Source organism: Argentina anserina, chromosome 2 (assembly GCF_933775445.1).
Source record: "Argentina anserina chromosome 2, drPotAnse1.1, whole genome shotgun sequence".
NCBI classification, from domain to species: domain Eukaryota; kingdom Viridiplantae; phylum Streptophyta; class Magnoliopsida; order Rosales; family Rosaceae; genus Argentina; species Argentina anserina.
In genome coordinates this window covers 16,861,097-16,932,128 of record NC_065873.1, presented here as the reverse complement: position 1 = coordinate 16,932,128, position 71,032 = coordinate 16,861,097, and the positions used below count along the sequence as shown (strand labels likewise).

General features: G+C 38.9%; 6 protein-coding genes, 1 long non-coding RNA gene and 1 pseudogene across 9 annotated transcripts; 4 read left to right on the top strand and 4 right to left on the bottom strand.

Moving 5' to 3' along the window:
* Positions 1-9,397, bottom strand: part of LOC126782758 (chloroplast envelope quinone oxidoreductase homolog) — a 10,171-nt pseudogene extending 774 nt beyond the window's left edge.
* Positions 7,286-9,687, bottom strand: LOC126782748 (UV-B-induced protein At3g17800, chloroplastic). Its single transcript, XM_050508059.1, has 2 exons — positions 9,252-9,687; positions 7,286-8,240 (listed from the first exon to the last, which is right to left on the bottom strand). Exons 1-2 carry the CDS (start codon positions 9,593-9,595, stop codon positions 7,448-7,450), a joined length of 1,137 nt encoding a protein of 378 aa, XP_050364016.1. The 5' UTR covers positions 9,596-9,687; the 3' UTR covers positions 7,286-7,447.
* Positions 9,688-11,651: 1,964 nt separating this feature from the next.
* Positions 11,652-14,538, top strand: LOC126782762 (uncharacterized). 3 transcript variants are annotated; one of them, XR_007670808.1, is made up of 5 exons: positions 11,652-12,304; positions 12,763-12,839; positions 12,924-13,011; positions 14,180-14,268; positions 14,405-14,538. It is a non-coding gene; the product is annotated as an uncharacterized LOC126782762 (long non-coding RNA). The 3 variants fall into 3 exon arrangements; XR_007670807.1 differs by having other exon boundaries at positions 12,763-12,834; positions 12,924-14,268; XR_007670806.1 differs by having other exon boundaries at positions 12,924-14,268.
* Positions 14,539-26,340: 11,802 nt separating this feature from the next.
* LOC126782743 (probable glucan endo-1,3-beta-glucosidase A6) lies at positions 26,341-29,005 on the top strand. The gene is made up of 3 exons (XM_050508053.1): positions 26,341-26,748; positions 26,842-28,143; positions 28,569-29,005. The coding sequence occupies exons 1-3, from the start codon at positions 26,640-26,642 to the stop codon at positions 28,610-28,612; spliced, it is 1,455 nt and encodes a 484-aa protein (XP_050364010.1). The 5' UTR covers positions 26,341-26,639; the 3' UTR covers positions 28,613-29,005.
* A 4,039-nt stretch (positions 29,006-33,044) lies between these two features.
* LOC126782755 (peptidyl-prolyl cis-trans isomerase FKBP15-1-like) lies at positions 33,045-35,461 on the top strand. Its single transcript, XM_050508066.1, has 6 exons — positions 33,045-33,108; positions 33,205-33,254; positions 33,686-33,748; positions 34,297-34,387; positions 34,952-35,056; positions 35,201-35,461. Exons 1-6 carry the CDS (start codon positions 33,051-33,053, stop codon positions 35,278-35,280), a joined length of 447 nt encoding a protein of 148 aa, XP_050364023.1. The 5' UTR covers positions 33,045-33,050; the 3' UTR covers positions 35,281-35,461.
* Positions 35,462-35,982: 521 nt separating this feature from the next.
* On the top strand, positions 35,983-40,129 carry LOC126782740 (peptidyl-prolyl cis-trans isomerase FKBP62-like). Its single transcript, XM_050508050.1, has 13 exons — positions 35,983-36,235; positions 36,364-36,450; positions 37,309-37,569; positions 37,657-37,731; positions 37,813-37,893; positions 38,023-38,217; positions 38,304-38,396; positions 38,507-38,682; positions 38,801-38,923; positions 39,004-39,150; positions 39,237-39,364; positions 39,458-39,566; positions 39,661-40,129. Exons 1-13 carry the CDS (start codon positions 36,052-36,054, stop codon positions 39,697-39,699), a joined length of 1,698 nt encoding a protein of 565 aa, XP_050364007.1. The 5' UTR covers positions 35,983-36,051; the 3' UTR covers positions 39,700-40,129.
* Positions 40,130-44,044: 3,915 nt separating this feature from the next.
* On the bottom strand, positions 44,045-48,058 carry LOC126785508 (probable xyloglucan glycosyltransferase 6). Its single transcript, XM_050511222.1, has 5 exons — positions 47,172-48,058; positions 46,690-46,998; positions 45,600-45,890; positions 45,407-45,520; positions 44,045-45,206 (listed from the first exon to the last, which is right to left on the bottom strand). The coding sequence occupies exons 1-5, from the start codon at positions 47,874-47,876 to the stop codon at positions 44,568-44,570; spliced, it is 2,058 nt and encodes a 685-aa protein (XP_050367179.1). The 5' UTR covers positions 47,877-48,058; the 3' UTR covers positions 44,045-44,567.
* Positions 48,059-61,108: 13,050 nt separating this feature from the next.
* Positions 61,109-63,780, bottom strand: LOC126782628 (transcription factor bHLH62). The gene is made up of 7 exons (XM_050507911.1): positions 62,760-63,780; positions 62,437-62,667; positions 62,225-62,359; positions 62,052-62,123; positions 61,754-61,939; positions 61,552-61,636; positions 61,109-61,458 (listed from the first exon to the last, which is right to left on the bottom strand). The coding sequence occupies exons 1-7, from the start codon at positions 63,657-63,659 to the stop codon at positions 61,421-61,423; spliced, it is 1,647 nt and encodes a 548-aa protein (XP_050363868.1). The 5' UTR covers positions 63,660-63,780; the 3' UTR covers positions 61,109-61,420.
* Positions 63,781-71,032: the final 7,252 nt, after the last annotated feature.

Sequence of the window (71,032 nt, the reverse complement as noted above, 5' to 3'; positions counted from 1 at the left end):
TGACAGAATGGCGACAGGTGCACAGTGTACCACCAGATCATACGTTCTACCAGATGGACTCCTCAAAGCTTCCCCATTTGGGGTCCTGTAGTCAAGAATTTCATCAGCCCCCAAACTCTTGACGAATTCAACATTACGTGCTCCACAAGTCACTGTTACATGAGTGTTCGCCAGCTTTGCTAGTTGGACTGCAAAGTGGCCAACACCACCAGAAGCACCAGTAATGAGTACGCTCTTCAGCTGACCAGTTCCATCAAGCTCAACCTGTCCAGCTTGTGTAAGAACCTGGTGAGCTGTGAGACCACAAGCAACTAAGCCTGCACCTTCAGCTGCTGAAACTTCTGGGGGCCTAGCAACTGTCAGTTTCTCACTGGCTGTAACAAACTCGGCCAGCCCGCCTCCTCTCTATTCATTAAACAAACGAGCACATGAATTTTGTAGCGTCAAACCTCTGTGATACACGAATAGTTATTCAATTAGGGAGGAGATAATTCCAAAGTAGAACAGATTGAGCACCAACCAAAAGCTGGAGTGATGCCACGACTTTGTCACCCTTTTTGAACTTCTTGACTCCTTGTCCAACCTCAACAATCTCTCCAGCCACATCATATGCTACTCAAGATATTTCCATATATGAATCAACAAACAAATTGAGAGTAACTGTTATATGAATGAACTATTTAGTGGGCTACACAGGACTCTCTGCTACCATGCATGTTCATATATTGTGATTATTTACTCAATTATGGACTTTTGCTTCACAAGCACAAACAATAGTGGGATGACGACGGAAGAATATTGTTTGCGACCAAAAAGGAAAGAAAAAAAAAGATCAAGGCTCCATACGAAAACCACGGCAGAACATAATTACCAGGTATAAAACGGAATTTGAGTGGAAGAAGAGGGCCATGCCTTTCTGAATTTTCCAATCAGCTGGATTTAGGCTAGCTGCTTCTACTTTTATCAGGACCTCATCTTTCTTAGGACTAGGAATCGGGATCTCCACATGCTGCAATTAAATTAAATAAAAGCATGAGACAATTCTCCAAATATCATGGAAAGTTAATAAAAGGAGGTGGAGGTGGAAGATAAATAAGGAACCTTCAAACCAGAAGGCCCATCACCGTAGTTTTTATACTGAACTGCATGCATAAGTTTTGCTGCCATATCTGCCATACTCTGGGAACCTTTAGAACATTAAGAAGATGATAAGTTGCAAATCTGTTCTTGGCATGGTTAACTACTTAAACTGAATGGCAAATAATGTTTAGTTTACAATATATACAGGTTGAGTGTTAAACCTGATATGTTTTAACTATAATCTCAAATAAAAACTGGCAATCTGTATTGAATATATTTCCTGAGGAGTTCCAGACATTATCATAATTTAGCAATATACAGATTGAGTGTCAAACCTGATAGGAATTTTAATAATATCCCCAAAAGGACTAATAGATATTTGTAATGAAAATATAACCTGAAGAGTTTAAGACTTTATCCAATATATGCTGCAGTCTGGCTTGAGAAATAAGAGTTGACATGTTTTCGCGTTAACTGCAGAGCCTGATCATCAACTTTTTGGAAAACCTTTTGCGCATGAGAAGTCAATGATAATTTATAACAATACTAGTTTAATTCTGAGCAATTTGTTTAATTACTGATGATCTCATTGCTTACAATCATGAGTACTATAATCCTATGAAGTTCCGAACCACATACAAAGACGCATATAGAACAAAGAGATTATACTATGCAATTATTTTCTAAAAATTCAAATTAAGGAATGGAGCCTAGGAAAATCTCATATGCACCAAGTTTTGGGATGGATACTTAAAGTGTTAGAAAGAGAACAATGCTATGAACTCAAATGAAACAATCTGGATTTGAATGACTTAATTAATCTTATTCAACAATCTTGGCTTTATATAGCCTTACAACTGAAACCGAACTCCTACTTATCTGCTTTTGAATAGCAGCACAACTAACCAACTTGAATGAATCTACTCTACTAAACAGACTCCTAAAGTCTAGTGATTATTGACTAATGACCAAGTAAACAAGGACTCAGTAAATCATAAGCCCTGAAAATACGAAACCAACTCCTTCATTCCCTCCCTTAAACTAACCTGAGTTAACATTTAGTTTACTTGATGCTGCACAAATACCGAGTTCAGCTCGAAGCTTCTGAAAACGAACCAGCTTTAAAGGCTTTGTAAAAATATCAGTAACTTGTTCTTCCGTTCCACAATGTTCCAGCGCGATCACTCCATCTTTAACCAAGTCTCTCAAAAAATGGAAACGCACTTCAATGTGCTTGCATCTAACATGAAACACAGGATTTCTTGACAACTTAATTGCTGAAGCATTATCACACAAGAGTGTTGTGCCTCCATCCAGCTTGTATCCCAGCTCCTCTAGAACTCTTCTCATCCAAATAGCCTGACATGCACATGATGCAGCTGCAATGTATTCAGCCTCTGTTGTTGATAAAGTAACAATGGCTTGTTTCTTAGATGACCAAGCTACTGCTCCATTGCATAGCAGAAACAAATAACCAGAAGTGCTCTTTCTTCTATCAACATCGCCAGCATAATCACTGTCAGTATAAACTCTCAATCCTGCAGCTCCAACACTTGCATCTTCCCCAAAAACCTTTTGTCCTCCAGTTTCACCTCGACTGTACCATATACCGTAATTCAGTGTTCCTTTCAAATACCTTAAAACTCTCTTGGCTGCCTTGAGGTGCATTTGTGTAGGTCTGGACATAAAACGACTTAACAAGCTAACCACAAACTGCAAATCTGGTCTAGTAGAAGTAAGATACATCAAGCTTCCGACCAATTGCTTGTAGAGTGTCTCATCCATCCTCTTGCCTTCTTCATCACTGCTCAATTTACTGCCTGGAACCATCGGATTATGAACGGGATTACAATCTTCCATCCCAAAGCGTCGTAAAACCTCCAATGCATACTTGTACTGACAAATATGAATTCCATCTTGCTTCTGCATTACTTCTATACCAAGAAAGAATCTCATCTTTCCTAAATCAGTCATATCAAACTCTTTTTGCATTGAGCTCTTAAACTCTTCCATCATTAAAGAATCATTACCAGTATATATAAGATCATCAACATAAACACTGATAATGATAACTTTACCTCCATTGCCTCTCTTGACAAACAAAGTTTGCTCATTCTGACTTCTCTGAAAACCTTCCTTGACAAAGTAAGACTCAATACGACTAAACCAAGCTCTAGGTGCTTGTTTTAGCCCATATAATGCCTTGTGAAGCTTGTACACCTTGTTTTCACTGCCTTTGATCACATAACCCTTAGGTTGTTCAACATAGACATCTTCCTGTAATGCTCCATGTAAGAAAGCCGATTTAACATCAAGCTGAAATACCTTCCAGCCATTATGAGCAGCCTTAGCAATGACCATTCTCACAGTATCCATCCGAGCCACTGGAGCAAACACTTCATTAAAATCTATCCCATGCTTCTGAGAGTAACCTTTTGCCACCAAACGAGCTTTAATCTTGTCTACTTCTCCACGTTCATTGAGCTTTGTTTTATAAATCCATTTGACACCAATGCATTTAGCTCCCTTTGGTAACTCAATAAGCTTCCAAGTCATGTTCCTTTCAATTGCTCTTATTTCATCATCCATGGCTAGTTTCCATTCCTCACTCTTCATTGCCTCTTCAAAAGTTGAAGGATCACAATTGTCCAGTTCCACCATATTGAGCTCCATCACGTTTGCTTCCTCTTCAGTTAATGATGAAAGCTCCTCTCCAGTAACATAGTCATTAAGATAAGGCGGCGGCCTTCGTTCTCTTCCCTCCCTTGCTCCTGTAACATTAGTTCCATTGCCTGTGTTTCCCTCTGTTTCATCACCATTCCCATTCTCGCTCTCATCATCTCCCTCTTCACCGTTTTCATCACCATTCCCATTCTCACTCTCATCCTCTCCCTCTTCACTGTTTTCATCATCACTCCAAACTAATTCTTCCCCACTATTATAATTCTCTCCCCAATCCCAACTCTTTTCTTCCTCAAACCCCACATCTCTACTCACTATAACTTTTTTGTTCTTCGGATCAAATAATTTGTAAGCTTTAGACTCCTCACTCACTCATATAAGAACACAAGGAAAGCTTTTATCATCAAGTTTACCTCTCTTAGCTTCTGGTATGTGAACATGACCTATGCAGCCCCAAACTCGAAAGTGTTCCACAGAAGGCTTGACTCCATTCCATGCCTCTCCTGGTGTTACATCCTTGACAGCTAAGGTAGGACATCTGTTCAGAACGTAAAACGTCCAATTCACAGCCTCGGGCCAAAAACTTTTAGGAACCTTCTTTGCTGACAACATGGATCTCACCATATTCATGATTGTCCGATTCTTGCGCTCAGCGACACCGTTTTGCTGTGGCGTGTAAGCAGTTGTAAGTTGTCTCTGGATTCCATGCTCTTTGCAAAAATCTTTGAAAGCGTTAGAGTTGAATTCTCCTCCTCTATCTGTTCTCAAGCATTTAATCAGCTTCCCTGTTTCTTTCTCGACAAGACTCTTGAACAACTTGAAACAACTTAGGGCTTCTGACTTCTCAATAAGTAGATACACCCATGCTTTACGACTAAAATCATCTATAAAGCACAAAGTATACCTTCTACCGCTGTTAGAGGCAGGCTTGATCGGACCACATATGTCTGAGTGAATAAGCTCCAAGACTTCTCTTGCTCTCCACGAACTCTGCTTAGGAATTGCATTCTTGTGTTACTTGCCAACCAAGCAATCTGTGCAGGTGATGTTTGATGCTTCAAACTGAGGTAAGCCACGTACCATCTTCTTATCTTGGAGTGTCTTCAAACCTTTATAGCTCAAATGACCATATCGTTCATGCCAAAGCTGTGACAAATTCATGGAACTCATATGCAAACAGCTAACAGGTTGCGTACTCGAGGAAGATTGAACTTGTGCTATCAAGACAAACAATTTGTTAGCACTCATCACACTTTGAACTAGTAATCCTCTTGCTGGATGAAAGATTTCACACTCCACCTTGAATCAGAATGGCCAAACCCTTCTCTTGAAGTTGCCCTATGCTCAAAAGATTATTCTTGAGTTCGGGTACATAGTACACATCACTGATCACAAAAACAGCTCCCTTCACATTCAGTCTGACACTTCCTTTTCCGGTTACTTGCATTCTGGTATTGTTTCCAAGCTTAACTGAATGATTGAACTTATCTATTAAGCTAGAAAACATACTCTTGTCACCACACATGTGATTAGAACATCCTGAGTCCAAGAACCAGACATCACGCCTTTCTGCTTCACGTTCTTCCACCAATGACATCAACAATAGCTCTTCAGTTTCATCTAGTTCGGCATAGTTAGCTTCCTTGTCCCACTTTGGACATTCATACTGATAATGACCGAGATTATGACATTTGAAACATTCCACGGCAGCTTTGTTGAACATCTGTCTGCCTCGTCCTCGTCATCTTCCTCTCATGCTTGCTTTTCCACGGCCTCTTATTCCAAATCTGTCCTCATGACTCACTTTCAAAGCTTGATCTTCTCCTCTGTCATGTCTTTGAAACTTCTGCTCATGAACTACAAGTGAGCTTTGTAGTTCATCAATTGAGATGGTCTCAGTATCCTTGGATTCTTCTATGGATATCACAATATATGTGAATCTCTCTGTGAGAGTTCTGAGAACCTTTTCCACCACCTTTGACTCCGGCATCTCCTCTCCATTGCTTCTCATCTTGTTTGTTATTGCCATAACTCGAACAAAATACTCTGAGATGCTTTCACTATTCTTCATCTCCAGTACTTCAAAATCCCTCCTTAATTTTTGAAGCATTGATTTCTTGACACGAGCATTCCCTCCAAACTTGCTCTTCATGGACTCCCACACAATCTTAGATGTGCGTCTGTCAAGTATCTGTTCAAATGTCACTCGATCAATTGCTCGAAAAAAATACCTCTTTACTTTATGATCTTTGGCTCTTGCATCTTCGAGCTGCTCCCTCTGTACCTCAGTGAGCAGTGCTCCGGCAGTTGGCTCTTCAAAGCCATTCTCCACCAAGCTCCATAGCCCTTTCGATCTCAACAGATTCTCCATCAATTCACTCCAATGATCATAGTAGTGACCATCGAAGAGCGGAACTTTCATCTTCTCTTCACTCATCTTTCTGTGTATCACTCAAGAACGCTGCTGCTTCTTTTTTTCTCTCAGGCCCAGTGGGGGCTCTGATACCAGAATGTTAGAAAGAGAACAATGCTATGAACTCAAATGAAACAATCTGGATTTGAATGACTTAATTAATCTTATTCAACAATCTTGGCTTTATATAGCCTTACAACTGAAACCGAACTCCTACTTATCTGCTTTTGAATAGCAGCCCAACTAACCAACTTGAATGAATCTACTCTACTAAACAGACTCCTAAAGTCTAGTGATTATTGACTAATGACCAAGTAAACAAGGACTCAGTAAATCATAAGCCCTGAAAATACGAAACCAACCCCTTCATAAAGTTCCAGAATGAATTTTCCAGTAGCATGGCCATCTGTAATAAGTATCCAACCCAAGAATCTTCACCCTAGTTCTAACGATGGTTTACGAAGATCACTAATTTAGCTGGCGAAACTATAGCTACACCAAAATCAGCATGTGCCTCTTCATCATCAAACTTCAGACACAGCCAATAGTTTATGAACCTATGCATTGCTAATGTTTCAGAATCGACTAAAAGTTGGAAGGAAGCTTGAACTAGACCGATTTTCTATCAGGTGATTATATGTCAAAGAGTGCTATGTGCAAATGCTTTCCTTTGGTTTAAAATCAGCCTACATTAATGGATGAACTGAATGATTAGAAATACGGTTTGCTTAATTAAATTAACTGAAATAAGCTGAAGACAGCGCCATGTAACCTAAAAACATTGGTCTTCCATGTCCATATACACATAACTCAGTTTCTGTTATTTACCTTTGATAAAACATGCGAAAAGAAATCATCCATCTTTTCAGCAAGATTATAATCCAACCTCAACTACCTACTTAGCAAGGCCAAGGAGATGAGCTATTGTGTATCCATCCTAATTTTTTTGAAACATCCAGATCGGACCTTCTATATTTTACCAATACAAAGATACCACTCCCATTGTAACTAGGCTACTCAACAACCACCATCCCAGAAACAAAATTCAGCTATTTTAGTAGGTCAGATCTATCAACCAGTTAACAGAACAAAGAGCCTATAAGAGAGAAATTGGCCGGAACTCAAAATTATATCTTATTTATAAACAAGAAAGCACTATACAATGGGAAGTCACCACAACTTTGCGTGCCAGAGACAAAGCCAAAAGCAGAGTACGCAATCCGTAAAATATACAGGGAAGATTCACTTTGTCAAACGTGTAATATCCTCTAGTTAGTTCTCCTTAAGCTTATAAACACTATCAATGCACTCTTCCGTGTCCCAAAGAAAAGAACCAAAAGCAACAGCCTCCAAAACTAGCCTCTTTAAGCTCGAAAATGAAGTAGAGATAACTTCATCTGTCTCAATTGAAGCCATTTCCGCATCATCCCCAAAAAGTGCACAACAGTGATTTTTAATTAAGTTCACAGCCTCCTCAGATCTCAATTTTGCACATCTCTGCAGTGTCTCAGAATCAAACCCCATCACATAACATTTCAACTTTCCATTTGTCTTTTCCAGCTTATGTGATCCTACACACTCCGATTGAATTTTGCCGATGTGGCCAAAAAGAAGACTTTTTATGCCATGAGGAGACATTTCCTGGAGGGAGGTTCTACAACTCAGATGAAGGTCTTGGCTTTCAAGAAATAGACTCCGTTCCAGGCGATGCCTCAATGAGACAGATTTTAGAAAGTAGCCGTATAGGATGGAGGCCACATACACCCGGCCAAGCGTCTGGCGGGTTATCTTTGTCATCGCCCAATTGTCTGTGACACTAGAATTTGCTCTCAAGCCAATGACAGTGGTGACATGTTCCCTTATCATCTCCAAAACCTCCAAGCTGTAAATGGACTCTAGCTCCCAGTCCTTTGTAGGCAATATCTCCAGTCTATCATTATAGATGCATTTAGAAAGTTTAGGAACCAAGGGAACTTTGACCTCAGAGAACTTGTAAAAGATCAACAGGTACATGACATCTTCAACAGCAATCTGGCACTGCTGCTCCTTCAGTCGAGCAATCCTCCTGGAATTCAGGGAATATCTCGGGTCACAGAAATAGATGTGATTCTAAAAGATCTAATTGAAAGTTTCAATATGAGAGCTTCAACCCACCAAGGACTTACACGGAGTGGTTCACCAATTTACCTATTTTAATCTTTTAAGGCAGTAAAAAGGGTCACTAGGCAAGAACACCCAGCAACATTACTGAAGTCATCGCCTATGTGCACAGGTAAAAATTGTAAGTTAGGCATAGTTAGTGCATTCAAGAGTGCCCTGCGCAAGATCATTATTGTGCTTCATACATAGACAAATTAGAGTAACAGAATATCACATAACTACAATGTCTTAGACTCTTAGTCAATGAAGCAACAATGTATGAGCTTTTGCATATCAATTGTGCACCACATCAACTTGTGGCAATGTTTTCCATCCCATCAGCCTGAGAATCTACAACTGAAGCCATGGCAGCGACGCCATTCTTATTACCTGATACTTATCATCAGAAAAAGACTAAAGATTGAAATCCCAAAGGGGCTCAGCCATGCGCAACAGACCCGAATTCTAGGCTCTAATCTCTAATGGTCAAATTTAAGAAGAGTTGGATCATCAAATCAGAGACGACTCCCCTGTGGCCTCCACTTTAAAGCACGCTAAACCATAGAATCTACCATTGAACAAAACCATCACAACCTTCCCTAAACAAAACTCTGAAGACAACCAAAACGAAAACAACCTTAAAGAATAGCTCATTTCACACGACACACTAAGAATAGCTCAATAACAGTCCATCAACAACCAGCTCACTGTTACTGAAAGCAAATCAGTTAAAATTTAAACACTCAAACATGATTAACTTTAGTTACTTTAAATTTAAATTCCTTAACCTCGGTTTTATATCACAACTCACAAAAATAAGCTCAATATTAGAAGTCTATGGAGTGAAACAAAAATAGGCTCAATAAGCTAAATTCCTTGACCTCAAAAAATAAGTCAAACAAAAAAATCAAGAGTGAATTAGGTTATAAAAACCAACCTATGGAGGCAGGCCTCGAGAGACTCAGCGCTGCGATTCATACGACACCGCGCGTCCTGTCGCTCCTCGGCCAACTGCTTCAGCTCCTGCGCCACGGCCAAGTGAAACAGCTGCGGGTGGTTCTGCAGAACCGAGCTCAAGTCCTTTCCCAATCGGGTCCTCGGGTCGAGCGGCGAGTTCAGGCTACTAAACTCGCAGTGGCTCGACGCACTGGCGACCACCGTCAACCTCCTGGTCAACGCCTGGGACTTGGGCGCGAAATAGACCGACGATCGCGGCTTCAAGGTGGAGACCGGGGACGGAAGACGGAGGAGCTTGTGGTGGTGGGAGAGGCAATGGTCCATGTGATTTTAGGGTTTTTGGAAACTGGAATTGAAAATTGAGTTGGAGAGTGAAGAAGTAGAATTAGGAGGAGAAGGAGAAGAGGTGGTGGATAGGGTAATAGAAAGGGAGAGGTCTCCGTGGGAGTACGAGTGTGATGGTTTGGTTGGGGACACGGGGCGGGGTGTGGTTTGCTTATCAGGCAGATCTTATCTGTACCGCGCCTATCAAATTTTTTCTGGGGGTTAAATAACGGCCGTCCACTGTTTTTTGCTGCGGATTATATATTGGTCCAAGTTGACCGCTTCAAAGGTGGATTGGCAGTGTGTTTCTGATAAGGATTGGGATAGGTTATGGCATTAGGTGATAAGGTTATTAGGGATATGTTAAAAAGCAGACCAAACTAACAGGGGAATATTTCGCAGGTTAGTGAAATTACAATGATGCCTTCAGCGTTTTGGTCCCGTGTACGTTCCGTGCGGCGGACATGATACAAACATGAGGTGGATACGCCGAGACACGTGTAGACACACATATTCTCCACGCGTGAGTAATTATTTTGTGTACTTAGAACAACACATGTACTTAGTCAATTATATTACTCTATAGTGTGATAAACATGTATGCGATGAAAATAAAAAAATTATTTAAATATGAGTAACAAATTATAAACAAACACAGTAAAAAAAGATTAATTACATTAAAAATGTATGTCATGTCGATTATGTACCTGGTACATATTATCGTTTTGGAGAGGCTTCTTTACCCTTTCTTTTCTAAGTAATTGGGGATGTAATTTCAATTGGTTCCTCAATTTCTCGAAAATCACACAATTTGCTTCTTTTTCTACTAGGGTACAAAGAGGTTAGGCAAATTCGGGAAAATTTGATCCTTCAAGGGATTTGTGCAGTGAACACTAGGCCAAGATCCCTAGTATCACCAGAAGCAGGGGCAGAATTACACATACACATGAAGGGGTCCGGACCCGAAAAATTCTACTATGAAATACTTCATTGTATGGAGACACTAGATTGTGTGTACAAAAAAAATGTCATTCAAAAAAATTAACCTCAAAATATAATGAGAATCACTAGATTTTAGAAATTTAGATTTAAATGGTGATGATTTTGAGCTCCATACAATAAAGTACTCCACCGTAAACAAATTCGTCTAGACCATCTTAACTTTTATCAATCTTTAAGTAACTCACCATATATATACCTCATACTACGTGAATTTTGGTGTTATCAATCTTTAAGTAACTCACCATATATATACCTCATACTACGTGAATTTTGGTGTTATCAATCTTTAAGTAACTCACCATATATATACCTCATGCTACGTGAATTTTGGTGTTAGCTAATACAAACTCCCCCGCCCATCCAAATCAATGACCGGAACAAGTAAAGTTAAACATAATTATTCATAATTAATAGTAGAATAATTTGTATTTTTTCCTAGATTAGGAGTAATTTCTAATTATTTATCATTGATGTCTTGCCTATTCAATTGTCTTATTTTATAAAACTTAACCAGGTTTGTTTTAATTTATAAATTTAACAGTAGTATTCTCTATAAAGAATCATGTTTTAACTTTGGACCCCCCAAATTCAAATTCTAGTTTCGCCCCTGCCAAAAGTAACATTCAAAGAAATAAGAGCCGCAGTTGTCGGGCCGCCATGGCTGCCTTCTGAAACTTTGTTGGCTAAGATGTACTTTCTTCCACATTCAAGGAGGCACATGTGGAAGGAGACCAACATGTGTATAATCAAACCACATGTAGAACATTGACCCAAAATCTTTTCATACTTGAATTCGGCGAGTTTTGGAATGCACCGTTACCTATAGAAGCCCTTATTTTGTCTTATTACATGGCACGATGTGATTGGTCTGGGTCAAAACGTTCGTTCCACGTGGGTTGCCTCGTCCTCAGGCCTTGAAAAGCTGTTGTCTATTGGCGCGGCTTGTGCGAGCCGAGTCCAGCTGGGTAAAATAATCGATCGTGGACGGTAAGTGAAGTGTGCGAGAAAAGCTTCAGATCTGGAATGAAAACATCATTTCGAATATCATATCTGGAATTGGGTAAGATGGTTTAGGAGAGGGGAGGGAACGAGTTGGTGAGTTGATCCAAGAGGTCCGCATCGGGTACCTCAACCCTTTTAGCCGCCGCATCAATACCACCATCTCACAGCCGCAGACGGAACCACCATTCAATTTTCGCGAATCCACCGCCATCTCTCAGTTTCTTAGATCCAGCCGCCCATCGGGTTCCTTCGTAAAAGGTCGGTAATCGATTCCATGATATACCATTGCAGCCGTTGACACAGAGATTGCCATGGAAGCGTTCGTTTTCATTATTTCAAAACCACAAGCAAAACCGAGACCGAACTCAATTCGTCGAAACCCTCAGTTGCTTCTTCGATCTGAGCTGAATAAGTCAAATCGTTTCTCTGATTATCTGGCTTTCAATTTATATGTATAATATAGAGTTTTGGGTGGGAGCTAAAGTCACTGTTGAACGAGAGAGGAGCGATTAGCGAATCAGAGCTTTATGTTTTGTCGATACGAACACCTCTATGGTGTTGGATTACAAAGATGAGCTCGGAAAGTAGTTTTGATTTCGTGAAGCTCTGGCCATGGTTTTGTGCTCTACAGCGGAGAATGATTCAACTTTGGAAAGCTCTGAGTTTTTAGGCGGCTTGTCGGGTGACTCCGATTTAGCTTTTAAGGTATGAAATTCCATCTTCTCATCATAATCTACATGTTGAACTATTTGGTTTTCAGTTTCGATTAACTTCTCCACTCATTATCCTCATTGTTGATTATCTATCCAATTTTGATGGTGAACGACCATGTGTTTTGGAAATCCAAGTGTCTGGTTCTTGAGATAGTTTTGTTTCATGTTTCATATGTGAAAGCTTGAATTCCAATGTCCCTGCCGATGGACACTTGGGTGTTCAAAACTTTTACATCTATAGTTTGATCCTTATGTTAGTTTGTACCAAATTAAGTGTACTAGTGTGACCTACTCTTTCTTTGTTTATGGTGACATGGATTTTATCTTCTACTTTCTACTTGTTGTTTTCTTTCTGAGAATGATGTTGTGATTATGAGGTTTTCATACCTATGTTTTCATAAATTTTGGATTTAAATGGCATTGTACTCGTGATTGTTTTTTATATATCAGGCTGGGAAGCTCCAATAAAGGCCGTTCAGGATGAGGAAGTCATCAAGCATAAGCTCTGTGAAGATTTAAATAGTATGGTATATCATCTTCTGTTAATGTAGATTGAGTTCGGTCTAATGTCTAAGTGAATGTCGTTGATAGTGTGTTTACACTTTTAACAGTTACAAGAAAGCATCAATACTCAGTTTTCAAGGCTGGAGGAGTTAAAAAGGCTGGGAACCCGACCAGAGCATCGGCTCGGCTTCTCTTGTAAGTTCTCTTCTCATATGCGATGATATTATATTTATAAATTTTGGATGGGATGGATGGCTTGCATGGTAGTTATCGAGTAATGTAGAGTTTTTGTTGTATGAGCATGGGAATAATTTTTATGCATGCAGTTTAAATAATCTTATCTGCATGTGTGTATAAGTTATTGGCACTAGCCTTCATGCATCAGATGTGTTGATTACATTAAGAAGTACTTGACAAGACTACCATAGATAGTGCATTAGTATTTTGATTAAGAATCTTGATGTCAATTTGAATTAGTTATAAATGTTCAACCCATGGTAGGCATTTCCCGTCTCCTATCTAGGAGCTGCCTCTTAATTCTTTCATTAAGAAGCCATCACTCTGGTGAATTTGTTGATGTATTTTAAGACTGGGAAGCAGTGGAATTTATTAATTCCACTCATTTGATTTGTTTATACCGTCATCAAAATATTTTTGTATTGGTGGCTTGTACATGCTTAATATCTATGAATGTCGTCATCCATACTCTTTATAAGTATGGGTGTAGTAACCATTACATATACTACTTGTATAGACTTTAGACTATATCCTTTCCAGAAAACATTCTCTTGTTTGGTGTCTATTTTGCATTCACATATGGGAGAGGCCATATTTACAATGCTTTTCTTGTTTGGTGTATACTGTTCATCCAAATATGATTGGTTCAGCAGATATGTTATCTGTTGGTTCAACAAATATGATATCTAGTGATGCTATTCTAGATTGGTTCATCAAAATATGATATTTGTTGGGCCTTATGTGTTTTACCATCACTAGCTACTTGCGGCAATATTATTCTTTATTGCTGATTTAGTTTTTTTTTAGCACGCAATGCATGTAATCTGTCCACTTATCTATCTTTGGCAGAACTTGAAATCTATCCCAATTGGGTCAACTCTAATACTACTAGTAATGATAACTGAATAGCCTAGTGTAATGAAGACTATCTTATATGATGCTTGTTATATTGCATCTCTTCCTTTTGTTAACTTGACTTTTGGACACTTTCTTTCTTACCAATCCTGATTATGCATGGATGCTTTTTAATAAATGGAAAAACATGTGTATATCTGTTTTATGCCGAAAATTATATTATTTTTTGTGAGCAAGCTCAGTATCTATTCATGTGTTTTTATCTTTCAAGATGTGTATATTATTTTTTGTGAGCAAGCTCACTCAATTGCCTTCCTATTTGACGGTCATCACCTGTGAGCAGAGCAGACTCTTGATGAGGTTTGTCTCTCTTCTTCTCTGTGTCTCCCTTCTTCTTTTTTCATACTACAGACAAGTAGTTGGTTACGCCTGTGTGCAGGGTTACTAGGTGCTATTAGAGTGTATGCTAACTTGTTGCTTTCATTCCTTGCTTCAGCTTGAAATGGAAGAACGGATCAGATTGATGCTATGGCACCGGACTGGATTAGCTGCACAGCTTTGAATATATTATTTTATGGAAGGCCGATTGTGTTCTATCAATCTCTAGGTTTTATCTATTTTGAACTTGCTGGTCTCTCGGTGTCAGCAACATATTAGAATTGATGTGATGTGAAATAAAAAAAATTAAAAAAAAATTGATCAAGTTTTCTGGAATTCAGTTTATTGAGCCAAAGAAAGGTGCCAAATGTGTCATAGCTTTATTATCGAAGTCAAATTCTAACTATCAATTGATTGTTGAGTTCTTCAAAACACATTTGATTGTTAACTATAATAATAATAATAATAATAATAATAATAATAATAATATACACACATAGATGCAGTTTTTGTTTTTTTTAATGGGATAAGTCAAATGACTTTAACTTCTCCGTTAAATTTCAATATAAGTGGCCACTTTAGCGATTGTGGATTAAGTTTGATGAATGTTTAATTGATAATGGCCAAAAATTACCACACTCTATCTGCGGATATAAAAAATTTATAATAATTTTAACCTCGCAACACAACTACCCTTAGAAAGATAGTGTTAAAATAAGGTTAACCGCCTATATCGAGATCCAAATAATTAGGAAATTTTCCGTACATATATTTAGACATCATGTAAAAATTTCTTTCAATTTTGACCTCATTTGGCCGCCCGAACATTATAAAACTAAAAATACCACTTATTTGCCCTATAGGTGGACCCATCTTCGTAATGCGAATGCCGAACTTCCTCTACATCTCATAAACCACGTAATTATGGAGAATCACCTATTGCGGCTTGATCCCGGAGACTTATTTAGGATTGTCCCGGTCAATGCAACGTTGTAATAGATAAACATATTTATTTAGATTGACTATAAAATCGAATGGTCAAAAAATGTCCAAATTTGACTAAATTATTACAGGGTGCATAAACATATGTATTGATCACATCTAACGGTTTGATTGATAACATCACGAACTTAGATTGTCCATCACCGAATTGTCTACTAATGTAATGTAACATTTATATCATGTTATATATTAAGGTGTCACATTATGAACTGCTATATGAAAGCAACTTCTGAACATCAATCAGACTGTAGGATGTTTTCCTTACATATATTAAGACATCTTGTAAAAATTTCGTTTAATTTGGACTTTGTTTGGCCGTTCGAACATCTAAAAATTGAAAATACCACTTATACGCCCTATGGGTGGACTCATCTCCGGGACGCGAAGGCCGAACCTCCTTTACATTTTCCAAACCACATAATTATGGAGAATCACCTTGTATGGTCTGATCCTGGAGACCTATTTAAGAGTGCCCCGGTCAATGCGGTTTTCTAATATGTAAACACATTTATTTAGGTTGACTAGAAGATCAGATGGTCAAACATTGTCCAAATTTGACCAAATTTTTACAGGATGCCTAAATATATGTATTGATCACATCTAATGGTTCGATTGTTAATACCATGATCTTAGGTTGTCCATCACTAAATTGTTCACTAATGTGTCATAACATTTATATCATGTTATATATTAAAATGTCACATTATGAACCGGCTATATAAAGGACTCTTTTGAACAACAATTGGACTGTAGGATGTTTTCCTTACATATATTTAGACATCTTGTAAAAGTTTCGTTTAATTTGGACCTTATTTGGTCGTTCGAATGTCTAAAAACTGAAATACCACTTATACGCCTAATGGGTGGACCCATCTTCGGGACGTGGAGGCTGAATGTCCTCTACATTTCCCAGATCACGTAATTATGGAAAACTACCCTGTGCGGTCTGATCCCGGTGACATATTTAAGAGTGCCCAGGTCAATACAGTTTTATAATATATTTACACATTTATTTAGGTTGAATAGAAGATCATATGATCAAACATTGTCCAAAATTGACCAAATTTTTATAGGGTGCCTAAATATATGTACCGAGTACATCTAACGGTTCGATTGATAATACCACGACCTTAGATTGTTCATCAACAAATTCTCTACTAATATTATATAACATATGTTATAAACCAAATAGGATCTTGGTAATGACTGCACAAGTTATATCCTGTCAATTTGTTCAAATTAGTTACTTATTGTTCTATATTTTTTATCAAAATTATTTGTTGTTTAATTAATATATTTTATATTATTAAAATAAAGAATCCACAATTTTATGAAATTAGAAAATAAAATTAATTAATTACTGTCGACTATGAATAATTGTTGAAAATAAAGCACTACCAGATATAAATATATTGTTTGGGGAAGTATTATGTTTGAAAAGAAACCCTTTTTTTTATTTCCCATTAATTATTATTTTTTTGGATTAACAAGCTGACATAATTATCAAATTTGGTAAAAAAAAGAAAAAGGTGGGGAGCCGTTGAGACTCGAACCCGGTTTAGATATCAGCAACGCACGTACTTTAGCCACTTCAACTTAGTAGTTGTAAACTTATATTCCTTTCATTTCGTCATTTATGTACTCGGGTGACAACAACTAGTTGACGGAAGTTAGACGACGATGTGTTCGTCATCTTAGGGTTTTAGACGATGAACATATGGCCTTAGCTGACAAATTACTGTTGTCATCTAAGTGCTATTTTTTGGTAGCTGACTGTTATCCCTTTTTGATACAGTTCGAGTTGAACGAGTACCGAGCACGAGTAGAGCAGCCCTTAAGAACTGCTTTTGAACATGTAGAATTCTATGCATTTATGCTACTCTTGTTTCTACTCTACCTAGCTCAAGTAGATTTCACGTTTTTATGCAAGGATGTTATCAAAATTATTTCAGGTTCTTTTTTGGATCTCTTGATCATTATGGAAGCAACTGTTGAATGTGTTTAGGTGATCTGTGTGATGCATAGTTTATTTGATAGTTAGCCTTTGGTGAAATTTTATGGTTGTGAACTGTGTCGTCTAAATTACATCAAAACGGCAGCCACTTATACAACAGATTTGTAACCTTTCAAAATGCGAGGCTTTGTAATTGGATAGAGACGGAAGCTACTTATAAATCTCCTATAGTGACTTTCCTGCCCAATCTTGATCATCCTTTCAAAATGAGATTTAAGAGTATCCTCTTCCGCTCTTCTGTTGGCTCTTGCAATATAATGAAACATATCCTGGATAAACAGAGAAACGAACACACAAAGGTCTCCAAAAAAGTAAAGGAGGTATCTCAAGTCTTCCATAAGAAACCAGGCAAGATACAAAGGCTGCGTACAAAACATTCATTGACGGATAAACAATGTCCATATAGGAAAATCATACCTGAACAAGGTTTGCTCAAAGGCAATGGAAAGAAGCTTCTCCGGTAAGACAGATAAACAAAGGGCAAGTCAGATAGAAAACAAAATTATATTTGCTTCAAATATGACAATATATTACTAGCCACCCTGCAATTCCTGGAAGTACTGTAACATTAAGGCCATGTGTAAAAATAAGACTTGACAGTCATCTGAAAATATGGAGGTTCAACAAAGCATATCCGCACTTGGCCAACGAAAGGCCACGTACGGAGAAACCTAACCCCAATCAACAGCTGCAAAAGAAAGGATAAGAGTTGCACATCACATACAAATACACAATAAAATCAAATCACAAAGTTCATTAGGATGAACCTCTAAATAATCAAAACTGATTATGACTCCAAGCTCAGTTGAAGTCGGAGCTTCTCAAAAAGCTCATTAATTTTAGTAAAAAGAAAAAGAAATTGTATCAGGGACAGTCTTAAAACTGCAAAGTTCTATTTATCAACTGTTGATTAATCTGATTTCAAAAGTTTCTAATTAATAATTGGTTGCATTTATTTTTTTCAGTTGCCATCTTATTTCATCACCCAAGATATTAAACTGAATAAAATCCAGGACATAGGTTGCTTTCAATTATAAATATGACAATATGACATAAGGGGTGGTGTATACATTAGTCATGTACATTCTAGCTAACTGAACAACTCAATTTTCTTTCCAATTAATTCTATGACAAATTTCACAGCTTCTCAGTAAACCGAAAGAACAAACAAATATAGAGATATTATGCTTGCCCGATTTAATGCTGATTGATCATATGCCCCACCTCCTTCATGCAGCACAAAAGTGTTCATTTTTACATCAACTTGCATCTCGGAATTAAACTTTTCAGACATCATTGGTTGAATATGTTCATCAGGCTCCTATTTTGATCATCAAGCTACCGTAGTCAATCACCATTGCCTTTAGCAATTTGAACCTTTTAGTCTTGGAGAAAGGCCTGAGCATATAAAAAAAAATATGTGAGTCGTGAGCACATTAATTAAATTCATCAAATAGCAAATCTGTGCACTAATAGAGTAGCAGCATACCTATGTTTCTGCATAACTGAAAGATGCTTCAACACAAATGATGACATTTTCTTATGAAACTGTGAGTGGATGGTAGTAGGTGAATGAAGAGATAGTGGAGGAAACAATCGGTAGTGGAGTGATTAGTTGATAGATTAGTATATAGTCTAAATTAGTCTATATATACCATTGAATCTGTATATGTAAATCATCAATTTGAAGAGAAAGATCAGTATATTACCACTTGGTATCCGAGCCTCCTGCTCTGTTCTTTCCTTTTCCTTTTTTCCGGCAAGTCGACCTCCGGCGTCTCTCCGCTGCGTCTGCTTGGCTGCTCCGCACTCGGACTCGCCGCTCGACGTCGCCGTCGACTTTTTCCGGAGCTAATCGCCCGCTGTCCCTCCGAAGTCGCTCCACCGCTGCTCCTCATCAACCCGCAGTCACCGCTGCTCCTCCGATCGTGCTCTCTCAGTTTCCAGGAGCTGCCTCTCCTCGGTGCTCTCGACAATCCGCCGTTGCTCACCTGAGCCAAGCCTCTCCTCGGTGCTCTCTCCGCCGTTGCTGCTGCTGTCTCTCCCCGCCCCGACGTCGCTCGCCCGCTCCTCAGTTGCCGCTGCTGTCTCCCCACCCCGACGTCACTCGCCGCTCCTCAAGATCGCCCCTCTCCTCTCCGCTCCTCATACCCAAATCTACCCTCTCCTCTCCGCTCTTCATACCCAAATCCGACCTAAATCCTAAATCAGCCACTCAACCCGACCCGCTTTCATTCACCTGGCCCGGCCACACCCGGCCCAGCCCAGAAACAAGTACGGCCCGACCCGGCCCGCTTGATCCGACCCGGTCCACTTGATCCGACCCGGTCCACTTACTCCGACCCAACCCGCTTGCTCTGACCCGGCCCGCTTGCTCTGACCCGGCCCAACAATAATTAGCAGCCCTTTTTCTTACTGTCAGTGCATACGTACCGTCAGTGCAAGTGCACCAGCAACAGATTCTTCTCCATTTCTTTCGCTGTATAACTTCTGATTTGTCAAAATATGTTCATCCCTACCGCATCCATCGCTGGTCGTGGTAAAATTGGTATGACTTTAAATATCTCTCACTTTGTTGGTTTTGATACATGGATTATTGATTCTGGTGCGTCTGATCATATGACTTATGACAAATCTTATTTTACCGTTTTGTCTCCTGCATCAGTACCCTATGTTACTAATGCTAATGGTGAGGCATTCCCCGTCTTAGGAAAAGGGTATGTTCGTATTACTCCCACTATAGAGCTTCACAATGTGCTCTATGTCCCTGCTTTATCTCATCATTTGATATTTGTTCCCCAATTAAACACTGACGCTCAGTGTTCTGTGACATTTTTTCCTTTGTATGTGATATTTCAGGATCTTCTCACCGGAGAGTTAATTGGTCGGGGGTATCTGAGGGGCCAGTTGTTTCATCTGGATCAGACATATGCGGGGGAGAAACCAGGGGCACAATCTCGGACCGCTCTAATCTCTACTTCTGATAAGCTAAGTGAAATTTGGTTATGGCACCGTCGCTTAGGGCATCCATCTTTTAGTATTATGAAGAAATCTATGCCTACTTTGTTTTTTAGTGTGGATGAGTCTTCTTTACATTGTGAAACATGTGTTTTGGGCAAGAGTCATCGGTCTACCTATTCCCCTAGTAAATCTAATCAAGGTACTCTTCCTTTTGAATTAATTCATTCTGATGTTTGGGGACCTTCTAAAGAGTCTACTGTGTCAGGAATGCGGTACTATGTGTCATTTATTGATGATTGCACCCGTCTTTCGTGGATTGTTCTTCTTAAAACTAAAAATGAGGTTTTCCCGGCTTTTCAAGCCTTCTATACCACTATGCAAACACAATATAATGCCACAATTAGAGTTATTCGTTCTGATAATGGGGGGGGGAATATGTGAATCATATCTTTCAGGAGTTCTTTAACTCACACGGAATTGTTCATCAAACAACGTGTCCTTACACACCTGAGCAGAATGGCGTTTCTGAAAGAAAAAATCGTCACTTACTTGAAATGGCTCGGTGTATTCTTTTTAGTGCCCATATGCCTAAGTATCTTTGGGGTGATGCTGTCATCACTTCTTCCTTCTCGTGTCCTTCAAGGCAAAGTTCCATATGAGGTACTTGCATCTCATGTCTCATTACCCTCTTTTCATAATCTTCATGCCCGTGTTTTCGGTTGTGTTGCTTTTGTCCATCTTCCACCACATCAGCGGTCTAAATTGGATGCACGGGCAGTTAAATGTGTGTTTGTTGGATATGGAGGCCATCAAAAAGGGTACCGGTGCTATCATCCACCTACCAAGCAGTATTATGTCACTATGGATGTTACTTTCTTCGAGGACATGAGTTATTTTGCCCCTTCTGATACTGCTCTTCAGGGGGAGAATTCCTATTTTGAAGAGCTGTATCCTGGAGAGGGGGAGACAAGTAAGGCAATATATATGGTGACATGTTCAGTTGAGATTATCAATGTAACAGCTACACAAGCGCCACCGGAAGATTCTGGCGGTGTAATCGGCGGTGTAGTCACTCCAGAGATTCAAGAACCAGCAGATGAAAACACAACTGCCCCTCATACTACTGTTTCTACACCTGACCAATGCTCTCCTGGTACAAAAGATCACTCACCTGAGGTTAGTCATTCTATTAGAGATAATAGTAGACAATATGTTTTGCCAAATAGGTCTACTCGGGGTCAACCAACAAAAAAATATGAACCTACCCTTCAGACTACAACCAAGTATCCGGTAGCGAATTTTATATCTACCAAAAGATTATCTAAGTCATATGAGTCATTTGTGAATCAAATATCTACTGTATCAGTACCTAACAAAGTGCAGGATGCATTGGGAGATCCAAAATGGAGGAAAGCAATGGAGGAAGATATGGAAGCATTACAAAAGAACAATACTTGGGAGCTTGTACCTCCACCATATGGCAAGAAGACAGTAGGATGTCGTTGGGTGTTTACAGTGAAGCATAATCCAGATGGGTCAGTAAGCCGGTATAAAGCACGCTTAGTAGCGAAGGGGTTCACCCAAACATATGGCATAGACTATGATGAGACATTTGCACCTGTTGCAAAAATAAACACTATTCGGATATTGCTTTCTGTCGCTTCTAACTTGAACTGGCCACTTAGGCAATTTGATGTTAAGAATGCATTCCTTCATGGAGAACTAATGGAGGAAGTATACATGGATCTTCCGCCTGGATATGTGGCCGCTTCTCCAAGTAACTCCGTATGAAGATTCTCACAATTCATGAGGAAGATTGGCTACAAACAGAGTAATTCAGACCACACGTTATTTCTCAAACATCAACAAAGGAAGGTAACAGCCCTAATTATATATGTTGATGATATGGTAGTTACTGGGAATGATACTGTTGAGGTGGATAGATTACAGAAACAGTTTGCCACAGAGTTTGAGATGAAGGACCTAGGTACACTCAAGTACTTCTTAGGCATTGAAGTTGCCCGGGGTAGTGATGGTATCTATCTGTGTCAAAGGAAGTACATCCTTGATCTACTAACATAGACATGTATGTTGGACTGCACGCCCATTGATACTCCTATTGAGCAGAACCATCGGTTAGCAGAGTATCTAGATCAAGTCCCTACTGACAAACCTCGTTATCAGAGGCTAGTCGGGCGCCTGATTTATCTATCACATACCAGACCATATGTTGCGTATGCAGTAAGTGTAGTAAGTCAGTTCATGCATAACCCCAGTGAAGACCACATGGATGCTGTTGTAAGGATCTTGAGGTACTTGAAGTCAACTCCGGGGAGAGGAGTAATGTTTTCTAATCACAACAATATCTTTGATGTTTATGGCTTCACATATGCAGACTGGGCTGGAAATATTACAGATCGGAGGTCCACATCAGGGTATTTTACCTTTGTTGGAGGTAACCTTGTTACGTGGAGGAGTAAGAAATAAAATGTGGTAGCTCGATCTAGTGCTGAAGCAGAATACAGAGGTATGGCTCAGGGAGTGTGCGAGTTATTGTGGATTATGAATTTGCTACAAGATTTGGGTATTAAACCTAAATGTGCTATGCATATGTACTGTGACAACAAGCCAGCTATTGATATTTCACAGAATCCTTAACAACATGATCGTACAAAACATGTGGTGGTTGATCGTCACTTTATAAAGGAGAAGCTAGACGCGAAAATCATCAGTTTTCCTTTTGTTCATACAGAAGAACAACTTGCCGATATGCTCACAAAAGGAGTACCTAAGAAAGCTTTTTATGACTCACTTGGCAAGTTGGGCATGGTTGATATGTATGCGCCAACTTGAGGGGGAGTGTGAGTGGATGGTAGTAGGTGAATGAAGAGATAGTGGAGGAAACGAAACAATCGGTAGTGGAGTGATTAGTTGAGAGATTAGTATATAGTCTAAATTAGTCTATATATACCATTGAATCTGTATATGTAAATCATCTGTTTGAAGAGAAAGATCAGTATATTACCACTGAAACAACTACAACCACTGCAGAGGAAACCTGCAATAAGTTTTCTAGAGTGCATTCATCATGAACAAGTTTAGTCTTTAGACACTAGGCAGGTTTGTTCACTAAGATCAGTTTATTTCTACTTTAGGTAGTCACTGTATGTAGAATCAAGCACCTTGATAATACTATTAATAATCATAGACTTGAAATAAACAAAACACAAGTTTTAGTGTGAGAGCAATTTTATAGTTCAAACAGACATGCCACAGATCATATCAAGTTAAAGCAAAGAGTGACATTGTATTAAATCATGAACAATACATAAGTGATATTGAATGCATTAAACAGAAGCATATATAGACAATTTCAGAATTACTTGCAGGGCCTAGCAATAGTTCTACGACCATCAATCTACCTCTAAAGAAAGCAATGTGAAGAAGGCTTTCACTAAAGAATGATTAACTAAAACTTATGAAATAGCCACATATAATTAAGCTGGAAGTTGAAATATCAAATCACTAGCAAGCTTAATCATTGTCGTTCTGCCCAATCAGCATACTACAATCAGACACCCATATATTTGCTTGGTGGATATGTTGAACGTATCAGAGACTCCTGAAGAGTATAAATCACACTTCTTTTTTCTACTAGCTAGGGTATTGCCATATTAACATTATCGTATTCTACTACTGAATTGGCATGTGTGTATATATATATATATATATATATATATATATATATATATATAGGGGAAGAGAAAGCTCTCGTACATTGCTTGGATCCAGAAGGTTTCAGTTGGTTCTTGAGTTGCTCCACTCGTCTGCTCACAGAATCATACCCTTGGCAAGCAGTCCATATATGCCCATGAGGATAACAATCAACTTGAAATAATATAGAACTTAGTAAGCATATAAAAGGATTTTGTATCAGTTGTATCTGCAGACATTGTACTGACTTATAATAGAGAAAATAAAATATCCACTTACAGAAGATGATAGCCTACACAAGCACATAGTACCAATAAACTGCCTATGCAGATAGTACCAATGAATGGTTAAGACGTTTAGAGAATAATAATAATTAAAATGTAAATTAGGTTTGATGATATATTGCAAGTAACAGATTTAATGATGTACATTAAGGTGATGAGTAAAACAAAGCTTCAATACTTGGCTTTGTTTCAGAGATATACAACTGATTAGAAAATTTAGCTATCAACTTGACAGCTCCTAACTGATCAACTTCAACATAGAACAACAACTGTTGATAGTCGAATGGAGTTGATAAATGTGGAAGTTCTAGTTTGATTTTACATTGTGACTACTAGTTTTAATTCCATTGTATATTTCAAACACAAAAAGCAGATGCAAGCATTACACTTGTTAAAAGTCTGATATGGCAAACCAGCAGGTTTGAAGGAAGTAATATGCAGGGGTCATTATCAACCTAAAACGACAGAAGCAAATTCAGATGCAAATGCCTAAAGGTTGAAAGTTGAATGCTAGAAGAAAACCGAGAGATTCATCTGTAAAAAAAATCCCCTAATTGATCTCTTTAGTTATTTGTAATCATATATTCATCTTCAAGGCCAAAACCAGAAACCAGAAGCCATAGGGACGACATTGTCGATTATCAATACAAATCTCGTAGCCCATAGCAACCTAATACACCAAAATCGTTGTTGAGGAGAGCATTACATGAATGCAATTACTATAACACATCTCAGAGGATAACGATCTTCAATGTAAACGAATTCGTATTTGCCTACACCAAACAATCAAAACAATTGGTTTACTGACCTTTACATAGAGACCCCGATCATAGTGGAGTCGAGAAAAATTGAAGAAAGATATCCCGAGACACTGGCGGTTTTTGCCCAAGTAACAAGTGAGGAGGTTTCGGTAACAGGGACGGTGGCGCCACCTACTCACTCGTCTCCCACAGTCCTAATTCATGGCTTCCGTAATTCCACACTGAAACTATTTCTAGGTCTATGTTTTCACTTTGCTCTTAAAACGATTAAATCCACAGCCAAATCTTCTCCCCCACACCTCACCCCTCGTCTTACTGTCCTCGATCCCAGTTATTACCTCGCTCCAGTCGGCTCGCACAAGCCGCGCCGACATAAAACAACCATTCAAGGTTTGAAGACGAGGCAACCCACGTGGGGTGAAATTGTTTGGTCCCAACCAATCAAAGCGTGCCACGTAATACGACAAGAGAAGGGCTCATTCAGGTAACGATGCATTCCAGCCGTTGTCAATTCAATTATCTTTTCCACTCCATCATCTACATCATTTTTTTTTTTTTGGAAATGATCATCTACATCGTATTTATGCTTATGGTAAATTGAAGAATTCGATTTCAACAACGGGACACTTGAATAGCTTATGTATAAATTTGTTTTACATATCTTTGATTCTTGGGTGATTTGTTATGAGTTTCCAGGGATTAACTGATTAGTTGTCTTGCTCAAGGTTTTAGTTCATGTGACATCCTCAATGATATATTGTGTACACTATGATTCAGGTTTGTTGAGCTTTTATTGACATGATAATTGAGATCTCGACTGCTAGAACACTACACCCAATTTTAAAATGAGGTCCATCCACACTTTCTCAGATCCTAGGCAACACTGTTATGGGCAACATGTTCCTATATAATCCAAAGTCTCTCCAGTCTCGAGTATTGACTCTCATGTAATCTCATATTTTAACTAAATAAACAAAGTTTCTGACAAGCGATTGTATTCTACTGGACATTGGTTTAGGTAAATATGAGAGGAAAGAAGTCAAAGAACACTGAGAGACAGACCTAGCATTTTATTATTTCCGTCCATCATAACAAGATGGACCTATGAAAGCAAATTAGCTCAAATAACAACAACTGGAGGCCATCAATGAAAAATTGAAATCACCAGTAAATTACTGGAAAGTTTCAGACTGAACCAGTCCAGACAAGTATGTCGAACAAACCAGGCTCACTGTGTGAGCTGCAAATTTACGAGTTGCCACTTGCCACCACTCCAACGGCTAAAATTGTAAATCCTATACTTTTCTCCAGCGCTATGAGTGATCACTCTCCAGCTTTTCCCCACCTTCCTAGTTAACCACAGCACAATAAACCTGTAATAATGTCCCACACTCTACCGTCTCAAAATCTCTGAGCTTTTCTAACCTATATATGTCACTCCATCCAATGACCTGATTCTCGATCCCTTCTCCCTTTTCTTTATCTTTTCACAACTGTGGAGCAGAGCACAAGAAACCATTAAAAAAAACCAACCCCAAATCCCACACCACACCACAGTGACCACACTTTCTTTCTCCTCCTACATTGGTCACTAACCAGCCCAAAGATCCAACCTTTATGCTCCCACAGCATAAGCCCCATTTCTTTTCTCATAGCTTCCACTTTAGCTCACCGACAATGGGTCTCGCTCCTCTGCTCCTTCTCTGCTTCTTCTTCTCCATTTCCAGTAAGCTCCTCATTGCAAGTCACAGACCTATTCACATTCTCTACATTCTGGTTTCTGGCATCTTTCTCTAACCTTTTTCTGGTTTTGTTACAGGCGCAGAGTTCTCAGCCAAGGTGGGCGTGTGCTACGGTCAGCTAGGCAACAACCTCCCAACTCCGCCGCAATCCGTCAAGCTCATCCAAACCCTGAAAGCAAAGCGAGTCAAGCTCTACGATGCCACACCCAAAATCCTCAAAGCTCTACAAAACAAAGACATTCAAGTCTCCATTATGGTGCCCAACGAGCTCATCAACAACATCTCCTCCAACCAAACCCTCGCCAACCAATGGGTCCTCGAGAAAGTCGTCCCCTTCTACCCCAAAACCCTAATCCGGTACCTCCTCGTCGGAAACGAGATCCTCTCCGGCTGGCAGGACAAGTCCATGTGGCCCAATCTGGTTCCGGCAATGCGGAAGATGAAGCTCGCTCTGAAAATCCACGGCATCTCCAAAGTCAAAGTCGGCACTCCTTCCGCCATGGACGTCCTCGAGTCCTCGTTCCCGCCGTCCAACGGTACTTTCCGGTCGGACATCTCCGTCTCCGTCATTAAACCAATGTTGAAGTTTCTCTTCAAAACCAAGTCGTTCTTCTTTATTGATGTCTATACGTTCTTCCCTTGGGCCTCCGACCCGACCAACATCGATCTGGACTACGCTCTGCTCGGGTCGACCAACGTGACGTATACGGATCCGGGTACGGGTCTGACGTACCACAACCTGTTTGATCAGATGGTGGACGCCATGATTTTCGCGATGAAGCGGCTCGGGTACCCGGATATCCGGGTCTGGATCGCCGAAACGGGTTGGCCCAGCGGCGGAGACTTCGACCAGATTGGCGCCAACATCCACAACGCCGCGACTTACAACCGCAACGTCATCAAAAAATTCACGGCCAAACCGCCGGTCGGGACTCCGGCCCGACCCGGCGTGGTGCTCCCGAGCTTCATCTTCGCTCTGTACAACGAGAACACCAAACCGGGTCAGGGTACGGAGCGGAATTTCGGGTTGTTGTACCCGAACGGGTCGAATGTGTATGAGATTGATTTGACCGGGAGGACGCCGGAATCGGAATTCAAGGCGTTGCCGCCGGCGATGAATAATAAGCCGTATCCGGGGCCGATATGGTGCTTGGTGAAGGAGGGAGCTAATAAGACTGCGGTTGCAGAGGCGTTGTCGTACGCTTGCTCGCAGGGGAATAAAACTTGTGACCCGATTCAACCCGGAGGGAAGTGCTTTAAGCCCAATACATTGGCCCAACATGCGAGCTATGCGTTTAGTGCGTACTGGGCGCAGTTTAGGAAGGCTGGTGGGAGCTGTGACTTTGGTGGTCTTGCTGTTCAAACCATCAAGGATCCAAGTGAGTGATTCTTTAATTTTTTTTTACATGAATTTAAATAAGTGCTAGATTAGTTAATAATTTAGATCAATATGCTGTAGTTGGTAGGCCTTAATGTGCAATTTGAAGGGTGAAATGTTGTTGAATTAGTCTTATGCAAAACAGGGTACATTTGAGTTCTTTTGTTCTTACGTTCATTGTTTGATCAATGTAATACTTGCATGAATGGGACCGTATATAAGTATTGATCACTACCAGGTGATTTCGTGATGGCAGGATTCAGTAACCAAAGAATAGTTGTAAAATGTGTTCAATAAGCTTAATGCTTGGTACAGATAGCAGTCTGATTTCATCGTGCCATTAAACATTGTACTGTGCCGGATTAGATTTACCATATGTTGTTTTGAGTGCGATCTTCTTATGACATTTCTTCTGTCTTTCTTCAGGTTATGGATCATGCAAGTACATGAGTGCTAAGCTTCCAGTTTAGAAGGTGTACAATGGCGGTGCATTGCTGTCTCGTCCTCCCTCTAAAACTAGCTGAATAAGCTGCTGCCATTTGTTTCGTGGACTGATTACTTTGGCTCACTCTACTCTTGATATTTATCTATTTAAGAGCAATCAGAAGATTTATAGAGAGTCTTATCTAGGCTTTAGAAATCTCCAGTTTTCCCACAGTTCACCATTTTCATTCTAAAAGGAGTGCCTTTAGTAATTAGAAAATTGGTTTTCAAATCCACATTCTGATGCTTTTCCATTGCCTTTTTGCTGTGCACCGTTTTTGGCACCTCCTTTTAGTCCATACAGTCTTCTTTTAACAGATATATGTATCTGAAGCTACAATCAGTCCATCACTATGAATGACCAGATATTTACATTGTTGTTCTTATTCCTTCTACTCAAATGCCAACGGCTATCTTGGAGACATCTCTTGTTTATAGCTTTATGTGTGTTCCTTCTTATAACTTTATGATCTTTGACGCTTTTTGGTAGCTGGTGCTAGTGCTAGCTTGTGTGCTGCAATGTTGGTTCATTACATTTTTAGAAAGTAATTTGGCTAGGAGACCCCATACCACTGGTCACTGGATTATTTCGTGCATTTTGACACTTTCAGATTCTGTATGTAGGGTATGCAAAAGCACTAATAGGAGATTATGGGTTGAAGGAGGAAAGCCAAAGATATGACATGGGAAATAGTGAGATGGATAGTGCTTGATATAGATATATATGCAGGTTAATGACTTAATGGTGTATGATTTCTGAGATTCCAAGCTGTGTTAAAATGAAGTTGCTCTTGCTTTCTGTTTCTACCTTAACTGATACAAACCCAAAAGGCATATGTGCATCCTTCGCTTCCTTTTTTGGCTTTTCTTCCTACCAAGAAAGATTTATCCTGTTCGGATTTGCCACAGGAGGATTAATCACGTTTTTTTTTTTTTCAGAAATTATGACCTTTTCAAGGAAATGCAATTTTACATTCCTCCCATGTACCGGTTTGTTGTTGAAAAACTTATATCCTGCCCTTTACTGTGCTCATTTTTATCGGATCTACGTACATTTTAATGAACCATGTAGGAAAGGTAACTAACAAGAAGAGACAATACGTCCAATGGTCCGGTGAGATCCCAATTCAATACCAAGAGGAATATGATCAAGTGAGATCCCAGTTCAATACCACGAGGAATATGAGTAGATGATCTAAAAGGATCAAGAGACCATCGTACTTCTATTGTAGGTCGTCTATGCGTCCAATGGTTTATGTAACTTTGTTTAGGATTAAATTCAAGATATTTCGAGCAATTAGATCTCTACTATTTTTTAATTATTAGATTACATATATGCTCTCTTATAAAAAGACAATTTTAGATATTAAATTCGATAAAAATAAAAGTATTTAATTATTTTCTTTTCAAATAATCATTAAAATATGGTTGTTTATAAACTTTGTCAACCAAAGTTTAGATTTAACGTGAATTGATGAAGACATGAAGGCACCGCCATTTTCTACCTCCCAACCCCCAATTCTCAACATCATATATATACCTCCCTCCCTTTCACCCCATTATAAATTGTCAAAATACACTCTAAACTTGACTAAAATTGTCAATTTACACCATTACTTGCAATTGTGTCAGTATACCTCTTAAATTTAATAACAATTACCGATTTGCACCCCCTCTGTTAAGTTGAACTGTTTTCATCCAATTTTGTGTCACATGTCATGCACATGAGGAGTAAGATTGTCATTTTATATTAATATTATTTAAAAGGAGGACTATATTTTTTAATCAAATTATTAATTTACATCTTTTTTCTACATATTCAACCCTATTTTAAATTATATATTCTACATACCCACTCATTTCAAATATAGTGTATATTTACTTCCATAATCTCATTGTTTCGTTTTTCTTTAATTTGCAATAGCCCATTCGTTGGTTATTAGGGGCATCTCGAAAACGTCCAAGTAACTTGGATAAAAAGAAAGGAATTGATTTAGAAAAATCTTATGTATATATATAATTATATATGTACACATTTTATTTTTAGTTTTTTTTAATCTTATTATGTATTTATTGAATTATTATTATATTATCTTTTAACATATCATATCACGTAAATTAATAAATATATAAATCAATAACATGTTTCGAAAAACAAAAATGTAGTAGCAAGTCATCCTCTTAAGTAATTTTATTCATTTTATTTTATTATTAAAAATTAATACATATATAATGACAAGACAACTGTGACTTAAAATTGGTTGGGAAACATTAAATTTAATAAAGCGGGTGCAAATCGGTAATTTTTACCAAGTTTATGAGGTAAATTGACTTAATTGCAAGTTCGGGTTGTAAATTAACAATTATGGCCAAGTTTGGGGCGCAAATTGGTTTTGTTTTTGCCTCATAATCTTTCATTTTTTGTAATTATCTTTACTTGAAAAGTGAGTAAGCAATGACGATTCCAATTGCTCTGAGAGTCGGAACCTCATCCTTAAAGAGTTAATACCATTTCTGAAACTATCACACTTGAGGATGGTAAGAATATATATCTCATGATGTTGAGAATGATTTTTCATTGTTATACTCTTATAATAATAATTAATTGGAGTTGATGTAATTTATTTATTACAATTGGTTGTTCAAATGATTACTTATTCGAATAAATTAGTCTAAAACCGATATCTTGTAAAATCTTATTTACAGTTGAGCAAAGAATACAGGTTTAACAACATTATATGTAAGAAAATAATAATAAGGAAGAGATTCTTATAAATAAAAGGCATAAATGCATAAAAGACAACATTACCCCTCATGTGCATGACATGTGACGCAAAATTGGATAGAAACAATTAAATTTAACGGATGGGGTGCAAATCGGCAATTTTTACCAAGTTTAGGAGGTAAATTGACTCAAATACAAGTTCGGGGTGTAAATCGGCAATTTTTTCCAAGTTTAGGAGGTAAATTGACTCAAATGCAAGTTCGGGGTGCAAATTGACAATTTCAGTCAAATTTGGGGTGCAAATCGGCATTTATGCCTAAATAAAAACATGTGGAGTTCAGAATGAATGATGAAATAAAAAAAGAAAAAATGAAATAGATGTCCAATAAGTGAATAAGAAGTGTAATTAGTAACTAATTGAAATATAAGTCAATAAATAGTCATTGTTATTTTGATAAATTAAATGGAGGTCTAGTAAGTAAATGTTTATATTTAAAAATAAAATAGAGGTATATAGAGCATGAAATGTCTAGTAGGCAAATGTGAAGGTCACTTGAGCAACACCCTTCTAACAAATGTGCTGGTGAAACATTTGAATACTTACGAAAAATGGTAGAACACAAAATTATGAGAGCTCATATTTCAGATACTAAATTTAAGAGCATGCTTAATTAATGCTTTTATTCGTGGTCACGAACTCACGAAGTTCATTCAAAAAAAATTTATACAAGTTAGATCAAAATTGGGTAAATTCCTCCTATGGTGCCTGATGTTAGGCTATTTGGACAATTTGGTATATGATGTATGAAAACAGACAATTTGGTACTTAAAGTTCTCAAATTTAGGCCATTTTGGTACTTATGTCAATTTTGATCATATTTTCAGGATTTTTTTCGTCATCTTATCTCTACTTTACTTCATTTTTTTCATAATACCTTCAAATTACCTCTAAATTATCACTACAAATTTGTTAGCTCATCCATTTAGTATCTGTGATGATTTACGTATATAATTTTTTATAATGTAGTTATCAATCTAAATTAATTTTAATTATAAGTAAGTTAAAAAATATATTTTAATAAAAAATTACAATTGCATAAAGGCAATTTATTTATTTTGCAAAAAATAATACAATAAGTATATTAAGAAAAATTTATTTTTGATATATGCGAAGTAGATGCTAAGTGGAATAGATATATCAATTTAATTATCTCAAAAGAGGCCACAATTATAAAAAGAAATGAAGAAAAATGTGAATTTAATGAGTTTATGGCTAGAATGACGAAAATAACCATAAAAATATGATTAAAATTGACAGAGGTACCAAAATGGCTTACAAATGAGAACTTCATGTACCAAATTGTCCAAGTAGTCATACTTTAAGTACCATATGAGGAATTAACTCATCAAAATTCCTATGAAATCCTTCCGTTCAATTGAGTTCAGGAGAGTGACTGCGTGAAGCAAATTTATTTACTGGAGATTTTGCTCATTTTGGCCATCAAATTGATATACCATAGTCACTAAGAAAATAAAAGCGAGTTCCAAAACAAATGGGAGATCGCCACGTATGACTATTGAGTTATATCGACGTGTTGATGACCAATAGAAAGCACGAAATAGCAGAAGTAATATAGCCTCAGTTAGCAGAAAAAAGAAAAGCTTGAACGAACACTCTCAGACTCTGTCTCCAATCCAAAATGAGGATGAGGGCCGCTACTATTCTCTTGATTCTGCCTCTTTTTCTTTCGACCCTTGGTAGATCTCCTCTCTCTGATAGCTTTATTACCTTAGTCAGTGATTTTTCAATTCTTGTTTGAACTGATGGTCTCTTGTTTCTTTCGTTACATCCAGCTCTTGCCGCGAAGGTCGCTGATGTCAAAACCTTGCAGATTGGTGTCAAGGTTATATTTCCTTTCTTTGCTTATTTCCCTGTTTCAAATCCAAGTTGTAATGCGAATTGTGTTAGGAGTCGTGGAGATTTATTTAATTTTTGAAAAAGTAGCTGCTGGTTTAACACACACTCTGATTTATGTTTTGGAATTCTATTAATGAACTCATGATTTTGCTGGATTTGGTAATTTGTTGAAGACTCGCACTGTGTGTCGTTACTCCAATTGTTGTGGTTGATTAGATTTAGGCGTTTCGGTTCTCTGTTTGTGTATTGATTAGTGTAGGCACCTTCTTATAAACTCTTAGTTCTAGATCAGTCACTGCTTGTTTTTACATTATTTTCTTGTTGGGATTTATCCTCAGTATCTCATTATGGATCTTTTTTTCTTCTTAATCCTGGATCTTTTTTTTCTTAACCTGAAATCTTGTTTACATTTTGCAGTATAAGCCAGAAACTTGTGAAGTTAAGGCTCGCAAAGGTGATAAAGTCAGGGTACACTACCGGGTAAGAGTTTGGTACAGCTGCAAGTTGTTTTTTTCTGTCATTGAGTTAGTTATAGTAAGATGTTATCTGCCGTGAAATTGCGATTCTTGTGCTTCCACGCATAAACTTATCACAACCAAAGTAAAACAAAGTTGGATCCTAAATCTTGTCAAGTTATCCGAATTAATTTCTGCTGTATGGTTATATATCTCTATCTCTAGTGATAGTGATTTCCCGTTTTTTGAGGTTTTGGAAGATGGTTAGTTTTTCTCATCTGTTGCATTGTTGCCAATCATTTAGTTTTTTCCTATACCTGTATTTTTACTTTTTTCTACATGTGTTGGTATTTAAAAGGGAGCTTGTGCTTAGATAAATTAAAATCTAATAGTACCTGCTGTTTAGGTCATTTTGTCTCCCGCATTTATAGTATTCAGCTTATCAGAAGCTTTCTGAATACCAGAATTTATGTAGTTGGCTTATAATGAGTCTCAGTCATTAGCTGGGGTCTCTACTCCTATAATGAAGATTGACTGGCTGGGCTAAATGTCTTTTGTACTTTATATTTGCAGGGAAAACTCACAGATGGAACTGTCTTTGATTCTAGTTTTGAAAGGGGTGATCCAATCTCTTTTGAGCTTGGAGTCGGTCAAGTCATAAAAGGTGAATGGTTTGATAACTTATTACTTTAGGCACCTTATTTCAGATGACAAATGATTGGAATGCTTTATAGGTATACCAAACATATATTATTTAGTTAAGCTACAAATGTCATTTGTATCATATCAGGCCAATAACAAGAGAGAAAGGAGATCATTTGGTATCATATTTTATTTGATTAAGGTACACAATCCATTTGGATCATATCAAATCAATGAGAAGAGAGAAAGGAGATCCAAATGTTTCTGCTGGCTTAAGAGTTTACTGGCTTTGCTTCTTACTTTTATAGTTTTATGCATGTTTCAACTAAAAACTAGTTCTAGTAAAGTTTTTCTAAACCTCAATGCATCTTTTCCTGAGCATGATTTGACACTATTACGTCTCTCGTACATGATCAACTGAGATCGTTTGGGTGAAATTATATTTTTTTTATCACCAAAAACATTACTGTATATTCGTGTTTGTGTAAGAGAGGACCAGGTTGATGGGGTATGCAGAATGTGATGTCATGTTAGGTAGATAACCTTCACATTTGACTTTTGGTGCACGACTTAATGTCCTTTGCAGGATGGGACCAAGGAATTTCGGGGATGTGTGTAGGGGAGAAGCGCAAGTTGAAAATACCTTCCCATATGGGCTATGGGGATCAGGGTTCTCCACCAACTATTCCAGGTAATAAGAGTTCATCCATATCTAATGCAAACATCTTTTTTTGGCCAAGAGCATGTATAGAAAATAAAGTGATTGGAGTAAATTTGACAATAATCGATGAAATTAGTGAAGATGACTTAGATCGTTGTTATTTGAACGTTACAGGTGGTGCCACGCTGATATTCGACACTGAGCTTGTCGAAATTTTGGGGAGAGACTCAAAGAATGATGATGATGAGCTGTAGTTGGATGATACCGGCTTGAGCTTCCTTTTTTGGTTCAAGATATTTAGTTTCCCTAAAGAGATTACCTGTGGTAACCAGTTGCTTTGGCAAGCCAAAATGTTATTTTGCTTTATAGTCATGATCAGACTACATACACTGCATTTTCAATTTAAAGATAAGAGTTTATGTTATCCTTGTGTGACGAATGGGCACCCTATTTGCATTTGATCACTTTTTCAGTCACTTTGTTCGAGGAGATTGTCTGGGGACCCTTATGTTTCATAGACTACTACACAGCCTCGGCTGCAACAAGAACATCGGTAACAGCTGAATGCTGAGAACTGAAGAATGTTTTGGTAAACAGATTAGCGTGGTGGAACTGGTGTCTGTTAATTTGTCAAATACAAATGTAGATTGAGCTCTTAAACGGATTCAGATTCGGATTCGGGTCGATCTGCGTTAAACCCGAGCTACAAATAACGTCTGAGAGTCGACATGGCAAAACGTGACAGATTACCCAAGACACCAATGCGGCACACGATAAGCGATACACCGACGATGCAGTGGATAACGAACCGCTGGGTCCCACCAGAAGCATTAAAATTTACTCTATGGGTGAAAAAACCTAAAACCCCGAATTACCGTATAGAAGGGTCTAGAACTACTCTCTCGCTCCCATAAAAGCCCCTCTCACTCACACAGCACAGTCTCGCTTCTACTCTTTTATTTTTATTTTTTAATCTCAATTCGCTTCTATACTCTCTAGAGTCTCACGCCTTTTGTAACCAAAAAATGGACGACGACTTCGACATGGCGGCGCCCGGCGGCGAGATGATGGACGACTTCGACCTCCCCGACGACGGCCCCGTCCTCAAAGTCGGCGAGGAGAAGGAGATCGGAACGCAGGGCCTCAAGAAGAAGCTCCTCAAGGAAGGTCAGGGCTGGGAGACTCCGAAGAGCGGCGACGAGGTTGAAGGTGCGCTGCTGACCTCATACTGTTGTTCAATTTGTTCTAATTTTTTTGTTTAATTTGAGGAATGAACTAATTTTGGCTGTTTATAATATAAATTGGGACTGATTGCGATTGTGTTAATTGAATTTCAGTACATTACACTGGGACTTTGCTGGATGGGACTCAGTTCGATTCGAGCCGCGATAGGGAGACGCCGTTTAAGTTCACGCTCGGACAAGGTTAGGGATTAGTTTAAGTTTATTTGATTAAGCTCTGAGCTGGATGCATTTTGTGCTTCGTATAGAGATTAGTGCTTTGCAATTAGAAGTTTTGGCGTTCATTATTGGCATGATGGATTATTAATCGTGGAGACGAAAGCTTACCTTGTTACTTAGTTATATTTTTAATTGCATGTGCTATTAGTTATATGTTTCTGCGACTTTTTGTTAGTGTACTTAGCAATGTGACTAGATGATTGTAGAAGAATGCGGTTAATAAAGGCGAAATTTGGAAAGTTTTGAATTGATCGTTTGATGTATATACAAATAACTGAAATAAGATGAGACAAGCTCTTAGTATAATTGCATCAGAGTGTAATCTGGCTGTTTCTTAGTTTTTATTTACCTTTCCGACTTGTTTAGACAAGATTGGGTGATTTGGAATTGTCGGTTACTAGGTCTTGTTAAGAAGATCTGCACTGCTTGAATTTGTGCTCAAGTATCTGATTCATTTGTCGTTTTGTTTTCTTTGAAACATCATGACTTTTTTGTGATTATTTTGGCATATAATATGTATGGTTAATACAGAACCTGGTTTAGAAATGGGTCAAACTGTATAATGCAGTTGTGTGAGGTTTGAGTGTTTAGGCATGATGAGTGGAGGTGGTCTTTTGCTATCTTCAGAGAAGGTGAATAGTTTGTTGTTTGGATGTGAGCATTTTTTCACTTTCTGCATGTAAAGGTTGATTTTGAGGCGCTGTACTCAGAATAAATATTATACTTCATGTACAGGTTCATTTTTATGTAGTGGCCAATAATCTGACTTTGCTTAGGTCTAACAACATCTCACAAACATGGGTTTATGATGTTGTGGTGTAGGACAAGTGATAAAGGGATGGGATGAAGGTATTAAAACAATGAAGAAAGGTGAGGATGCCCTCTTCACCATTCCTCCTGAGATGGCTTATGGTGCCTCTGGATCTCCCCCAACCATCCCTCCAAATGCCACATTGCAGTTTGATGTTGAATTGCTCTCATGGACCAGTGTTAATGACATAACCAAGGATGGTGGAATTATTAAGAAGGTCTTGAAAGAGGGAGAAAAATGGGAGAACCCAAAAGACCCTGATGAAGTCATAGGTAACTTTTTATCTTTCATGCCTGTTGTTTTCTTCTGCACTATGTTATGGCCTTCTCAATTAACCCCCTGCTTTTGGAGTTATGCAGTTAAATTTGAGGCCCAGCTTGAAGATAAAACATTAGTAGCAAAATCCGACACTGTGGAATTTACTGTCAAAGAGGGTATTGTTTCTTTTTCAACCTGTATTCATTTATTTTTATTTGTCTTTTCATGATCTATAATCTTTTAAGTATCATGAACAGGTTACTTCTGTCCTGCATTGGCAAAGGCTGTTAAAACAATGAAGAAGGGCGAGAAAGTGTTGTTAACAGTGAAACCACAATGTATGTTGCATAGAAACTCCTGTCTGATTATTCAAAAAGATGAATATAAACCTCCTGGCTGATTTGTTGCAAATTTAGTATCGGAAATTACATGAGTTTTCATTTATTCTTACCTGCTCTGTGTTCCAGATGGATTTGGGGACAAGGGTCAGCCTGCATCTGGTGATCAGGGTGCTGTTCCTCCAAATGCCACTCTTCATATCACTCTAGAGTTGATATCATGGAGAACAGTTTCAGAACTGACAGATGACAAGAAAGTTATTAAGAAGATTCTGAAAGAAGGTGAAGGGTATGAGCGTCCAAATGAAGGGGCTGTTGTTCAAGGTAGATGTTTACTCACTGAAATAAGAGATTCTCTTGTGTGTCTCAGATCAAGCAGTTTCCTGAAAGTTATGTTATGTGCCTTGCAGTGAAATTGGTTGGAAAGCTGCAAGATGGTAAGGAGTTTTTGAAGAAAGGTCATGGTGAAGGAGAAGAACCATTTGAGTTTAAGACAGATGAGGGTAATAAGAATTTAGAGTATCTCTTTATGTATATTCTTATTTTATTTTAGTTTCCTTGCCCTCATGGTCCTTTCAACTTTCTGGTGCTGATATGTTATTTCATTGGATAGAGCAAGTCATTGAGGGGCTTGATAAAGCAGTAGTCACAATGAAGAAGGGTGAGATAGCTCTTGTGATTATAGCCCCCGAGTATGCATTTGGTGCGTCAGAGTCCAAGCAGGAGTTGGCAGTGGTGCCTCCTAATTCAACTCTCTATTATGAGGTTGAGCTTGTATCTTTTGTTAAGGTGGGTAAACAGTGCATCTTGTCATGCCTTGTATCGACTCATTTTGAACCTCTCCTTTTCTTTTTCCATGTCTTTGTTTTCTTTCTTTTTGATGATTTTTGCATCCTCTTTTCCCCAGGATAAGGAATCATGGGACATGAATACTCCGGAGAAAATTGAGGCTGCTGGTAAGAAGAAGGAAGAAGGGAATGCTTTCTTTAAGGCTGGTAAATATGCAAAAGCTTCCAAAAGATATGAGAAGGTAACACATTGGTTGAAGAGGGGAAAAACAGGCTAAAACTTGATCTGTGTTCTTCTCAAACTGAACCTTTTCCCATGCAGGCTGTGAAGTTCATTGAATATGATACAGCTTTTGCTGAAGAGGAGAAAAAACAGGCTAAGGCTTTGAAGGTTGCTTGCAATCTCAATGATGCCGCTTCAAAATTAAAGCTGAAAGAGTACAAACAGGCAGAAAAGCTGTGTACGAAGGTCGGCACTTGTTACTTGAAAAGGTTTTTTGATGTCCTTTTTTCTTAGTTGGTTTTTCGGTTGCCAACAGTGATGCCTTTGTACAGGTGTTGGAGCTTGAGGGTAGGAATGTGAAGGCTCTGTATAGAAGAGCTCAGGCATATATTCAGCTGGCAGATCTTGATTTGGCTGAGCTCGACATCAAGAAAGCTCTTGAAATAGACCCTAACAACAGGTATATGCTTGTTTGCAACTCCACTGCTCTTACAGGCCTCTTAATTTTTATTTTTATGTAGAAGTAATGATACCTCGTTCTGGTGTTGAACAGGGATGTGAAGCTGGAATACAAAACTTTGAAGGAGAAAATGAAAGAATTTAACAAAAAGGAGGCAAAGTTTTACGGCAATATGTTCGCCAAACTTACTAAGGATTCCAATGTAAGTATCCAGTTTATTAAATTTCATTGAAGTTGGTAAGTGCCATTCTTTCTCCGGCATTGATTGGTGGTTTTTTTTTTTTTGGCTTTTGCAGAAGGATGCTGAACCCGCAAGCATAGACAGCAAGGTATAGGCGGAGGGGAGGTGTTGCAAAAAAAAACATTACCTGCCACTTCAGTTAGGTTTTTAATTGTTGGACTACAATATGGTCAGGCAGAAGCAAAGTTGTTATGGGTTATTTTCTTTTCGTTCACCTGAATGACTATTGAGCCAGATTTTTATTGGTAAAACAGTGGAGTTTTTCTTTTATCTGGTACGCCCCCCTTTTGCTATCTTTTGTTTCCGAAGCTTGCTTGGTATAACTGGGTGTGCTCCTTGAAAAATTTTCAGTAGGGAGATGGGGTTCTGAGTGACATGTTAGCTGTTGCTTACATTAGTGTGCTCAGTGTCGACACATTAAGCATTAGGCTTCATCTATTAGTTCGTAAAGTTGCAATCTCGAATTACTTTATTTTTGTATGGAGGTTTATTCACCATAGTCGATAAATTAGTAACTTGGTTAATTACTGTATCAAGATACTTTTGTATTGCACCTTGCTAAATCTTCCGATCCCCTCACATAATCATCAACACCTGATTGGCTTACTCTTTCAAAAATCCATAGCTAGCTGCCTCTATTCCCAAGCCCTTCCTCCTGATTGCACCAACGCCGTAATCTACAACCTAAGTTGCCCTCTTCCTTTATCCACAACCGAGCTGTTGCGTTTACTTCTGGGAAAATGTCATTCCTAATATTTCATCAAATCAAGCTTGCGACCATGACACTCATCCCAATTAATTGCCCACATTACGTAAAATTCTAATCCGAAGCCAAAGTAAGCAACGATCATGGGATGAGAGTACAATCAAAGTTTTTTTTTTTTGAGGTACAATACAATCTAAGTTTTGGTAGGACCAGAATCAAAATATATACGGATAAAAACAACAAAATTAAAAAAATAACAAGATTCATATAGGTTTATGCCTAACCATAATCAGCGTGACTATTAGCACACTTAAGCTCAAAAGTAACCCAGCTCATGTGTAACGAGCCGCTCCGCGGCTCGAACTGACTACGGATGCGCCCTAACGAGCATCTCAAAGGGAGCTCCAAAGAACACATCAACTGGACTTAGTCCCACATCGGAAGATGAGTGAATGATCTACCTCAACTCAACTATAAAAGGTCAAACCCTTGACCTCATAAGGTAAACAAACTAAACCACTTATTGTTACTCTGCAAAAATTACTATCTAGATGACTTAAGCATCAGAGAGTTAAAGACCACGCCGTTGTGGTCTCCACTTTGACGAGTTGTGCTACTTGTGACAGGAACAAGAGCAAGGAGCATAGCGTAGTCAGTGCATGAGTAGTGAAGTGTATTGTCATAGCGCAGTATACTACATTAACATTGGCGCCGTCTGTGGGAAACCATAACAAAAAGTTCCCGTGATACACATGCAACACCTCGTAAAGCAATTGCATTTTGAAATGAGCACCCCCAACTTCCTGTCACCTAACCCGGCCGGTGGTCACGTGGAGGGCATCACAGACCTTAGCTTAAACCATCCCCTACCCTCAACAAACGATCTCATAATCCTCACCCCCACTCCTGGGACTGTTGCGAGCACTAGCGCAACGCCCGGCCCCGTGGCCGCTACAAGGTTAGCAAACATGGCAAATGACCTCGCTGAGTATAAGAAGCGAGAGGCGATCGAGCGCGAGAAGGCTGCAGCTTTGCAGGCCGAACTTGACAAGATGAGAGCGTAGTTAGCAAGGGCTGAACACAGTCGACAACAAGAGGAGTCACATCGCGAAGGCAACACACAATCAAAATGGCGAGAACAAGTTAATATGAGTATTAACTTAACCCCCTCCGAGCTTGCTAGGAAACGGCCTCCATCCCCCAAGCGCATTCGTAACCACGAGGGAGGGAGTATGAGCGTAACTGCTTGCTCACAACCCCACACTGTTGGCAATAGTCTGGACCCCACGATGGCCTTAATATTACAGTGGCTGACTACTATAGAGTAGCGGGACGCCAATCCACGGTGACAACCAGTATTCGTAGCCAAGCCAGGTCCCTTTACCACGCGCATCACGAACACTGTGCGCCCGCCACAGTCAAAGATACCGAAGATAATGCCGTACACGGGTGAGGGAGACCCGTTCCGACACATTGACAATTTCAAGAAAGTCATTGCCAGTAGAGAATTCAATGACACCACCCTCTGCCACATGTTCAGCGAGACATTGGATGGGGACACCATTAATTGGTTTTTCGAGCAGTTAGCAAATTCCATGGACTCGTTCGCACAGTTGACCACGACATTCATTAACCGGTTCATCCTTATGGCCGGCGCAATGCACACCACGGACGACTTGTTCCAGGTGAAGCAGGAAAGCAGAGAGACTCTGGGTGCCTTTATCATGAGATGACAGACAACCGCAACCTCAACAAAATACTTGCTCTGGCCGCATTCAAGGAGGGACTGCGGTCCGAGAATTTTTTGTTCCACATCAACGTGGACCCACAGATGTGTGACGCCACCTATGATAAATCATGACAGAGACAGTACGGTATGCTCAAGCAGAATATGTCACATACGGGGAAAATAGAACGTGCATGAAGCTATCTATTATGGTGTTTTATTGTGAGCCCTTACTTTTTGATGGTGAGACGTTTCTCTGTCTTGAATGCAACGATGAAGATCTTATATGGTACGATATGAAGACACATCAGAGTCGTCCTCCTTATATCGGGTGTTCTGAACTTATTCACCATCTCACCGAAAGAAAAAAGAGAACTCTTTCGGGGCAACTTTTTTGTGTGGGAAACCTCCGTCTTCTGCTCGATGGTCAGCCCGATCATAGTCCTCCGACGTGTGCTTTCCGGCTAATCTATTGATACATTTGTATTTCAGTTTGCTGCTCTCTATGCTTAGAAGCTTAGTACATATATATTTCTCCACTCTAGCTAGCTAGCTCGTGCTCATTGTCTATGTCGACAGTTTGTTCCATTTTTATTCATCCCCGCATTTTGGAATCCAAGGACAACAATTTACATAACCTTTTCTATTTGAATATCAATTTAAACTTTTCTTTTAAAAGTAAAGAAAATCAACGTACTTATACTGTCTTCATGTATGGGATCAGGAAGTATATCCGAAGTAACCTTTTACTAAACTTGAAATTGTTTATACTGTAAATTGAGAAACTGACTTTTGAATTGATGATCATAAAATGATTGATTTAATAAACATGAATTGTTAATGTACCTACAATACCAATGACATTTTCATTACGAATGATATGATGTTTTAGAACATATATAAATATATATAGTTTTTTTATCAATATATCACAAATTCAACAAGTACATATTCTAATGTAACAAGGTTTTCTTTCAATCCTCTCGGAGTAGTAATGGAGTCTGGCGTGGTGATGGAGTATGTAATCTTTTCAATGAAGTTAATTCTAGGAAAAAAATATACAACTGAGGCTTTTTTTTTTAAAGGGGTTTGGAACCTAGCCTAGCTGTGAGGCTCATCCCACGTCCGGGTTGAGAGCTTTTCTCAGATTGAACGGGTTAAACATTTTAATTTTTTTTTATCAAATAAACAACTCAAATGCTTTCGCTAGTCCCTTATGAGTAGAACTCACGATTTCAAATAAGAGACTTGCGTATACGATGTAGTTTTGCTGATACACCCCTTTGTTTGGTTTTCAACGTATGAGTTTGGTCGTCAACCAGCAAATGAGGAGAATCCGTGTTCGAGGTGGCAATGTGAAGTGGAAAGCCCTGAGATTGGATACTGCTAACTTTTCTTGGGGTAGCTAGTGAGGCTGTCACTTGCAAGACATCCTTGATGTGGTCTATAATGCTTCAAACAACGAACTTGTTAATTAGAACACAAACTCTTGTGAAGACTTCAATTGTTCAGGTGGTAATGAGTTCTGAATACCATACAACTGATATAAGCATTGCATTGTGTACATCAGCGTCCTTTTACTATTATTGTTTATGGAGCTGAAATGGTCATTATGAAACAGAGATATTTGGGAACCTGAAAGCTTAATATTATGTGGTCGACTCTACGAGAATGAAACAAAAGTGAATTGATCTCATATGTTACTTGTGAGTTGTGACTATAGGAGGCAGACACCACAGAAGAAACCAAAAGGAGCGGCAGTCTCTTGAGGAAGCTCGAGAAGCGCCAGAAAGATCGAACTTTGATTCTCACATTGAAGAGAAATTTTTAGTTTCTGCTTCATCGTTTTTAGATTATTCTGTACATAGGTGAGTACTTCCCCATTTTTATCCTGATTTCACTGAATGTTTGGACGCTTTACTCCATTGAATCTTGACATGTTTAATTGCTCTTGCTCATGATCCCATTCACATTTAAACATCAGTAGCGTACAAATCAAATGTCACACTTTGCAAACTAAAATCAGAAGCTACCAAGCTCACAAAACAGTAGTTCAGGTACCTGAATTTCAGAAGCTACCAAGCTACAAAACTAATATCAGAAGCTGCCAAGCTCACAGAACAGGCGTTCGGATACCTGACTCTCATACGGGTATCGTCACACAAATTGTCAATAACACAAGTGTAAAGAATAACAAATGTAATGATGGAACAATGCCTGCCATTTGGCTCAGGCAACCAAGTGTACATCGGTACCAAACAGATTGGACTCCCCTTCACCCTGATCAAAAAAATATGAGGTGATTTTTATGAATTCTGCCCTGCCAATGATACATACAGTATTCTATATGAACTACATATGCATGCCAAGCACAATGGAATAACTTCAATTGGGGAACCACCCACCACAGGGCAGGCTTGCTTGGTCATCCAACCACCAACATGAGCCTTAAAGCTTGATCGGAGTGACCTGCAACCGATTGGTACATTCCGGGATGAAGCTCAATCTACTCAGAAGCACTACTCAGAAATTAACTAACCTGCTCACCAATCAAATCGAGACCAACAACTAGAAAGGTGATCCCTTGAAATAATAGGAAGTAAAAGTGAATTCCTTGGGCAGACAGCAAGCTTCTTGCTGAAGCAGTCAACAATATAAACGCTATAACAAGTTCCTTCCTATATAGTCGATTTCTTCTCCTTTTTCCAGGTTTCTTAGATGTCCCTAGTTTAGTCAGATCAGCAAGCCCTGATTCTGAGGCGGATCTATGAAGCCCAGTTATAGTTTCCACTAGCGGGTCAGACTCCTTTTCATAAGCAACTAAATCTGCTTCTGATGATCTTCCTAATTTCTTTGTAACTATCCACTCATAGGAACTTCCAAACTGAAACAAGCCTGATATCATGGCATTGAATTTTGTGACAGACATGGTATTCTCAAAGAGAAGGTAATGGACAATAAAGGGGAATGAACGCGGTGCGGGAAGGATATTTAAGACGGACATAATTCCAGGAACATAACAAACCACCCATGCTGGTATTTGAGCTTCTGGCAGGAACATGGTCAATGGAAGAATGATACAAAATAAAGTGAATGAATAAAACGGCAGTATAAGCTTCCGGAGGAGGAAAAAGAGAAATATCAAATTTGCCTTCTTGGTCACACTCACCTGGAATGGCAAAACAACAGAGCTTATGTTCATGTATGTAATTAAGTATGTCACAATCCTTATGTTTTTATCATATAAAAGGCAAAATCATCTTCATCACTTGCTCACATTACAGACAATCATGTCCTTTTAGAAGATTTGGTGCCTTAGATTTTATACTAGAAATAAAAATAAAATTTAACAAAAAAAAACTAAGATACCTTTGAGCGGAGTACATCAACAAAGCACATGCGGAATAACTGCATTGGACCAGAATGCCAGCGATGTTGCTGTTTCTTGTATGCCTCATAAGACTCTGGAAGCTCACAAAGACACTGAAAAGCCAGAAAGTCAGCCATTTAACAAGCCTTAGAATGTGTAAGAAGAGATTTTAGCGATAGAAAACCTATATACCTTGACATCATTCAAATATATGAACTTCCATCCACAAAGATGAGCACGAACTGCGACATCCATGTCCTCAACAGTAGTCCTTTCCAGCCAGCCACCACATTCCTCAAGGGCTGTAATCCTCCAGACACCAGCTGTACCATTAAAACCAAAGAAGTTGATAAACACACCATTGACTTGTTGCTCAACCTCAAAGTGGAACGATAAGTTTATATTCTGCAGCCTGGTAAGCAAGTTCTCATCTTTGTTTACAAACGACCACCTTGTCTGGACCAATCCTAAATCATCATTCCCCTTCAAGAAAATTTTACAACCAATACTTAGTCCAGCATTTAAGGACTTCTCCTTTCAAGAAAGAGCAGTTGAAAATAATCCTGCTCAAGATACAAATATAGCAAGAGTACTCATATAGCAATGGACTTGTGGGATGAATAAATATTCAAACAAACAGAAAATGGTATGATGTTCTCGTCTCAAAAACACTTTATCGTCAAAAGTGTATATGCACAACATGTACACGAGGTTAATTGGATTTAGCATGTGCAAGTACTTATCTAATCTATTTTTAAATGGTCAGCGTTATCATGGCAACTAACCTCATTTAGACACAACTTGTTGTGAAAACAAACAATGGTAATTACATTTAATTTTGACAGCATAAACATATATTTCACATATGCCAATGGTGTGAAACTTGCAGGCAACTCATCTAAGATAATATGAGCTTGAGAAGATTGTAAAACTTAGGAATAGAGGTGACCTAAAACCCTAAAGATATTATTATAGAATATTGTATACCAACTAGATGCTACATCTTATATTCACTTCACTTTTAAATAATCTAGTACCGGATATTCTAAATAGCTAATATTGTCCCAACATTTCAAGTTATTTGGAATAGTACTGCAATTGCAGCAGGCACAGATGATGTCTTGGAGCCAACGAGTAGGATATGACTTGGTGCATACTGAGAACCACACATATATAGGCTACATGTATTCAACTGTAGTGAATATGATCATGAAGATTGGCTTAAAGTCCAAGCTGAATAATCCCATTTTAACTATAATGTATCCAACTCATAAGAGAATACCTTGAAGTAAGGAATGGTCTTCTTCAAGAAGTCTGGCCCAGGCTGAAAATCCGCATCAAAGATGGCCACAAACTCATAATTCTTAACATAATCACAGCTCATGGCAGACTTGAGATTCCCTGCTTTATACCCTGTGCGTATAAGTCGATGTCTATACACTATAGGAACACCCCTTTGCTGCCACTTTTGCACTTCAGCCTTGATAAGAAGCTGAACATCTAAATCATCGGAATCATCCAAAACCTGCACAAGCATTCTCTCCCTCGGCCAGTCCTGAATACAAACTGTCGCAATGGACTGATGGTAAACCTGTCTCCCCACCGAATGCAACCACATTTCAATACATCCACACACACACAATACACTAAAAATCAAACCTCGATTCTAACTAACTTGCAACTAACTAGTAAATTGTAAATTCTAACTAACTCGTAACTAACTAGTAAAATTTGTAAAGGGATTAGAAACCTACATCATCTTACCTCCCTCTCATTGCACATAGGGATCTGCAGCAGCACCATGGGATAGTCCTCCACATTCTCGGTCCCTCCCTCCTCCTCACTCGACGGCGTCGTATTGTACTCCATGTTGGCCTTGGGCTTGACTCGCCGGAACTTGATCCAGAAGCATCCGAGCACGAGAATGACGCGGTCCACCGACTGAATCAGGAACAGCACAATGCAGACGTTGGTGAAGCTCTGCAGCGGGGGCGCCAGGTAATTGACTCTGATGTGGAGCCAATTGGCGTAGACGATTCCGACGACCTCGGCGGACCTCACCGTCGGCGGACTGAAATGCCAGCCTTTAAAGTAGGCGACGAGCTCCAGGAACAGGAGTAGCACCACGAAGATCAGGAAGGCTTTGATGACGCGGTAGAGGCGCGAGGAGGAGGAGTCGGCCGGCGAGTCGGGGGAGGCGATGCGGCGGTTGGCGGTGCGGAGGAGGGCGACGAAGGAGTTGGTGAGGGAGGCGGAGGAGGCGGCGATGTGTTGGAGTTTTAGGAGCCAGAGCCAGGAGAGCTGGCGGGCGCTGCGGGAGCGGTCCTTGATGGTCCGATCGGCGCCGGGGCTGCTGATATCGACGGTGAGGATGTGGTCGTCGTGGAGGAGGAGGCTGTTTTCGGTGTTGGTTTGTCTCTGCTTGTTCCACCATTCTTGAAACTCGGGGTTGTTGGGCGCCGGAGACATATAAATATAGAGAGAGTAGGATTTTTCTTGTAGTTGTTGTTCTTGGTATTCAGATCTGTGGGAGTAATCTAACAAGGTCTGTGAGATTGTATGAGTCTCTGTGTGTGTGTGATTTTGCTATGTGGAGGAGAAGAGAGGCCAAATTTAGTAAGGGAGGAAGGAGGAGGAGGCTGGTTGACATTTCCTTTCTCTCTCTCTCTCTCTCTATTTTTTTTTCGGTCTCCCTGTTTGTGTGAACAAGCCATGTGATGTGATGTGAAACTCGTCTTTTTACCTCTTTTGTTCTCCTAATACACCCACGCGCGCGCCAATTAGCGACTTCGAGTAAATACTTGGGCTTTCCCTTGCCAAATCACACTTTTGCATGTGTGTCTTACAACTTGCAACTTCCAATGGAATAGTTGGGAGATGGGATTGGTAGTTTTTTTTTTGGTTAGTGATCACTTTGGTAGTTAGTGTACTGGAGTGTGAGGTGGTGGCATTCGGGTCGGTTTTGTTTGTTTTCAGATCTAATAGTGTTGTTATAATGTATTGTCAGCATTGTTATTTCGACTATCCTGGCGCAATGGTGACACTAGTCTCTTGGTGTTCATATAAAAGATGATGCGAGCCATTCCTAATTCCTTACTGAATTACTAAAAGACCGATTAAATAAATTTCATATGCAAATGAGCTTGAAGGTGGGGGGAGGTTGGTGCATTGGAATTGAGAGATTGAAAAGTCAAGATTGCATGGATGATAGTAAATGAGTTTTTAGTTTTCATGGTTTCGCGTTGCGGTGATGTTGGGGAAGAGGAAGTCACCTGAAGATGTAGAATGTGGATATGCCGCATCGAATTCTACAGTTTTTCGATGTGTTTGGGAGTTTTAGCCTAATTTGGGTGTTTCCACACTTGGCCGGCTTTAGGGAAGTAGCACTAGTGGCGGCAATGCTTTGGGTGGATGTGAAGGCCGGAGATGCAAGCGGCGCAGTATTGTGACCTTTGGGGGCTTGCAACCCTCTATTTTTGGGGATCAGAAATGAGTTTGGGTTGAGGTTTTGTTTTAGGCAATTGAACAAAGAAAGAGTTGGTTTAGTTGGTTGTGATGTGCTTTGTTGTTTTTCAAAAACCAGATGAACTCATTTATGTTGCCTATTCTACTATATTTCAAATCATACTTGTGCTTTTTCACTTACTAATCGACCAACCCACTAATATCTTTTCATTCTTTTCTTGTGGCGGTTATAAATTAGGTGCCACTAGTTTGACCCTTCAATAACTTAGCTGGATAAGCAACAAGAGTAGCCCAACATTTAAAAAATGGTGATCCATTTGTAACTTATCGTTATGATAAAGCTTACAATGCAACTTATGGGCTTAATTGGTGTTTGAAGCAGGCTTCCATCTCAGATCAGAATATTTCAAGAATGTCCACCATGCAAAATGAGATTACAAATACAGCCAAAAAAGAGATAACAAATACAGACTATGCTTGTTGCAAGAGAAGAGGGCGTCTAGAGTTTACTTTGTGAGCTTGGAGGCTCTAGTTGGCAGCTTCTGCGTTGCACCGGGCTGCTAGCCTTTTCGATAGACGGTGAGTGCAGTCGGGTGGGGAAGTTTTAGAGGTCAATTCCACCTTATGCGACGGCATATGCTTGAACATTGATAAGATTAAAAGTTGTATGGTGATACTGCGTTGGGAGGCCTTATTGATGGTGATTAGCGAATCTGAGTCTCTCTTCCCTTGGATTACTGGTGGATTTCTTGATAGCACGTGGTAGAGTTTTGTTGGGCACATTTAAAGATTTCATGTTACAACTATGAGGACTATTACTTTTTTTTAATGAGCGACTATTTGCCATTGATAAAAAAATATATGAGTACAACATAAACATGATCCGCCATTTATGGATTCGTCAAACTAATGAAACTATGTGAAATAAACCAAAGCATAATCTACCAATCTCAATGTCGTAAACGCTAAACTTGGAATCTAAGGGAGAACTGTAAGACAAGATTCACTTATTGTGTTGGGAAAATCGCCTAATTAGAAGAAGATGGAGGAACATAACCTCCGCCATCCACTGCCACCGCCTCTGCTGCATCGATCATCACCTCATTGTCGAAACTATTCTCCTCCACAGAAGCAGACTCAGCCGACACTAGCTTCCTCTAGGCCTTGGACTTCCTAGGCCCATATTTCTTCTTTGGTGCTCTTTGCGGCCTAGATTTCTCACAGTCCTCAGCTTTGGGAATGTTGGTTGAGCCATTGGGCCTGCCCGACTTCCTATTCTTACTCGGCGAAATGGCCAAGACACCATATTGGTGCGGCAAGCTCAGCTCCGCCATGAACGACACCTCCAACATCGCCGTACCTTCCACCGCTGCCACCTCTATTTCGGCCGTCCTTTTTGGGCCGAGCACCTCCGCCAAAGCTTGAGACATAGGTGGAGGAGCCGGAGGTGTAAAAACCCTCAAAACCAAGATGCCAGCTCCGCCGTCAAAAACCCATTGATGGTGAAGAGCAAATGTGGGGTGGCGGAGGAAGCAAAGCTAGAGGATGAGGCGGAAAATGGGCTCGACCTTGTCTTCTGCCCTAACTCCAAACATAAGTTAGGGTTAAGGTTATGAAAAGGCTGCATCACCGCTGTTGCAGCAGGAAGACTGGCTACTTGTGTCTCATAACCGTCGGGAGGACCACCGTGTTTGCCTCCAACAGGTTCCATCAGACCACAGACATGGCATAAGACGAATGTGTGCTCATACCAAAAATTAAGCATTGTCGGAGCCCGGATTGACCCAAACTTGTATAAAATTAGAGGCAAGGCTTGTTGCACTGGACCAGTCAAGTAGTGGAAGACCCAAACCCAAGCCCGAGAACCTCGCCGAATCTCCTTGTCGTGGATCTCTTCCACTTCACCTAGCGTTTCCCCCACAAGGGCCGCCATCACCTCTGTTATAAGTGTCGGAGGGAGGCCGAGGATCTCAACAGTGATGGGGAAGCCGAGGATCTTAACAGTGATGGGGAAGCCGAGGATAGGCACAATGGCTAGGTCGGAGAGTCCGTAAAAACACCACCGTCACAAACAATGACCGGTTATAAAACCAAGGGCCATGAGTGACGACATAATCTCTCTCCTCCTTTGTAAACTACATAACAAAGCGGTCGCCGTGGGGGCGTATCTACAGACGGTTCTTGTATCCCCATACCGATGTCAAGGTGCCAATCACAACCTTGGGTTATGGCTTCTTTTTCATCCCAACCATACGGCCAACGACGAAAGGTTGATATGAGATAGTGGCGTCTCCAGCCACACTTGCAAACACAATCTTGCCCTTATTGTTGATAGTAAGGGCATTAACAAAACAAGTAGAGAGACCATTACACATGGTAGCGTGTGATGGAGGTGCAAAGTAGAGGCAGCGAAAAAACCCTAAAGAGATGCTACTACAATATTACTACTTTGATGATTCATTTTACAACTTTAATTGCAAGCATTTTGTATTTAATCAAAAATAGGGTCAAGATCAAATTTATTTTTATTTCATGAATTTATATCGTGTTTCTTGTTTGACATTTATGGGGTCACTGTCCACCATTTATGTAAGCAAAGAGATAAAATCAGGTGGGATTGTGACATATAAACATGATTACATGGAAATAGATTTTCTGAAAAGGAAATGTCATTTTTTTCCTTCATTTGTAATTTCAAACTGTAAGAACCTTTGGAATATGCAAATGGCGGGAGAGAAACATGTTTACAGTTGGAGAGCATGAAATAATAGATGGTTGGTGAAGCAAATGATGCTTGTCTATTCTCCCAAACCAAAGCAAACACCCAATACATGACTAATGTACCAATGACCAACCAAAGCCAGAAGACCTCTCATGATCTGAAGGGTGAAAGCAATTAGAGACCCAAAATGAAAATGGGTGATAGAATAGTGACCACTTGGGAAAGACGACATGACCTATCCTAATGACCACTAGGGCAATATAATTGCCCTTAAACCACCAACACCATTTGTCCTTGAGAAATGAGATATCTCCAAACATTCTTACTAGCTAGATGGTAGGGCATCTCATCTAAATTTTCAATTCCTTCCATTAAGGGAATATATTTCAGAATTTTGATTATCATATTTCACCCACATCCAAATGTCTTTCAACAATAGCTTAGTAGAGGGATCATGCCTTAAGGAGGGTAACAATATAGGCCGAATTCAATGGCTTATATCAAATTTGAGATTGCATGCTAAACCTTTTTATTGACAAAAACAATATTATTGATGTTTAAAATCGATAAATTGTTTCAGGAGAATTACTATTCTACCCTTATGTATGTTTTAGTTTTATTAGGTTTCCGGTTAGAGATAGATTTACATCTCTGTAATAGATTAGGACTCCGAATCCTACGGAATTGTAGTTATGTAATACCTATATATATATATGTCCCATTATCAATCAATAAAGAGTTACGTTCTGTTCCATTAAGTCGTTATTATTCTCGTTTTGTTCCTTCTCAAACACGTTATCATGCACTTTGTTCTAAAGTGTCTGAGCGACGAGGCCACCACTAGAAAAATTAACCCTGGCCCTAAGATCTTGTCCCTCGGCGACCTATTTTCCTTGTATCGTGGGAAAATCAGACCAGATGCCGACAAATAGTTGCCGGAAAAGAAAAAAACTCATTAGAAAATCTAAAATCGCAATTGCTTAGGGCACCCAATAATTTTCTTTGGGCACCCACCTTATATTTTCTTCTCCGGCCAACCTCTCACACCTCCCCGGCAGCTCCGGCTATGACTGCGACTTTGTCACCATCTTCCTTACCATCCCACCTTGCCGATCTGGTTCACCCCGTCACCGAACCTAGACCTCACCACATGATCATTAGTTTTCCTCCGGCGCTACTACCACCGCTCGTTTTTCCGGATCTCGACGTCACCCTCTACTGTGGAGGTCGCCCCTGCAGCACAGAACGCCGACATCTCTCTCGGCTGGCGTCCTCTGACCTCATCGTTTGTGCTGCTCAACCTTCTCGTCAACGCCGACGACGAACCCGCTCCCTAAATCGAAGCTTGAACGCTCATCGAGCCTCCTCCATACTGCAATGCCGCAGCTTTTTCCCCGACCCGGATTCTCCAGATCCGACCCGCACGACCCAGCCCAGTAGCCCTTTTTGGGCCTACGGTCTGCCGAGCCCAAATAGACCCTTGGACTTTAAAACCTATTTCTTTTCTCCTTTTCTTTTTCCTATTTGTTTCTTTAATCATTTATTTGCACGTTTTCGTTTTCTAACTACGTTTCACGTGCTTGCATAGGAAAAGTGATCACTTGTCGTACTATGGTGATGACATTCATGCCGAGATGGACGATACTTTTGTCATCTACATGCGATTTCGATCGTATCCTCAAAAGATTTATGTCATCGGACGGAGATCGAAAATGAATTCATCAAGCAGCTTCCTGCATGACGATCGATTTGCAGAGCAATTTAATTATATGCGGTCTATTTGGCAGACCAACAAGTATATTTTTCTTAATGTTGCCGCTTTTGCCTTCTTTTTATGTCTTCTTTCCGGCCTTTCTTATTACGCCAATGTGACCAAAGAGGGATATGTTTCCCCTCCTTGGTCGACGTTTTTCGTGTGACGATCTTGGGGGAGTCACGTTATTATTTAAAAGGAAGAACTCGATTTCGTGTGGTCGCCTAAGTGCACCACTGTTTTGGGTGCGATCATGAGAATCGCCGATATGTATCGATTATTTTGTTACCATATACATCACAATCCTTCTGATTTTAGTTACTTACTTGAATAGTTTTCATTATTCAAAACTTATATAATCCTCGTTTCTTATGGATGCGTCGCCATCGCGACTGTTATTGGAATGTTTGAGTTTTTTTTAAAACTCATGTCTATAAACGATAATCTCAAGGTCTACGTACTCATTTATTTGAGTTGAAATTCATTACTCTAATGCAACACTATTTGCTGACAAAAGATCCCGAAAATAACAAATTCTATGTGACACATTTAAAGTGATCCAATAAACCTCTATGACGTTGTATTACTAGAGTTGACCTTAAAGCATGCTCCGCATGCAAGAAACACATGCCATTTTTTTAGCACTTATATCTATTTCTTGAGGGAATTTTGGAGATGAAAACGTAACATTCTTCCATTCTCAAGTAAGCAAATTTTTTGGGCCTCGGGCTAAGGCTCCGCCCGATCCGATATGCAAGATTTTTGTTTCTACGGACTTTTGATTAGTCAATCTATTTGGACTATGTTTTCTGCTTACTATTTTTCAAATATGACGTTGGCATAGCCATGTTTCTTACTTGACTTTAGCTTAAGTCGTCTATTGGAATTGGAAGCTTGTTTGTGTTGTATTAAAGATTGGCATATTCAATAAAATTTCTCGTATTCATTGTTTACAAGATGATCTTGTGAGAATTTTATTTGCCTTGACTTAGCATGAATGGTTAACGCTTGCAACTCACGTTGTTTTTTTTTCAATTAGCCGCTTTTGGGTTACATGGGACCCCCAATAGCACTACATTGTGAATTTGGAACTTCAAACTTTGGAAAGCGAAACTCGGAACGTCAAAATTGACGTCATTTTTCCCAGTTAATGTTCCGGCGTTTCTGAAACGTTTTCCAGCGTTTTGGCCGCCTACCGGCCACTTGCCAGCGTTTCCGGCGCCACCATCCGGCGTCCCCTGTCGGACATGCAGCTCCAGCCTCATCCAGCTTCGGCCACCGCCGGTTTACAATGAGTTTTGGGCAATTTTTTCGTCGTTTCTCGTCATTTTTTCCGGCATATTTCCAACAATTTTTACTGCCACGTTTTCCCAGTCCATATTCTACCCGGTTTTGAGTTCTTTTGACATGGTTTTCCAGTTAATTTTCTGGTTTTTCTCCAAGTCATTTCATAGCTCAAACGATTTTATTATTATTGGTGACCACCCGCACCAATTGGATGGTTTTTACCACCCAAATTATTTGGTATTCAACTTAATACCATGTTTTTCCAACTTTTAAGTTGAAGCATGTAGTTCTATTTCCATGTGATACATTCGACAGGATTGTACTATTTTCGATCCTCTTTCTGACAATGTCCTACAAGGTATTGATTGGAATTGTTCCCCGCATCGTCGACTCTCTTAATTTATCTTGCTGATTGCGTTACCACTCACACTGTTCTACGGGATAGGTAGTTGTTTTACGGATCTCGTGCGGAGATTGTATTTTATATCTTCGTGCCTGCTAAGTTTAAAAGACTATATATGTCAATGATACATTTTCATCTTGATACTTATGTTGAGAATGGAGAGGAATATCTTTGTCTGAAATTCTACAAATTGGTTGTACGCAACCCCGCAGCTGCCTCGCAGCCCTGCACTCCCTGCATCCATGCAGACCAGCAGGCCCTGCAGCTACCCCGCAGGCCCTCCTGCACGGTCTCCTGACAAAACGTGCTTAATTGATGACTATTTCGTTGAGCATATTTCATTCTTACAAAGTATTTAATGTGACATTAGTGGACCCTATCCAACTGAATGTGGACATTTTTCGGTATTTTTATGGTATACGTTAAGAGCATCGACGCGTTGGTCACACGTCGCTTTCCTTTCCACATTGAACACTGCATTTGCTAAAGTTTTTAGCTATGATCATCATCCTAAGGGCTCACCACCCTTCCCATCCTCTCAAATCTATTTGATTGAATACCATTGGAGAGTTCACCTCCACGACTTTGATGATTTCATTTTGCATGTTTACTGGGATCGTCGTTGAACATATTATTCCTCATGTTCATTCACTGCCGAATCTAGCAGAGCTCGGTCTTGGTTATGGGTACTAACCTGTCGATGTTTGCATGGGGATATGTAATGATGTTGCATGCAGCGACACTTATTCATTTCAGACCCACAACTCACCAAGCGTTTAGTGCGTACATGATGGTAACTGGATACGATCCTAACGTTATTTTTACTAACGCATATTTGGTCAAGTTGTTTATGTGCCTCTATTGTAGTAATCTCAATGGGTCTACTTGAAACGATTAAGTATTTTGGTTGGTTATAATTTATGAATCACCAACACTTGTCCACTATTTCCAATCTACAACCGTGACTCTCTATCCTGCGATATTAGCAGACGGTCACTTTCATGAGACATACTTCCCGTCGTTATGGGGAGATATGGAATGCTCCCATTCTGGTTTTAACGCCAGGAATTGACGTGGTGTGGCACTATGTCTCATTAAGATCCCGCACTGCTCTGAGTAAGGAATAAGTGTAACACATTATCAACCTCCAGAAAGTCAAGGATTCGATACTCAATGACTTTACTGATATTGCGAAAAGTGACAAGATCGCACATAAATGCTGTGATGTGCCAGTAAGGTTGGAACTGTCAGAATATGGGAGAATTTCATATGACCTGGTCCTAGCACCGTTGGAAACATCTCTGACAGTGGGAAGGAAGCCGGTAATGGTACCATTGTACGATGTGGTGTTTTCGGCGCCGGTGGTATTGCACCATAAAACAAGGGCGGCAAACGTAAAGATAGACTAGTAAAGGTCATAGCTTCGGTCTTGGCTCCTACCTAGATGAGGGGGAGACCATTATTCTCTGGAATAAAAAACTATAAAGAAGCGAGGTGCGTATGCTCAATTATTTCGCCCATCATCAAGAGATATTCTCTAAACATGTGTATCAACTAAGTTTATGTGGGACGCTACACACTCCTTTTGTTGATGTTAGAAGAAAAGAAGTCTCTCAATTGATCGTATAACCGCGTGCGTGTGTTTAATGGATTAATCTCGCATGATTGATGATGTATTTTCTTATACTCTTATTCTGTTGTAAAGTATCAATGATGAGCAACTTGACCGAAGTGGAAAGAATCAATACAAGCTGAACTAGAATCAATACACCGTTGTTCGTAAGTGTAATGAGAAAGATGAAGTCATGCGATATTTGCATAACTTATGGCACAAAGATTGTCTCAGTATCCTAGTATTGACTACGATGAGTTATATTCTCTCGATATGGACATAATTGTTTTCCTCTACTTATCAATAGTAGTGTCCATGAAAACTGATTTGCAGCATATGATAGTGGTCGTTGCGTATCTGTAAAGGGATCTTGACGCAGATATGGGAGTGCCTGAGGGACTTTAAATACCTCCAGACCACGGAGAGCTTATGTAATCAGATTGCGACGTTCGAGAGAACGTAGTACAATCGGTTACAAGAACTCATACTCATATGTGTTCATATGAAAGCTAATTCTTAATTATCTATTTCGTCTAAGTAAAGATGATGAAGAGATTCAATGAGCTATATATTCATAATATATGTAAGTGTTGTTGGGACACTATTGCTTTCATCATGATGTGATCAACTATGCGCCTATACATCGTCATTGGACTTACATTGCTCCCTTAACATGGGTTTAGTTCTACATTTAGTGAACCAACACAAATCCTATCCACACCAACACCGCCAGCAGCTCCAGCAATATCAACGTACGCCTTGGTGTAACAGTCGACACTGGTAGCGTAGAGAATGCGTATGGTTCCGTCTCAGACCAAAATCAGTCTTTCATTGGTTCATTCCCCCATTCTTTTGTGAAAGACACATTGAATGTGACAAATCAGAATCTTTTCAGTTTCGTAGGTCATCTTCAACGAGACCTACAAGACAGCTCACTCAATGAAATATGGTTTAATTTGTACCATTGGAAAGTATAAATGTGTCTACTTTCCAGGGACACCAACCATTTGTTCATAGATATCATATTCAATGAGTTATGACCATTTTAGCAAAGTAGGACATTTCTGTCCAGAAATTTGCAAGTCAATCAACTTCGACAGAGAACTATGAACGGCTCAGATCGAATTGGGTTGTGAACTTTATGTCATTGGAAAGCCACTGGTGTATACTTTTCAGAACATTTTACGGTTCGCTGATACCTATTTTGATGAAGAAGTTATGGTAGTTTAAGTGAGTGAAGGGCATTCTACCCGATAATCTGATTTTCATTGCAAACTCTTGTTTTGAGTTGTTATGCAATCTTGTTTCCTAAGATCTAAGTTTGGCTAAGTATAGCATGTATGATCTAAGGATGTGTGGCTAGATTAATAATTAATCATTAGCCCAAGACTACGTTTGAGAAGCATATAATGAACGTTGTATACGTTGTTCTTTGTACTCCATGATTATGGCATTAATCAGGGTGAGTTATTTCGTAGACTTCAGGAGGAGTCTACCTCATATGATGCTATCAAATGTAGACGGTGTGTTGTGCTCTTTTTCCTTTCGATCAAGCTTTTATTTTTACCCGAGAGGTTTTTATTTTGCTTGACAAGGTTTTTACCGAGGCAACGATGTGTGCACCATGCAACCTAGGCATGTGACACAAGGGGGAGTGTTCTAGGAGAATTAATATTATACCCTTATGTGTGTCTTAGCCTTATTAGGTTTTCTGTTAGAGATAGATTCACATCTCTGTAATATATTAGGACTCCGAATCCTATGGGATTGTGGTTATGTAATGCCTATATATATGCCCCATTATCAATCAATAAAGGGTTACATTTTGTTCCATTACGTCGTTATTATTCTCGTTTCGTTCCTCCTCAAACAAAAACTTCTTTATCATGTATGTTTGAGTCATGAGCCGATAGTTTTTGGCTGTGGTAATTCCCTTTTTGTTATGAAATTTGAATGATCATAATTAGTAAGTTCATGACGTATATTGTTGTATGATGAGATATTTCGGACATAGAAATAAAAATAAGTGTCATAACTGATTTATGATACTGAAATCTACACTACTTCGTAAGATAATGCATAGAACCTCAAACTAGTTGCTTTTGTTGATTCAACAACAATTGCTCGCTTTCAGATTTTTTTCAACTAATCCTTCTACACTACTTCGTAAGATAATGCATAGAACCTCAAACTAGTTGCTTTTGTTGATTCAACAACAATTGCTCGCTTTCAGATTTTTTTTCAACTAATCCTTCTACTAATTTATCGTATTTGTAGCATTGGTATGGCCGATACTCCTGATAGCATGCCATCCTGCACGCATATTAACCTCATTAGCCAAGATGACATGCCAACATGCAAACATATTAGCCTCGTTACGACAATGACTTGTCATCCTACATACATATTAGCTTAACTAGCTAAGATGACATGAGTTTCTTTTTTCATTGTGCTCTCTTTTGTTTGGTATATAACTTTTATAACCTTCGTGTGCTTTTACAATGAAGAATCCATGGCCTGAAGAGCCAGTGGTTTTCAGAACTTGTATGATCAGATCAAGCCAAGGAAATATCAAAACTTGGTCAACGTCATCCTCTGATCTGGGTTAATCCATGTCGAAGTTTGATGTGTCCAAGGCTAGGTTGATTTCCTGACTGTGGTGCATTCTTGTTGTCAATGTCTCGGGCAGGATTCTTGGTGTCGGTCGGCGTTGATGATGGACGGCAGTGATGTGGCCGGATGGAGGTCGGGTTGTCGTTAAACCTTGGCTGTTTTGTCTCTTGCGTTTCTTTGAGGCGGACCTAGGTTCTTGAGCTCGGGTTTTTCAGGCCAATTTATTTTGCTTTTATATATTGAGATTAGGTCTAGCTTAAGTCCATATCTATATATTCACATTCACCTTCATCTTTTATGATAAATGAAATGTTTGAGAGTTAGTAAAATTATTCTAATGTGTAGTTTATGCTACGTACCATTTTGAGAATTTGTTCTCACACTTTCATGACAGTGAAAAGGTATGTAATAATTGCATCTGGTATTAGTCTGTACTTCTTCATTAATTTGTAAATCGTACTAATATGTGATTTAAAAAAATCTTAATAGATAGGGTCATAGAACCAAATCATAAACTATTCTATGCAGTCCCTTTTTTTTCTCAGCTGTCAGCTTGGCTTTCTCCTTGTCATGGTAAAGTTTTGTTTCTCCTTTTCATCTTCTTCAGAGTCATCCATGTTATAAGCAACCAAAGATGAGGAATATAATTTGATCACCAGTCTACCACCCGATTAAGGCATTAAGCATTCGAAGGAAACAACCACATAAAGAAATAACAAGATGACAAACACAAAGCAAACAGAGATTAACAAAACCTTCAATCATTTACACTACACGTCTCAATGCAATTGGGTTTTATAATTTCATGGCGACAAGATTGTCAGACTCCAAATTTTTCTAATTGTTCGTCTTTTTAATTTGCCTATCATTACAATCTTATAATATGTTATGCAACTGTTCATATGCTCCACAACCAAAGCATCTTTCTGGTGATTAAACTAAACCCTATTTCTGCAGAACAATAATAGAACCCTGATGATTTTAATAAGGAATTAAGGCTGCAATGCATAAATCTTTTGCTCAACCCCAGAACTTGATTTTTACTAACCACCTCTCAATTAAAAAGATTAGCCTAATTTCTTTTAGGGTATCTTTCCAAACCTGAACTCCACTACATTACCCTTTTTCTTTAGTTTTTCTATTGCAATACAGATTTCAAAGTGGGTGAGAGTATAAAAAGCTCATTGATTCATTGGGCCTAGTCAGAATCTCACCACTGCCAACCTGGGATTCTCTTTGATGTTCTTGTATGGTTGTATTACTTGTGAATCATAAAATATCTAATCTCTGTCTAATGGGGTGGTTCTAACTTCTTAACTTGTAACCTGTCCTCTGCATAATTCAATTTTCTATTCTGTAACAGTAAAAAGGGAACAGAAGCTTCTGTGTTTGGGATAACCTGTGAAAATTACAGAGCCCAGAAATGTGCCAGAAATTATGGTTGACCCCAGCTCTAAGATATATAAGTTATGAAAAATTCTTAGGTGCGGACTCCCCTACCACGTGGCTATGGGGCAGCCCAATAAAAATGCAGCAATTTATTCACAAGTTTCTATTTTGCCCCCATTTGTTTCCAACACAATACCAAAAACAGCCCTCTGTTTTGTCCTTATTGGACAGCCCCACCGCCACGTGGTGCGTTCGCCTCACACAAGAACTTCTCATAAGTTATACCCAATTGTCTTAATCATTCAAATTATAGACTTTTTTGAGGAGCAAAGGCCCTACTAATACAGCTGGTTACAACACAGGTAAGAATCAAATCCAGAAGATTACAGAAATTTTCACAGTGACCAAACTGACATGACCTGTGTGGAAATTTAAGCAAGCTAGGAGCATAGAGTAGTTCTCATTGCAATGATAAAGATCTCTTTCTCTAATTAATTAATTAATTAATTAGCATTGTTATCTTACCCTTAATGACAAAGCTCTCCCCAGAAAAAATTAGGCAACAAAAATTACACTGGAAAGGAAGATGAAAATGATTAAGACAGTAAGAAAAATAATGCTCCTCTTCAATGGGGGCTTGGTACCAAGCAAAGGATAAAAGACTTAGTAACAGTAGCCTTGATTCAATGTTCTTCAAATTATATCTTGTATGTACAATAGCAGAAGCAGCCCTTCTCTCCATTATCAAGGGGCTGACATATAATTGTGGTCAGAGCTCAATTTTCATGTGGGATGCTTGGTTTGAACCTGCACCAATAAACACATTCTCATTATAAATTTATGATTCACAGTATACAGGTAGGGATTTGATCAAACAGTAATTCATCTTTTTTTACTTACCATGAAACTCTGTTTCTTTATTTGGATTTTGGCTAAAACCCATTTGCACAATGGACTGCAGATCATCTTCACCAAATGCTGGATACTGCAAAAGATTACAAACCAGGGCCACAAACCAGACACAGTTAGACAGTTGCTCAAACCGGGTAAAAAGATAAAAAAAAAACTTTTTACTTAATCCATGGAAACAGAGGCTAATTACCTGAGGCATGGATTCAGTATAAGCATTAAGGGGAGGTAATTGCATCCCCAGGCTTTGGCAAAGTGGAGAATCTAAAGGGTCGACTGAGCAATGTGCTGGATTTTGCTGGTGACCATATATGGCTTGTGCCGAGGAATCTGATGGGAATATTGGGTGTGGCAAAGAACTACTTTGTTGTTGAAAAATCTAAAACCAGCAAAACCCAATTCAGACTAAGTTTGAAACAAAAACACAAAGAACAAAAAATAATAATACATAGCCATTGGTTTTGTGGAGGGAATAAAACCATCAAACCTACCTCTTTTGACATTAGAGCATCCATGTTAAAATCCATCATGGTATTCACAGAAGACAACTTCATGGAGAGAAACTGCAAAAGGAACATGCATTAGATAAACATATTAGGGAATCTGCCATCAAAATCATTGGCTTTGACTTTATATGATCACTGAAAATGATAAATTTTTCTACCTCAACTTGACGCTGTAATGACTGCACGTAATTTATAATCTCGTCTAGCATAAGTGCTTTTCCGGTCACCTTATTGCAACCCGGCACAAGATCTTGTAAAAGCTTCATTCTTTCGCTGATCTTCTCTCTTCGAACCTATTGAATTTTCACACATTGTTAGCATGAGAGCTTGAGAACAGTGAAAATGGCGCAATATAACCCCTAATTCTTACCCTTTCAGCTAAACTATGGCTGTCAGTTGCTTGGCCCCTTCTTGCTCGTACATGAATATAGTCCTTGAGCGGCTCCGGCGGCTTTGCACCAGTCTTCCCCAGTTTCTCATCGGAACTAGTACACCCCTTTGTATCTTCCTCTGCTTTAACAGAGCCATTTTCATTGTTCCCATTCTCGTTTCCCTTGCAACGCTTGGCATTCAAATTCGAAACATCACTAGCTTCAGCCACCTGTAGTTGTCATGGTCAAAAATTTAAATGCCGATCCTGACTAAATCAAAATGGGAAATTGGGTAAAAATTGGACATGTTTGCAGTTTTTACCTTTATTGGGTCCTTGGCTTTTCCCTTGGAAGCTGCTTTTCTTTTCCTGGAGCTTAAATCAGTGGAAGAAGAAGGTACCATCCCTGTCTCCCCATTTGGGTGTTGTTGTTGTTCAGACACTACAGTAGATTTGGATTCTTCTCGAGAATTGGGGAATTGGGAACTCCTCTGTTCCATCTGAGATCCAAGCTCCTTAAGAGAAGGGCTGCTCCAAACTCTAGGGAGTTTATTCCCATTCCCCATTAGTTGATTAGATCTATAACCAACTTCAGAATTGTTGGTCTGCGTTCCAAGCTGCTGGGTGGTTCTGCCATTGAAACTCCTGCTTCCAAAGCACGAGAACTTTGCCGCCCTCTCTGCAAATCCGGGGTCAGCTGAGAACTCCGCCACGCTGGAGTTCAATGGCATCGACGTCTTTCCCAAACTGGGTAGCTGCTCCTTGGCCAAATGATCCATGATCGGCAAGTTCAGTTTTGGAGGAGAATTCAGAGGAGTGCTGTAGCATGAAGTGTTGGTGCTGCCATTTCCACCGCCCATGTAAGAATTGTTACCGGGATTAACGGTAGCTGAGATCTCATTGGCACCGTTGCCAATGCTGCCGAGTTTTCCTATCAGTTCTCTGATGACAATGCTCTCATTTGAGATGTTGAGGTTCGACGCTACCGGAGAAGACACCATTGAGCTCAGGGCGGACTCGAAGTGGACATTTTGGTGGTCGGTTGAAAGTTTGTCCCAGTTGGGATTGTAGAAGCGCTCCGGCGATCGCGCCGACGAGAAATTCTGGTCGGCGGATTGAATGTCCATTGCAGTTGACAAAGAACGCCACGAAGGCATTGACTGCGCCGGTTCAAAGTGCAGCGTGGGAGGGATTCCGGCGTTGAGGAAGAAGTTGTTCTCCATGTTTTAATGCTTTCTTCGTTTTGAAGAAACAGAACAGAGGAAGAAATGGTTCGGGAAAGAGAAGCAATGAGGAAGTGAGATTTGAGGGTCGGAGGTTGTAATGTGGGTTCTGTTAAAGGTTGAGTCAGTGTAAAAGCTAAGCAAAAGCCGAGAAAGAGAGAAAGAGAAAGATAGAGTGGAGAGGGGGAAGGAGGGTTTGGTTTGGAGAGTGAAGAAGTTAAATAGAGGAGAAGAAAGGAGAAGAAAGGAGAGAGGAAAAAGGACTGGTTTGACTTTTTTTTTTTTGGGGATGAGATTGGTATTTTTTTTTTCTTCTTCTACTCTGTGGGCACTAGTAATTTTGGGTCGTCCGCCTCCGTTAAAGGCGGGAAAGACGGTGTTGCCGGGCCTTGGACGTCAAAGCACCCAAAGATGTTTCAATTGTCCAACTCCGCCTCTCGAAACGATGAATGTCTACGTCCCACTATACTAAACCCTAGAACAAAGGGACGTGGAGAACAATGCCTAGTCTTGCTCACCTTCTTCTTCACTGTACTTTGTGAAAATTTTCATTGAGGTCTTTCCATGCCACTTTACTTGTAGCAAGACAAGTGTAGAATTATTTATCGTTCGATTTCATTTCATTTACTATCAGAATTTAGCCTGATGTGATTGCTCATTCAGAACTCACGACAAAAAATAGATTCTTGTTTTAAGGTAAGGAAATTACTCACATACCTTATGAGAGAGTTTTGGCCAACTTAGGGTAGTAATCATGGTTTGGATACCTAGTGAAAACCTTCACATCCTACTTTCTTCAAAGCAATCAAATGCCATTCATGATAGCTTTTTTAGCAAGTTGGGTTACTTGAGTGTGCATGAAATTGTAGTATTAAGGCTTAATCAAGCTCTACCTAAGGGCATATACAGTCTTTAAGCAAAGATTGAGTTCATGAACGTACCCCAATTCATGTAACTATCAAATCAGATATGGGATATACTCATATACCCAATTGTCCATTTGGGGAAATATAAAATTGCCAAACCGAAAAATCTATGACATATATGTTGGAGTTGGACATCCCCAATTTGACTTAAGGTTTAAAATAGGGCAGCATTCGGGGGAAGGGGTTAATTTCAATGGAGATATCCTCCCCCATTCCCTCTCTCATTTAATTCTTAACCTCTTGTTTGTGTAATACTTAAGAAACCTATGTTTTATATTCAGCAATCATTTGAGTCAACGGAATTTGTTTGGGTTAAAAGTCAAAAAATGATTAATTAATGAAATAAACCTCTGTTCTGATCGACGGTTAAAATTAGTTCCGTGTAAGTTCATTCACAGAATGAAAATTTTTAATTTTTCTTTTTTTGGAAAGATAAAACAAAACTGGAAAAACAAAATAATCGTGAACGTGTTTACGGTTTTGGTCAATCATTGGATTTATAGTAATATAAACTGGGCAAGCTCGGCGGTTAACCCGGACTCGGTCGAGTTCACATAAAAGTCGACCGACTGCAATATTTGCAGAGTCCTCCAGAATTATTAGGGAAACGACAGTTCATGCTCGAACATGAAACTCACTTTCGAAGAAATTAATACATAATGAGAAAATGAAAGCAGGACCTCCTGGCTATGAGTTAGTCGTACCTGTTTCCCAGAGTTGAGGCAATGAATAGAAACTTCGCCTGCAACTTTGTTACCGTATATTAGGTAACAACCACCACCCCAATTAGGTAACTCGCTCTTAAAATGCAGTAAGAAAATCATACCATTGGACAGATTTTCGTCGATGTATCTTGGTCATTGTTATAAACTTATAATGAACTTAAACTGTGTTCTCTACGACAAGCTTTAGTTAGTAGCTAAAACACAGTTGTTAATTATGCAGGTTAGTTTCTCAGTCTTAATCTTAATCTATATAGTTTAGATATCATCAAAGTTGCACGTACCTGAGCCAGCTTCCCGCATGTGTCCGGCAGCGAAACCCAATTTACAGATCGAGTTGCGTCTTACCGGCCAACAATAATGGAATATTATTACATAAGAGAGGAAAATTATTTATTGTGTTGGAGTTCCAACATAGTTTAATCTACTGATAATGTCGGGTACTGAATACTTAATTACAACATATACACATGAATGGCAGATTGGACACTAGATATAAAATCATGATCACCAAGTCATTACCTTCAAAATATATATGTCAATGAATTACAAGATGAGAAAAGATAAGTATGTTTCATTCTGCCCAATTATGTACTTACTACGTCTCAATAATTTGGATCAGCCACATATCGGTTTTCAGAATTTTGATATCATTAAGATCTTTTGCTACATATTGTCGTGTATCATATTGATCTTTGATGCTGAGCTGAATAAGCGTTTATAGTCTATGTCTTTTTGTGCTGCAGAAAACTAGCTCTTCTGCATATCGACTGGATTATATTGATTGCAGACCTGAAATTTAACTGGGTAACTCTGCGGTCAAGTCGGGTCTCTTGGTTGGGTTCACATATCAGTCGACAGATTCACACACCAGATCGACCTAGTGAGGTACACCAAGCCAACTCAAAGACCCAGACATGTACTGCATGCTTCAAGTACGCGCGTACGTACTGGCAGGGGTTAATAACTGATCGAAACTTATAGAAATACATGAGGAGCTATAACCATGTTAAAACTTAAAACATGCACTCTTCCATTACTACTTGATAGTAAGGTGTTGATGAATGATGACTACATGGACTGCAAGTTTGTCTTCGGCCAGGGTCCAGGGATAAAGGAATCGTATATTCTGATATTCAAATATATGGGTAGAACTTTTTTTTTTTTGGTCAATGAATATATGGGTAGAACTGTATTAGGTTTTTCATGCTATAATGGACAGCCAATTGGCAATCTAAATTTTTATCATCGATCAGTAGCCATTATGATAATTTACTGTTTACGTCCTTGTGCTTAAAGATTTGAACTTGGAAGATTTATAAACTATATAGTCGAAGAATTACAATCGGAGTATCCTTAATCAATTTTCGCCTTCTATAATCATTAGCTCTCTAGCTAGCTTCATTTTATTCATTTGTCCGGATCTCGTTGATTACATCCTGATAGGGAAGTGATTACTGATTACCTTAACATACTGGTGCTCAAAGGAGAGAAGTCCATAGAGGTGATTAACTAAATTACAAGACGAGTCGGTGGAGAAAGCAATTAGGTACACATCATATCTATATAGATCATATGAAATTTCAATTCAAGCTTGTTGCGTTTTTTCTTTTACTTTTTTTTTCTAGAATGTGAATTGTGTAATATTAAGGAACTTAGAATTGTGGTAATCCTGATCTACCTAGATACAAAAATATAAGAAATAAAATTGCACCCCCATGCCAATTGAATATTCGTTGTCTGCATACTTTTTCGAAGTGGTAGATATGTACTTACATTGTACGTACGTATACAGATCCACACAAAAAAAAGTCCTGGCCGGATCCTTGTACCATTGCACTTCCACTACACCACATAAACCATCTTCATCAAGCTTTAAGCTTCTGATTACAAAACGCAAATAATGGCTTGATCCGTTGATTGCCTAGTATGTTCACTACGTACACCATATCGTGTATAAAGAAAAACTGAGTTAGCCTGAGTATAGTAGATCTATATGATCATGATTATAATGCATGCGTGGGTTAACAATTTGCCCAAATTTATATACAATAAGGGCAATGTCCTAATGTTGTGATGGATCAAATCCCATCATTAATTTATGAGAATTGACATATGTTGTTGGAAATATATCCATCCTGTCATGTATCTTTCATGCAATTTGAACTGTTGAACAAAACGTACATGCAGCAATACACGAACACTATCTGTTTCGATCAGCTGACTGATGGAGGAACAATTAAGCTGGATAGAGCATTTATGTATGCCGCAAAATCCCCTTTTCGGATTTAAATGATCACATAGTCTGAAATTCTCCATTCAAAGAAACTCCTTGTCTGACCCGGCATTCCAAGATTTTGCAGTATGGAAAAATCAGACTGGCCAATTACTAATCGATCACCTTCACAGGCACCTAATTTAGACCGATAGGGAACCAAAACGTGCCTCTTTGAGAAGATTTCTGCCTACCCTCATGGGCTGTGCACAATATATCCTCGTGCATTTAATTATGAAATCCCAATTCCCAAACCATGTCTATACTATACATATCTGCTGTTAGAATCTAGAGAGAAGAGGTAAGTTCGGATTCAAGCTTCACAATTTGTTTTCTCAAAGACATACAAGAGAACGATCACGTACTAGACTGCAACTTAATACCAATTAAGTATTACAACCATGCACGCTCTTATGAATGAGAAATCTATATGTATAGACGATCATGCTTCCCTACTTATATTTACTTGGATCCTTAAAACCAATGGATCAAGTAAAATGACAATGATATAAGCCACTTGCACCATTCTTACTTAATCCAATCATATATATAGATCCCAAGCTCCATGCATTAAAAAAAACTATGTAGAGCCACATATATCCATAAATATGTATATAACACCGATTATTGATTTATGCTACAATTCCATCATTCCAGTATTAATTAGCTAGCGTAACTGAACATTGTATTTAGTTATCTACAAATATCAATTTTCATCATCACCCGGGCCATACATGCATGTCATCGGTTGTTCTTCCTTTAACCGATCATGACTCAACAATGAGCACAAAGATTTCCAAGTCGTTACTCAATAACTCCATAAATCATATTAACAAACTACTCAAAAGTAGCAGACAACAATTTAGTTTACAAATAACTCACTACTTAATTTGAAAAGCAAATAAGGACAAAAATTTACAAATAAGAACCAAATGATGGCAAGTTGTCACATGTCATAAAATAATTTACTTTTTTACCTATCTTTGACCCATAGTGTTTGCTACCTTTATTAATAGAGAGATTATTTGCTATTGTCGATTATATAACTAATTGTTAATGTTGACTTAGAAAACACATGTTGTTGACTTGAAAGGTACATGCTACTGTCGAATATGAATCTAACTGATACTTGAAATGTACCTGCTACTGTCGACTTAGAAGGTACCTGCTACTGTCGACTATAAATCTAGCTGCTACTGTTGACTGAGAAACTAACTGCTACTGTGATTTTTGGTGAGCAAAATTCGAAAATTCAAATTTTTTAAAAACATATGCAATATGGTACTTAAATGAAAGCCCATGACATAAGAAACAACTTTATATATTGGCTTACCACCAAATTTCCGGTGATTTGGCCGAAAAACATAAATTTTCCGGAAAAAAAAAACTAAAAAATAAGGAGAGATAAATTTGTTAGATGTAAAAGTGACATTTGGTAATTTCACGAAAATAAATGTATTTTGGATATTTTTACATTAATTAATTAATCAATTTTATTTTACTTATTTTTTGGGTTTGGACTTATGTCCTAATTTGTATAAGAAATATGAAAAGTTAGTTTTTAGTTAATTCAAATGTGGTCTGGTACTACTAAGTAATATTCTAAAATCATATATACATATATGATTCATAACAAACATGTGAGGCTACATTGGGTAACATTATGCTAATTTTGAATTTGCATCTGACAAGAAGGTTAAACAACAAATTATTCTTGTTCGAAGAAAAAAAAAAGATTAGGTACGTAAGAGTACATGAAATATTTCCTCCATAATATCTATTTAATTTGGTCAGAAATGTTACTGAAACGACTTTGTGCATGCTTATAATACATCTCTTTCGTTCACCGACAGTGCATATGATCCTTGCCACCACCCTCAGCAACTTATTTCTCGATAAATCTAGGTAGCTAGCTACTTTGTTGGACTCTCATCAATTGTTTTTTAACCATTCTAATTTGGAAGATTTGGGTCAAATATATTGTGTAGATTGAACACCCTCGAGAAAATGTCAGCATGTGTGGAAAAAAAAACACGTATGTGTAGATATCATATGATTCATATCAGCCAGCTATGCAATTTCATATCATTTTCAAACTTCAACAACCTTAATTTTGTCCTTAATTATTCACCTTCTGAATTCCCTTTTGCATGACTTATAGTCATGACAAGATATATAGTTGCCCAAGATATAATCGCGCGGTTGATATCGATCTAAATTAAAGTTGATCTTTCTACCAGCATCCAACTTCCCTAGCTAGCTAATTAAGTGCCAAGAAGGTTAGTCCTTTTGAAGTTAATAGATATCAAATTTGGATGAGCGCAATTGAAAACAAAGAAGTGTTCTAGTACGTACATGTATCATTCTTTTTTGCTCGAAATCCGGCCCATCTAAATTATACGTCTAATCGATCTCCAAACTATTATCACAGTAATTTGCATATTTATTTAACCTCTGATGGAGCACGTACATACTGCTTCGGCTTAGAATTTGCTACTATTATAACAAGAGTACAGAACAAATTAGATATCAAATGACGTAGTAGTGTTGTAGATGTTCATCTGAATCAGTTTTGCTAGCTAATCATGGTTGTTAGAGAACTTGTCTCTTTATATATTTATGTTTTTTTAAATGTAATGTAACCTATATAAACACCAGACGTAAGAGTTCTGAGTTTCTTCCACAGCTCATATATTCTTTTATTTGATCGATGATTAATTTGATAGCAAACACCAAAGAAAGTACGATATTATTTTATTCTTTTCTTAATAAGCCAACTCGCTATGACCATAAAATTAATGTCGACCTCTCTGTATATAGTTTACTTATATATATCGATCCAATTAACTAGCTATTGACAAACTAAATAGTTAAGTAATCCCAGATAAATGCATAATTAATGAGCTTCATTTCTGAACACATAGGAAATTAATTGCAGGCAAATTAATTAGACAAACCTTTGTTAATTGTTACTTTGCTAGCTTAATTGTCACTGATTTGAACATGATCTCTGAATATTAATGTAAGCACACGCACTTAAGGACTAAACATAAGGAATAATCATTTTTTGATTGGCCGGTGCCTTGTCTTAGATGCTTAAGTGCCCTAAAATGCAAAAAAAAAACATTTTTTAGTTCTGTGATGCAACTCTAATTGGTTTTTATCTAGCTCATTTTATATCATGAATCGTTTTTTTATTCTTACTGAAAAGTTTTATTATATTGTGGAGCGCGATGCTTTATGTGCTCTTTTCCTTACATATACTGTTAGACTACATCTAATAGCACCATTGAAACGATATGTGCTGAATTTTTTGAAGAGTTTTTTTCACCAACAGTCCTTCAATTCTGGTGTACCTACCAATGTGATACCTCAACTCTTAATCGTACCAATGTGATACCCAGACTCTAGTATTGCTATCATTGAAGTACTTCCGTCAGTTTTTTTCAA

Bases quoted from the DNA above. Each gene is read 5' to 3' on its own strand.
- LOC126782748 (XM_050508059.1), bottom strand. From the start codon at position 9,595: ATGGACCATTGCCTCTCCCACCACCACAAGCTCCTCCGTCTTCCGTCC. The intron at 8,241-9,251 runs GTTGGTTTTTAT...CCTGAATTCCAG, and splicing joins CTCGAGGCCTGCCTCCATAG to GAGGATTGCTCGACTGAAGG.
- LOC126782743 (XM_050508053.1), top strand. From the start codon at position 26,640: ATGCTCCCACAGCATAAGCCCCATTTCTTTTCTCATAGCTTCCACTTT. The intron at 26,749-26,841 runs GTAAGCTCCTCA...GTTTTGTTACAG, and splicing joins CTTCTTCTTCTCCATTTCCA to GCGCAGAGTTCTCAGCCAAG. The intron at 28,144-28,568 runs GTGAGTGATTCT...GTCTTTCTTCAG, and splicing joins TCAAACCATCAAGGATCCAA to GTTATGGATCATGCAAGTAC.
- LOC126782755 (XM_050508066.1), top strand. From the start codon at position 33,051: ATGAGGATGAGGGCCGCTACTATTCTCTTGATTCTGCCTCTTTTTCTT. The intron at 34,388-34,951 runs GTGAATGGTTTG...TGTCCTTTGCAG, and splicing joins AGTCGGTCAAGTCATAAAAG to GATGGGACCAAGGAATTTCG. The intron at 35,057-35,200 runs GTAATAAGAGTT...TGAACGTTACAG, and splicing joins TTCTCCACCAACTATTCCAG to GTGGTGCCACGCTGATATTC.
- LOC126782740 (XM_050508050.1), top strand. From the start codon at position 36,052: ATGGACGACGACTTCGACATGGCGGCGCCCGGCGGCGAGATGATGGAC. The intron at 36,451-37,308 runs GTTAGGGATTAG...GTTGTGGTGTAG, and splicing joins TAAGTTCACGCTCGGACAAG to GACAAGTGATAAAGGGATGG. The intron at 39,365-39,457 runs GTATATGCTTGT...GGTGTTGAACAG, and splicing joins GAAATAGACCCTAACAACAG to GGATGTGAAGCTGGAATACA.
- LOC126785508 (XM_050511222.1), bottom strand. From the start codon at position 47,876: ATGTCTCCGGCGCCCAACAACCCCGAGTTTCAAGAATGGTGGAACAAG. The intron at 45,891-46,689 runs GTATTCTCTTAT...ATTTTCTTGAAG, and splicing joins AGACCATTCCTTACTTCAAG to GGGAATGATGATTTAGGATT. The intron at 45,521-45,599 runs GTATATAGGTTT...CTGGCTTTTCAG, and splicing joins TATATTTGAATGATGTCAAG to TGTCTTTGTGAGCTTCCAGA.
- LOC126782628 (XM_050507911.1), bottom strand. From the start codon at position 63,659: ATGGAGAACAACTTCTTCCTCAACGCCGGAATCCCTCCCACGCTGCAC. The intron at 61,940-62,051 runs GTAGGTTTGATG...TGCTGGTTTTAG, and splicing joins ATGCTCTAATGTCAAAAGAG to ATTTTTCAACAACAAAGTAG. The intron at 61,637-61,753 runs GTAATTAGCCTC...AATCTTTTGCAG, and splicing joins ATACTGAATCCATGCCTCAG to TATCCAGCATTTGGTGAAGA.